General features: G+C 44.5%; 2 protein-coding genes across 2 annotated transcripts in view; both read left to right on the forward strand.

Annotated features, from left to right (window-relative positions):
- Positions 1-9,884: 9,884 nt before the first annotated feature.
- On the forward strand, positions 9,885-50,605 carry LOC135524884 (ribosome-binding protein 1-like). The gene is given in 27 exon segments (XM_064952737.1): positions 9,885-10,132; positions 17,093-17,221; positions 17,439-17,537; positions 18,280-18,679; positions 18,682-18,909; positions 23,236-23,387; positions 23,877-23,999; positions 24,382-24,534; positions 24,900-25,018; positions 26,255-26,408; positions 34,541-34,658; positions 35,041-35,222; positions 35,577-35,611; positions 35,700-35,787; positions 36,049-36,086; positions 36,209-36,320; positions 36,652-36,689; positions 37,432-37,522; positions 37,735-37,775; positions 37,986-38,121; positions 38,332-38,421; positions 38,694-38,786; positions 38,917-38,988; positions 40,897-40,968; positions 44,280-44,321; positions 44,473-44,760; positions 50,567-50,605. Coding segments are annotated over 26 exon segments (3,105 nt in total). The 5' UTR covers positions 9,885-10,132; positions 17,093-17,119.
- Positions 50,606-62,221: 11,616 nt separating this feature from the next.
- The window catches only part of LOC135523377 (annexin A4-like), a 21,463-nt gene continuing 11,595 nt past the window's right edge, over positions 62,222-72,089 (forward strand). Inside the window, exons 1-3 of the mRNA XM_064950008.1 lie at positions 62,222-62,331; positions 67,177-67,494; positions 68,935-68,966. Coding sequence (XP_064806080.1) covers positions 67,185-67,494; positions 68,935-68,966 — 342 coding nt within the window. The 5' untranslated portion in view covers positions 62,222-62,331; positions 67,177-67,184. The remainder of the gene's footprint in view (positions 62,332-67,176; positions 67,495-68,934; positions 68,967-72,089) is intronic.

Raw genomic sequence — 72,089 nt, forward strand, 5'->3', positions numbered from 1 at the left:
TGGGTACTATTTAATGACAAATGATTTGGATATTTTCATGTCTGGGAAAAATGTGTGATTTAAATGGGTTAACAGTTCTAACAGTCAGTTTCTTAACCGGTGCATGTTTATCAATAAATGGAAGAAGCAATTTCATAAATTCATCAAGCGCAGCGTCTGGATGATCCTTATTAATAACATCAGACCAACAAATATTTTTAACATCATCCAAATAAGAGTCACAGCAGAATCTTTTGCATAATCTCTTAAACACTATTTTAGGCCCAGCTGTTGGAACTTTGGCTTTCCTGTATATAGCCACTATATTGTGATCAATGGGTACAGATACAGCATTAGAACAAAGTTCTACAGTATTAGTTAACATGTGATCAATACATGTGGATGATCTTGTTCCTGTAATGTTTTGTAAACACCCTGGTAGGTTGATTAATAACCTGAATCCGATTTACAGGCAGTGGTTAGAGTGAGAAGCTTCCTATTGAGCGGGCAGCTTGATGAAAACCAGTCAATATTCAGGTCCCCAAGAAAGTGTCACTCTTCCCCCGCCTGCCCAGGCTCCCACTCTCCCTGGCTCATCCCAGCTCCCACTCTTCCCCCTGGCTCTTGACTCTCGGGCGCCAGGCTCCCTGCTCCCACTCTTCCCCCTGGCGCTCGAGGGCACCAGGCTCTTCCCCCTGGCTCTTGAGGGCACCAGGCTCCCTGCTCCCGCTCATACCCCCTGACTCTTGAGGGCGCCAGGCTCCCTGCTCCCGCTCTTCCCCCTGACTCTTGAGGGCGCCAGGCTCCCAGCTCCCACTCTTCCTCACTGGCGCTCGAGGGGACCAGGCTCCCAGCTCCCATCATCATTCCCATCATCATTAGGCACACCTGCCATCATCATTGCACACACCGCCATCATCATCATTGGGCCATCATCATCAGGCATTGCCCAGCTCCCACCTGCCATCATCCCATTACATTACTGCCATCATCATCATTGCACACACCTGCCATCATTTACAGTCATTTACCTGCCATCATCATCATTGCACACACGCATTGCACACACCTGCCATCATCCACCTGCCATCATCATTGCTGCCATCATCATCATTGCACACACCTGCCATCATCATTGGCCATCATCATCATTGCACACACCTGCCATCATCATTTCACCCTTCTGACATCCAGTGGAACAGCCATCATCATTGCACACACATCATCATTGTGCATTCTAATCATCATTTGCCATCAGGGCACACACCTGCCATCATCATTGGGGCCATCATCATCATTGCACACACCTGCCATCATCATCAGGCCATCATCATTATCCATCATCATCTGCACACACCTGCCATCATCATCATTCCCTGAATTGAGCCATCATCATGGGGTCATCATCATTGCACACACCTGCCATCATCCATTGCACACACATCATCATCATTGCACACACCTGCCATCATCATTGCACACATGCCATCATCATCATTGGTGGTGATTGCACTCATCATCTGTGCCATCATCATCATTGCACACACCTGCCATCATCATCATTGCACACACCTGCCATCATCATTGCACACACCTGCCATCATCATCATTGCACACACCTGAGGGCATCCAGGCTCCCTGCCATCATCCTGCACACACCTGCCATTCCCCCTGGCGCATCGAGCCATCATCATCATTGGCACCAGGCTCCCAGCCATCATCATCATTTCCATCTCATTGCACCCCTGCCATCATGCTCGAGGGCACACACCTGCCATCATCATCATTCCCGCATTCATCCCCTCTGGTGCCATCATCATCATTGAAGGCGCCAGGCACACACCTGCCATCATCATTCCACCGCCATCATCTCATCCCCTCTGGTGCTGCCATGACAGGCACCAGGCATCATCCACACCTGCCATCATCATTGCACACACCTGCCATCATCATTATGCACACCTGCCATCATCATTATGCACACCTGCCATCATCATTATGCCCCGCCATCATCAGGCATCATCATTGTTCTGTTATAATCTCTATTGGACATCACATCTGGACATTCAATGCCATCCATTGTTTATTACCATCATCATTGTTCTGTTATATTTGTCAGTTCCCCCATCTCTGTTCTCCGCATTGCTGCAGTACAGCACTTTGAGATATGTGTGTCACTATATAAATAAATTTGATTTGATTTGATTGCACACACCTGCCATCATCATTGCCCTGTGCACACCTGCCATCATCATTATGCACACCTGCCATCATCATTCTGCCACCATCATCATTATGCACACCTCATCATTTTGCACACCTGTTCATCTCATTAAAATGTCAACTGCCCATCATTATGCACACCTGCCATCATCATTATGCACACCTGCCATCATCATTGCACACACCTGCCTCCGTCACAGGCATCGGTCCTTACTGTTTAAAAGTAGATCTCTGTTCTCCGCTGCTGCTGTTTACGTCTTTTTCTGTTCCTCATTAAAATGTCAACTCCCCGTACCTGTCTTTCGGTCCTTTTTCTGTTTCCTCATACACTATCAAGCATTTCACACACATTTGACACGGACTGTTAGCAGTTGGTGGCTTATAGCAACAACCCAAAATAAAAAGCTTTAGATTTGCCCAGGTGAATCTTCATCTACAACACTTTTTTTTTAAACACTTGACACAAGATTTTCTCTAGGTATTTCTAAGGCTACCATACAGAACATTAATACGGGCTATTTTCAGCCCTTTCCTGGGAAGCTTGTCAGAGATAGACATAATATGGAAAAGAGCAAACAAAGCAATGAATATACATTCAGCAGTCCGTTAATCAGTTAGTGTGTGTAAGTGTGTGTGCTACGGGGTTTAAAACTATGAACCTGTAGGCTTGGCTCTCTCATCCCTGCAAGTCTTTTAGAAGGGAAGGTGGACAATGAGCCTGTCATAGAAGACTCGCTCTCCGCGCTCGAGGTTGACAGTATGCTTATTATTACGCACACGTGTCACCATCGTTACGCGCACCACCACCTCATGAGACTCACCTGGACTCCATCACCTTCCTGATTACCTCCCATATAACTATCACTCCCTTTGGTTCCTTCCCTAGGTGTCATTGACTCTGTTCATGTGTTTCATGTCTGTGCGCTTTTCGTGGTACTTGTTTATGCGCTTTTCGTGGTCCTTGTTCAATTTATTATTAAATTTGCACTCCCTGAACTTGCTTCCCAAATCCCAGCATACATGTTACAGAATAATGCCTCACCAAAGGGGAGCATCATGGAGTTGTTTTTTTGTTTTGTAGTTGACGTCTGGGTTTCGCTACCGGGGATGCCTCGCTAGTTGGGCTTCCATGCCTCGGCCAGCTTGTTGGGCTTCCATGCCTCAGCCGGCTTGTCAAGTATCTGTGGCCAAGGCTACCGAGGATGCCTCAGTCAGCTAGCTCTTCAGGCTCCCATGCCTCAGCTAGCTTGACAGGTTCACAAGACTCGGTTTGATTGTCAGGCTTCCATGCCTCAACCTGCTCGTCAGGCTCCCACACCTCAGCAGAAGTGATCGGCCTGGTCCCCGGGACCACTGCCCCAGCGTACATGTTCCATAAGCAATGCCTCCGAGCACTCTGGCACCTTTCATGGCTGGGATAAGTTTTTTCCTCTTCTGGCACACATTGTGCTAGCATGTCGGCAGGTAGCCTAGTGGTTAGAGCATTGGGCCAGTAACTGAAAGGTTGCGAGATTGAATCCCTGAGCTGACAAGGTACAAATATGTAATTCTGACCCTGAACAAGGCAGTTAACCCACTGTTCCTAGGCCGTCATTGAAAATAAGAATTTGTTCTTAACTGACTTGCCTAGATAAATGTAAAAAATGTCCCGGACCCCTGACCTGATTTCACCGCTCGCGCCAGCATGTCCCGGACCCCTGACCTGATTTCACCGCTCGCGCCAGCATGTCCCGGACCCCTGACCTGATTTCACCGCTCGCGCCAGCATGTCCCGGACCCCTGACCTGATTTCACAGCTCGTGCCAGCATGTCCCGGACCCCTGACCTGATTTCATTGGTCGTGCTAGCATGTCCTGGACCCCTGACCTGATTTCATTGGTCATGCTAGCATGTCCCGGACCCCTGACCTGATTTCACCGGTAGTGCTAGCATGTCCCGTACCCCTGTTGACAAAGTAGCATGTGTTTTTGCCTCTGCGTTGCTTGCTCTTTTGGATTTTAAGCTGGGTATCCGTAAAGCACTTTGTGACAATGCCTTTATTAAATACATTTGATTGATTGGTCCCTTCTTGTGTAGCCCAAGTCTGGTTGACTGATCTGCAGTGGCATCCATGCTCCGCTGCTCCAAATCTTTATTTTTTTGCCAGACAGCTCTAGTTTCTCCACCTCAGCATGACAGATGAAAGACAAGTTGTCAAGGTTTTCAGTTCTTATTCAGATGGTTGCCTGGAAACCAGTGGTGGAAAAAGTACACAATTGTCATACTTGAGTAAAAGTAAAGATACCTTATTATTAAAAAAACAACTCAAGTAAAAGTGAAAGTCACACAGTAAGTTACAACTTTAGTGAAAGTCTAAAAGTATTATGTTTTAAATATACTTAAGTATCAAAAGTAAATGTAATTGCTAAAATATACTTAAGTATTCAAAGTAAAAGTAATAGTATAAATCATTTCACATTCCTTATATTAGGCAAATCAGACGGCATGATTTTAAAAATGTTTCATATTATGGATAGCCAGAGGCACACTCTAACACTCAGACGGAATTTACAAACAAAGCATTTATGTATAAGAGTTCTGCGAGATCAGAGGCAGTAGGGACGACCAGGGATGTTCTCTTGATAAGAGTGTGAATTGAACCATTATACTGTCTGCTAAACATTCAAAATGTAACCAGTATTTTTGGGTGTGTGAAAATGTATGGAGTAAAAAGTAAATTATTTTCTTTAGGAATGTAGTATTAATGTAGTGGAATGTAGTATTAAAACCCTAACCAGAAATCGTGGATGGATGGCGGCATTCACGCAAAACTGAACGAGCAAACCACTGTATTTAACCATGGAAAGAGGTCAGGGAATATGGCTTAATATAAACAGTGTAGTTATTCCCTCTGCAAGGCAATCAAACAAGTGAAATGCCGGTACAGGGACAAAATTGAGTTGCAATTCAACGGCTCAGACACGAGACGTATGTGGCAGGGTCTACAGGAAATCACAGACTACAAAAAGAAAACCAGCCACGTCACGGACACCGACATCATGATTCCAGACAAACTAAACACCTTCTTTGCCCGCTTTGAGGATAATACAGTGCCATTGTCGCGACCCACTAACAACGCCTGCGCCCCACCCTCTCTGTGGCCGACGTGAGTAAAACATTTAAACGTGTTAACCCTTGCAAGGCTGCTGGCCCAGACGGCATCCCAAGCCGCGTCCTTAGAGCATGCGCAGATCAGCAGGCTGGTGTATTTATAGACATTCAATCGGTTCCTATCCCAGTCTGCTGTCTCCACATGCTTCAAGGTGGCAACCATTGTTTCTGTGTACAAGAAGGCAAAGATAACTTAACTAAATTACTACCGCCACGTAGCACTCACTTATGTCATCATGAAGTGCTATGAGAGACTGTCTAAGGGTCACATCACCTCCACCGTATCGGCCACCCGAGACCCACCTCAGTTTGCATACCGCCCCAACAGGTCCACAGAGGATGCAATCGCCATCACACTGCACACTTCCCTATCCAATCTGGACAAGAGGAATACCTATGTAAGAATACTGTCATTGACTACAGCGCATTCAACACCATAGTACCCTCCAAGCTCATCATCAAGCTGGAGGCCCTGGGTCTCAACCCCGCCCTGTGCAATTGGGTCCTGGAGTTTCTGATGGACCGACCCCAGGTGGCGAAGGAACAACATCTCCACTTTGCAGACCCTCAACACTGGGGCCCCACAAGGGTGCGTGCTCAGATCCCTCCCGTACTCCCTGTTCACCCACAACTGCGTGGCCGTGCACGTCTCCAACTCAATCCTCAAGTTTGCAGACGACACAACAGTAGTGGGAAGGGACTACCAACAACAACGAGACAGCCTGCAGGGAGGAGGTGAGGGCAATAGGAGTGTGGTGTCAGGAAAATAACCTCTCACTCAATATCAACAAAGCAAAGGAGATGATTGTGGACTTCAGGAAACAGCAGAGGGAGCACCCCCCCCTATCCACATCGAAGGGACAGCAGTGGAGAAGGTGGAAAGTTTTAAGTTCCTCGGCATACACATCACAGACAAACTGAAATGGTCCACCCACACAGACAGTGTGGTGAAGACGGTGCAACAGTGCCTCTTCAACCTCAGGAGGCTGAAGAAATTTGGCTTGTCACCCAAAACCCTGACGAACTTTTACAGATGCACAATCGAGAGCATCCTGGCGGGCTGTATCACCGCCTGGTACGGCACTTGCACCGCCCTCAACCGTAAGGCTTTCCAGAGGGTAGTGAGGTCTGCACAACAAATTACCAGGGGCAAACTACCTGCCCTCCATGACACCTTCACCACCCGATGTCACAGGAAGGCCGAAAAGATCATCAAGGACAACATCCACCCGAGCCACTGCCTGTTCACACCACTACCATCCAGAAGGCGAGGTCAATACAGGTGTATCATAGCTGTGATTGAGAGACTGAAAAACAGCTTCTATCTCAAAGCCATCAGACAGATAAACAGCAATCACTAACTCAGAGAGGCTGCCGCCTGCACTGAGACTCAATAACTGGCCACTTTAATAAATAGTTCAGTTGACACTTTAAAAAATGCCACTTTAATAATATTTACATATCTTACATTACTCATATCATAAAAACAGTTGAAGTTGGAAGTTTACATACGCCCTTAGCCAATTACATTTAAACTCAGTTTTTCACAATTCCTGACATCTAATCCTAGTAAAAATTCCTTGTCTTAAGTCAGTTAAGATCACCACTTTATTGTTGTTATCGTGACCAGTGAACTGAGATAAGATTCAGTTGAAGTTGGAAGTTTATATACACTTTAGCCAATTACATTTAATCTCAGTTTTTCACAATGTCTGACATTTAATCCTCGTAAAAATTCAATTTTAGGTCAGTTAGGATCACTTAGATCACTTTATTTTAAGAATGTGACATGTCAGAATAATAGTGGAGAGAATGATTTATTTCAGCATTTATTTTTTTAATCACATTTCCAGTGGGTCAGAAGTTTACATACACTCAATTAGTATTTGGTAGCATTGCCTTTAAATTGTTTATCCTTTGGTCAAACGTTTTGGGTAGCCTTCCACAATCTTTCCACAATAAGTTGGGTGAATTTTGGCCCATTCCTCCTGACGGGGCTGGTGTAACAGAGTCAGGTTTGTAGGCCTCCTTGCTCACACAGGCTTTTTCAGTTTTGCCCACAAATTGTCTACGGGATTGAGGTCAGGGCTTTGTGATGGCCACTTCCAATACCTTGACTTTTTTGTCCTTAAGCCATTTTGCCACAACTTTGGAAGTATGCTTGGGGTCATTGTCCATTTGGAAGACCCATTTGCGACCAAGCTTTAACTTCCTGACTGATGTCTTAAGATGTTGCTTCAATATATCCACATAACTTTCCTTCTCATGATGCCATCTATTATGTGAACTGCACCAGTCCCTCCTGCAGCAAAGCACCCCGACAACATGATGCTTCCACCCCTGTGCTTCACGGTTGGGATGGTGTTCTTCAGCTTGCAAGCCTCCCCTTTTTCCTCCAAACAGAACAATGGTCATTATGGCCAAACAGATCTATTTTTGTTTCGTCAGACCAGAGGACATTCCTCCAGAAAGTCTGAACTTTGTCCCCATGTGCAGTTGCAAATCGTAGTCTGGCTTTTTTTATGGTGGTTTTGGAGCAGTGGCTTCTTCCTTGCTGAGTGGCCTTTCAGGTTATGTCGATTTAAGACTTGTCATACTGTGGATAAAGATACTTTTGTACCAGTTTCCTCCAGCATCTTCACAAGGTCCTTTGCTGTTGTTCTGGGATTGATATGCACTTTTCCCAGCAAACACCCTCTCAATATGATGCGGCCATCCCCGTGCTTCACGGTTGGGATGGTGTTCTTCGGCTTGCAAGCCTCCCCCTTTTTCCTCCAAACATAATGGTCATTATGACCAAACAGTTCTATTTTTGTTTCATCAGACGACAGGACATTTCTCCAAAAAGTACAATCTTTATCCCCTTGTGCAGTTGCAAACTGTAGGCTGGCTTTTTTTAATGGCGATTTTGAAGCAGTGGCTTCTTCCTTGCTGAGCGGCCTTTCAGTTTATGTCGATATAGGACTCGTTTTACTGTGGATATAGATACTTTGTACCTGTTTCCTCCAGCATCTTCACAAAGTCCTTTGCTGTTGTTCTGGGATTGATTTGCACTTTTCTCACCAAAGTGCATTCATCTCTAGGAGACAGAACGCGTCTCCTTCCTGAGCGGTATGATGGCTGTGTGGTCCCATTTTTGTTCTACCTGCGTACTATTGTTTGTACAGATGAACGTGGTACATTCATGCATTTGGAAATTGCTCCCAAAGATGAACCAGACTTGTGGAGATCTACAAAAAAAAAGTCCTGATGTCTTGGATGCTGGATTTCTTTTGATTTTCCCATGATGTCAAGCAAAAGAGGCACTGAGTTTGGAGGTAGGCCTTGAAATACATCCACAGGTCGACCTCCAATTGACTCAAATTATGTCATTTAGCCAATCATAAGCTTCTAAAGCCATGACATCCTTTTCTGGAATTTTCCAAGCTGTTTAAAGGCACAGTCAACTTAGTGTATGTCAACTTCTGACCCACTGGAATTGTGATACAGTGAATTATAAGTGAAATAATCTGTCTGTAAACAATTGTTGGAAAAATTACTTGTGTCATTACGTGTCATGCACAAAGTAGATGTCCTAACCGACTTGCCAAAACTAAAGTTTGTTAATAAGAAATTTGAGGAGTGGTTGAAAAACGAGTTTCAATGACGCCAACCTAAGTGTATGTAAACTTCTTACTTAAACTGTATGTATTTTATACCATCTACTGCACCTTGCCTATCCTGCTTGGCCATCGCTCATCCATATATTTATATGTACATATTCTCATTCACCCCTTCAGATTTGTGTGTATTAGGTAGTTGTTGGAGAATTGTTAGATTACTTGTTAGATATTACTGCACTGTAGGAACTAGAAGCACAAGCATTTTGCTACACTCACATTAACATCTGCTAACCATGTGTATGTGACCAATAACATTTGAGTAAAAGTAAAAGTTGTCTAAAATATAAATATTGAAGTACAGATACCCAAAATAACTACTTAAGTAGTACTTTCAAGTATTTTTACTTAAATAATTTACACCACTGCTGCAATCAGGGATGGGGGTTATCTTTGGCAACGCACCCGGGTCCCTCTTGGGAAAATAACGTTTTTTAAATTTTATTCACCACTTCAAAATGACTTTCTCTGATCAGACATAGGCTACACAAAGAGGCACAGGACTGTTTTATATTCATATTCTCCATATAATTCAATAACTGACTTGGATTTCTCCATCATATTATTTTTTTCGCAGAGCAATTCTACACCTCCGGAGATCTTGAAACAGACGTGCTGAGCTACCTTGACATTTTTCGATTTAAGTTGCGTCCACAAAGGGGCGGTGAATATAATCAGTGACGACGATTCCTACGTTCTCACCAGTGGGTCCACCCGCCACATCTGTTGTAGTTTTAAGAACGAGTTTTGACTGCATAAACCATGGCAATTTAACTGGTATATAAACTACAACTCCCAGAAGCACATTCCACAATAAAATACCGGTGACGTTTTTGGTTACATGATTGAGTACATTCTAGCCAATTAGGAATCTTGTGGAATACCTATGTGGGACATGAGCCCAGCGCATAAAACTGGCCCGTTGTCCGGCGTCTCGCCAGCTCAAAGTGCCACGACTCAAATTGAAATAAATAGGAATCCCAGACTGAGAAAGAAAATTTGCGGAAATAGCAGCATATTTATCGCCAGATTGAAGGAAATTCCACAACAAAAACCCGAACTTCTTCAACCGCCTCCAAAAGTGGTGTAGTTACATCAGCAGATATATATAAAAAAAGAAGGTAGGAATTCTGAAGACCTCTGGAAAGCCAGAATTACTTGGTAATTTAGCTGACTAATGATGACTGTAAAGTTAACTTTTTTTTAAACCTAGTTAGTTAACTGGCTTGTGATTTGTTGTTAGACCGCAGCAGACAGTTTAGCATTTTTGTAACAATACTGTAGTAGCTAAACTAATTTAACTAGTTATGAGACTAACTAGCAAGCCAGCTAGCGTGTTGTAACAACCTAGTTAACGTTACATCACATCTCAGGAGTTGAGAATTAACGTTAGTTTGCTCGTTAACGTTAACTTAGTTTCTTTTCTTTTTTATAGCAAACTTTATTTGCGATTTCCACAATGATGACACTTCTTCTTTTCCATTTCACATGCTTTGTCAAAACATTGAGAAATTAGGTCACAGCGTTTCATGAAGCCAATTTTAAAATACTTTGTTGAATACATAATATTTGAGAAGTATTTCTCACGATATTATGCCGCGTCATGTTTTTTTTTTTTTTTTAGAGCTGGGAGTCAGAGGGTGGGGGGTAACCAGCCCCCCCTCAGTCGGCGCTCGGTCCAGGGAGGGAGAGAAACCCTTTGGAATGTCCAGACAGACCTGGGCGGAGCGTTGGGGTGTTGACATTATGCCAAGCACTTGTTAGGGAATATGGTTATTTGCATAGGCGATATTCAGTGGACTGTAGGGAATGGAAGCGTTTCCGATGGAGTATCCCAATGGCAGAGAGAGGAGGAAGGATGGAAAGTTATGTGGAGTTATGCATTTGTTTTCCGTAACGACTGACGCTTTGTTCACACCGACAGTCTTTGCATTTTGGTACACCAGAAGTACATTGCTTTCCAATGAAATGCTGTGTGGTCCTCGCAGCATTGTGTTGCAGTGCGTTCTGTGTCGTGCGTACGTTGGATTTGTCGAATTTATGCGCTAAACCGTATTCGTATACGGCATGACAAAAATGGCAGCAGAAGGTGAATGTTTAACTTTTGTTGCACACACATCCAGATGATGCTGCGTAATATTTTGCGTAATAATCTCTATCGGTGTGATCAAGGCGTTTTTCTCTGCATGCAGTGCTTGACGTGGACTGAAATAGGTTCCGGTACTAATTTGGGGTTCCGGTACTGTTTATATTTAGGTGCAGGAGCTCCACAATAGTTTTGAACATACCGTATATTTTATAAAAGGAACAGAAGCTCAAGCAGTAGAACATTTTTATGGCGCTGGTAATCCGCTCTGGTGAGCGCCTGCTCAAAGTCAAGCACTGTCTGCATGAAATACTTTTCTTCAGATGTAGGAGGCACCAAAACCTTTGTTGCCTTTCCTTTACGCCTGTTTTTGAAGGATGACGTGCAAGTTAGAGGCCCACACTGTTTGCTTTGTCTGTAACCTTGCTTCCTATCCAAATGGAGAGGCTCTTAACTTGACTCACTCTTCTCCTTGTGTAGTTTGTCAACTGGTTAATTCCACCAAGCCAAAACTTAAGCCTATAAAAACATTGAGCAGTAACGCTATGTTAAGCTTGGTTGATAAAGAACGTTCAAGCATACTTCATCCATTTAATTTGCCAAGCTGGGTTTAGTTTATTCATCATTTTGCTGTCTGTAATAACTTGTCATTGACATGTAGCCCTCCGTATGTAGGGAATCCCAGATACTGGGACAATACATTTAATCTCTGCTATTCAATCAGATGGCTTCTCCATATTCCAAGTGGATCCAATGTCGGTTTCTGGTAAGAGTTGTTAATGTTTACAACATTTAACAATTCCTTGTGTACCGAAGATGAAAACATTGCAAGATCCTGTTCACCCGACCTGGCATTTTTTTTAATGCTAAAATACCCACCCCCCCTATATGCAGAGGGAATCCCACCCCACTATATGCAGAGGGAATTCACGCGTGTTATCACAGCTGTGTACATACCGCCATAAGCAAACACCAATTTAGCCAGCAAGAATCCTCTCACCCGGTATCAGACTTTTTTTTTTGGTCACGGTTGACTTTAACCAAGCCCATCTAAAACAAATGTTCCCAAAATATCACCTATCTGTATCCTGCAAGAGAGGTGGGGTAGGATACAGCACGCTGGAGTTGCTACTTGTAGGCAGGGAGTATGACCAGAGAGATGTGATCTGATTGGCCGAAGTGGGGGATGACTTTGTATGTGTCCCGGACATTTGTGTATACATGGTCAAGCATGCTGGATTCTCTTGTGGGGCAGGATACACATTGGTGATATTTTGGGAAAATTTGTTTTAGATGGGCTTTGTTAAAGTCACCCGTGACAATGAAGACTGATTCATGATGAGAGGATTCTCACCCGGAATCACAAACATCTGTGACACATACAAAGCCTTCCCCCACTTCAGCCAATCAGATCACATCCCTCTGGTCATACTCCCCGCCTACGAGCAGCAATGGAGATATCGATACAAATATGAACCCTGATGACTTGGTGGCGTGTGACGCACACAAGGCAAGCAGGTATGAACTCCGCAAATCCATTAGGGATGCAAAAAGACCAAACTCAACTTGAATTGATGTTTGACAACTCAGACTTGTAGCAAAGACGACAGACTACAAAGGCAATCTAGCTGTGCAGTGCCCACCGACGCCTCCCTCCCAGATGAGCTGAACACATGCTATGTTCGCTTTCGGGGCAGACAATACTGAGCCATCCAGGAGGACTCTCGCTGTTCCGGACGACCAGGTGCTTTCGCTCTTCGAGGTTGACATTAGGAATACTTTTTAGTGAATACTCACAAAGCTGCCAGCCAAGATGGCATCCCTGGCCGTGTCCTCAGTGTTTGCTGACCAACTGGCGGGTGTCTTATTGAACATCTTCAACCTGTCCCTGTCTTAAGCTGTAGCCCCTACCTGCTTTAAGGTGGGGATTGACAATCACCCCATCGCGCTCATCTCCGTCATCATGGACTGCCTCAAAAGGTTGGTCATGGCCCACATCAAGGCCAGTATCCTAGGCACACTGGATGTTGCCTACTGCTCTAACAGACCCACTGAATATGCCACTTCAATCGCTATTCACACAAGGAACACCTATGTGAGAATGCTGTTCATTGACTACAGTTCAGCATTCAACACTATTGTTCCCTCTACACTAGACACCAAGCTCAGAGCCCTAGGTTTGGACAACACACTCTGACACTGGATGTACTTCCTGACGGGCAGACCAGACTGTGGCTTGACACAAGCCATCAAGACTGCTGAACACTTGAACTGGACTGACCACCTGCTCTGATTCTCTGCACCTTAGCACTCACCCACCCACACACACATACATTCACCCACACAGACATCCACACACACGTACATTCATGCTACAACTGCTGCTACCAGTCTCTTATTAAATTTGGAAAGTATTCAGACCCATTGACCTTTTTCCACATATTGTTGCGTTACAGCCTTATTCTAAAATTGATGATGGGTAAAAAACGAATTTAATCAATCTACCCCATAATGACAAAGCAAAAACAGGTTTTTAGAAATTTCAGCAAATGTATTAAAAAAAATAAAGAATTGATCACATTTAAGAAATTACATTTTTCACCATTATTTAACCAGGTAGGCCAGTTGAGAACAAGTTCTCATTTACAACTGCGACCTGACCAAGATAAAGCAAAGCAGTGCGACACAAACAACAACACAGAGTTCACAACACATGGAATAAACAAACATAGTAATGTCTATATACAGTGAGTGAAAATGAGGTAAGATAAGGGAGGTTAGGCAATAAATAGGCCATAGTGGTGAAATAATTACAATTTAGCCATTAAACACTGGAGTGATAGATGTGCAGAAGATGAATGTGCAAGTAGAGATACTGGGGTGCAGAGGAGGGGGGGAAAAGTAATGGTATGGGGGATGAGGTAGTTGGATGCGCTATTTACAGATGGGCTATGTGCAGTGATCTGTGAGCTGCTCTGACAGCTCCAGTCATAGACAGCAGAGAATTGGAAGGAAATGAGGGCAAAGGAAGAATTGGCTTTGGGGTTGACCAGTGAAATATACCTGCTGGAGCGCGTGCTACGGGTGCTGCTATGGTGACCAGTGAGCTGAGATCAGGCGGGGCTTTACCAAGCAGAGACTTATAGATGACCTGGTGCCAGTGGTTTTGGCGACGAATATGAAGCCAGGTGACCAGTGAGCTGAGATCAGGCGGGGCTTTACCAAGCAGAGACTTATAGATGACCTGGTGCCAGTGGTTTTGGCGACGAATATGAAGCCAGGGCCAGCCAACGAGAGCGTACAGGTCGCAGTGGTGGGTAGTAAGGTGACAGAATGGTTGGCACTGTGATAGACTGCTTCCAATTTGCTGAGTAAAGGGTTGGTTATTTTGGAAATGCCATCACTGAAGTCGAGGATCAGTAGGATAATCCGTTGTTACGAGGGTATATTTGGTTTGGTAGCATGAGTGAAGGAGGCTTTGTTGCAAAATAGGAAGCTGATTTCTAGATTTAATTTTGGATTGGAGATGTTTGATGTGAGTCTGGAAGGAGAGTTTACAATCTAACCAGACACCTAGGTATTTGTAGTTGTCCACATATTCTAAGTCAGAACCGCCCGGAGCAGTGGTGCTGGACGGGCGGGTAGGTGCGGGCAGCGATCGGTTGAAAAGCATGCATTTAGTTTTACTTGCGTATACTAGCAGTTGGAGGCCACGGACTGAGAGTTGTATGGCATTGAAGCTCGTCTGGAGGTTAGTTAACAGTGTCCAAAAGAAGGCCCAGAGGTATACAGAATTGTGTCGTCTGCGTAGAGGTGGATCAGAGAATCACCAGCAGCAAGAGCGACATCATTGATGTTTACAGAGAAAAGTCGGCCTGAGAATTGAACCCTGTGGCACCCCATAGAGACTCTCACAGGTCCGGACAACAGGCGACAACAGGCCGTCCGATTTGACACACTGCACTCTATCAGAGAAGTAGCTGGTGAACCAGGCAAGGCAGTCGTTTGAGAAACCAAGGCTGTTGAGTCTGCCAATAAGAATGGTGATTGACAGAGTGGAAAGCCTTGGCCATGTGGATGAATACAGCTGCACAGTGAATGTCTCTTATCAATGGCGGTTTATGATGTCATTTAGAACCTTGAGCGCGTGGCTGAGGTGCACCCATGACCAGCTCGGAAACCAGATTGCATAGCGGAGAAGGTACGGTGGGATTCGAAATGGTTGGTAATCTGGTAACTTGGCTTTCAAAGACCTTAGAAAGGCAGGGTAGGATGGATATTGGTCTGTAACAGTTTGGGTCTAGAGTGTCTCCCCCTTTTGACGAGGGGGATGACCGCGGAAACTTTCCAATCTATGGGAATGTCAGATGATCCAAAAAGGAGGTTGAACAGGCTAGTAATAGGGGTTGCAACAATTGCGGCTGATAATTTTAGAAAGAAAGGGTCCAGATTGTCTAGCCCGGATGATTTTGTAAGGGTCCAGATTTTGCAGCACTTTCAGAACATCAGCTATTTGGTTTTGGGTGCAGGAGAAATGGGGGAGGCTTGGGTGCAGGACAGTTGACCGGTGTAGGGGTAGCCAGGTGGAAAGCATGGCCAGCCTTAGAAAAATGCTTATTGTAATTCTCAAATATTGTGGATTTATCGGTGGTGACTGTTTCTTAGCCTCAGTGCAGTGGGCAGCTGGAAGGAGGTGCTCTTATTCTCCATGGACTGTAGTGTCCAATAACCTTTTTAGAGTTTGTGCTACAGGATGCAAATTTCTGTTTGAAAATGTTAGCCTTATCTTTCCTAACTGCTTGTGTGTGTTGGTTCCCAACTTCCCTGAAAAGTTGCATATCACAGGGGTTATTTGATGCGAATGTAGAACGCCGTAGGATGTTTTTTTTGCTGTTCAAGGGCAGTCAGGTCTGGAGTGAACCAAGGGCTATATCTGTTCCTGGTTCTATTTTTTTTTACGGGGCATGCCTATTTAAGATGGTGAGGAAGGCACTTTTTAAAGAATAACCAGGCATCCTCTACTGACGGGATGAGGTCAATATCCTTCCAGGATACCCGGGCCAGGTTGTTTAGAAAGGCCTGCTCGCTGAAGTGTTTCAGGGAGCGTTTGACAGTGATGAGGGGTGGTCGTTTGACCGCAGACCCGTTACGGATGCAGGCAATGAGGCAGTGATCGCTGAGATCTTGGTTGAAGACAGCAGAGGTGTATTTGGAGGGCAAGTTGGTTAGGATGATATCTATGATGGTGCTCGTGTTTACGTATTTGGGGTTGTACCTGTACCAGATTGTCTAGCCTGGCTGATTTGTTGGTATTCAGACCCTTTACTCAGTACTTTGTTTAAGCACCTTTGGCAGTGATTACAGCCCTGAGTCTTGGGTATTACTCTACAAGCTTGGCACACCTGTATTTGGGGAGTTTATAACATTCTTCTCTGCAGATCTTCTCAAGCTTTGTCAGGTTTGATGGGGAACGTCACTGCACAGCTATTTTCAGGTCTCTCCAGAGATGTTCGATCGGGTTTGTCTGGGCCACTCAAGGACATTCAGAGACTCGTCCCGAAGCCACTCCTGCGTTGTCTTGGCTGTGTGCTTAGGGTCGTTGTCCTGTTGGAAGGTGAACCTTCACCCCAGTCTGAGAACCTGCTCCAGAGTGCTCATGACTTCATCAAGGTTCTCTTTGTACTTTGCTCCGTTCATCTTACCCTCAATCCTGACTAGTCTCCCAGTCCCTGCCACTGAAAAACATCCTCACAGCATTCTGCTGCGCCTGAGCTCAATTTCGAGTCTCGTAGCAAAGGGTCTGAATACTTATTTACATAAGGTATTTCTGTTTTATATTTGTAATAGATTTGCAAACATTTCTTTTTAGAGTCTTTGGTATAACTCGACCAGAGATCGAACCCCCCAACCTTCCAATCTCAGGGTGGACACACTAACCACAAGGTTAAATAAAGGTTAAATACAATTATGTTTTTCTTCTCCATCCATCCAACAGGACAGCTAACCTGTCATAGTGGTCATCATGGATCTATATGACCCTCAGACGCTAGGCATCATGGTATTTGGAGGCTTCATGGTCATCTCAGCCCTTGGTATCGTTCTGGTCTCCACCTTCTCCATGAAGGTAGCCTAACTGTTGTTGTTAATGTAATAATGTATGCCATTTTAGCCTACGCTTTATCCAAAGTGACTTATTCATGCATGCATAATTTATTTTATGGGTGGTCCCAGCGGGAATGGAACCCACGACATTGCAAGCACCATTCTCTACCAACTGAGCCACGTTGTTGAGGTGATAATGTCTAAATGTGAACTGTTATGTTGTCTCCTTCTCCGTGAAGGAGACCTCCTATGAGGAGGCCTTGGCCAAGCAGCGCAGAGAGCAGGGTAAGACGGCGCCGGCGGGACAGCTGACCAAGAAGGACAAGAAGAAGGAGAAGGTAAGATCAAATCAACCTCTACCTAAATGTTACTCTAGGTCTGTGTGTGTTGCCCCAGTATCTGTGTGTTAGAGACATCGTCGACGAGGATGACATGCCTGCTCGAACACCCAGGAAGCGCCCATTCAAACTCCCACTAGATGGCTCTGCAAGTGTTAATGTCAAAAAATGTTGTTTTTTTACTCCCCAAATATTGAGTTTCGCGTCTATTTTTATTTACTGCTGTTACTTCCGGTACATATTTCCAATATAGGTCAAAATAAATAAATGTGGAAGCAAGTTTGGCAGCTCCAATGTAAATGACTCATTACTGTTGATCACTGATCTGAAGTCCAACCACTCAATTCTGTCAATAGCACCTCCTTGTGGCTGCTGGGGTTCATGCTACACCACTGCTTATAAAACTAAAAGTTAATGATGTGTCAAATTAATGATCTCCAGCTCAGGACTCCAGCTGTGTATTTGTTTTGCTAACTTTGCTAGCTAAGGTGGCTAGATGTCAAGATCAATCTTCTTGGTTACAGCAGAGACATTCAACCCCCTGGTGTGTAAAGATCTACTTTTTAATTTTGTTTTTTTTAAGAAGTAGCGCCTCTTGTGTGCACTTTCGGTAATACCCTATACCCCAGTATGCTACAGAAACCGTATGACGGTATGAACATCTGTGTTTGAGTACACATACTGTAGCACATTGTGATTTATATAAAACATGTTCTAAATGAAATCTATTCTTATTATCAAGGCATCTGAGAAGAAGAACCGGGGTAAGAAGGAGCACAAGCCCAATGGGAAGCTTCCAGAACTAGACCTAGAGGATATCACAGTGGCCGAGCCTGAACTAGCCCCAGAACCAGTTTCTGCCCCCAAACCTGCCCCTAAGCCTACCTTTACCCCTGCTCCTGAACCAACCCCTGCTCCCAAACCTGCCCCTGAACCTACCTTTACCCCTGCTCCTGAACCAACCCCTGCTCCAGCTCCCCCTGCTGTAGAGGCCTTCCCTGCTCCAAAGAAGAAGAAAGAGAAGAAGATGATGGCTAAGGTTGAGCCAGCCCTGGCTGCCCCAGCCCCCATGGCCCCCTCCAAGCCTGCCCCTGCCTCCTCGGCCTCCTCCAAGCCTGCCCCTGCCTCCCGGCCCCCTCCAAGCCCGCCCCTGCCTCCCCAGCCCCCACTGCCCCCTCCAAGCCTGCCCCTGCCGCAGCAGCCCCGATGGCCCCCTCCAAGCCTGCCCCAGTCCTGGAGACTGTCACCAAGGAGGTCCCTGTGATGGCAGTGCCCCCGGTGGGCTCCCAGAGGACTGCAGCCAAGGCTCAGGAGACCAAGGCACATGACCTTTCCAAGAAGAAGGCGTCCTCCAAGAAGAAGACTGAGTCTGGTAAGGAAGTTTGCCTATTTTCAATCATTTTACATCCTAGTTATTATGTCCGATAACTAGAGCAGCACAACTGTTGATAATACAGCATGTGTAAGTTCCATTTCTAACTAGTAGGCTATTGGATTAAGATAAATATTTATTACATTTTTGGAATGGATTGGAAAGGAAATATTATTTATTTACTCTAAATTGTTAATGTTTATCCTGGATTATAAACTGGGTGGTTTGAACAGTCTAATTGTTTAAAGCCTTCATGTATAGTAAATAAAACTTTTTTTTTTGATAGTTTAGTCTGGAAATGAGAAAGTTGCAAATGTCTTTCGGATTGGATGTTAAATGGGTGTCCTGACTCGGTGGTCACTAAACGATCCCACTTATCGTAAGAGTAGGGGTGTTAACCCCGGTGTCCTGGCTATGTTCCCAACCTGGCCCTCATACCATCATGACCACCTAATCATCCCCAACTTCCAATTGGCTCATTCATCCCCCTCCTCTCCCCTGTAACTATTCCCCAGGTGGTTGCTGTAAATGAATGTGTTCTCAGTCAACTTACCTAGTAAAATAATGGTTAAATACAAAACAAAAAAAAAATAAAAAATGGTATGGTCTGTTCAGGCTCTGTCTGTAAGTTGTACATTTCAAGATGCAATTCTTCCTTTGGGTCATGTTGTGTGACAGACAGACATACAGACAGTCAGTCAGATAGACACCGGGATTGAGGTAACTGCTAGCCAGGATGTTACAAAAATCTCTTTGTTTGAACGGATGAACATGGTCGTCTAGGCAGGAACTACTTCAGCCATAACACAAGCACTACTGTCATACTCCTCCTATGGGGCTTTTCCTGCTAGACTGACCCCCACACCAGGGTGTCATCAGTGTTTTATGTTATCGTCAGCTGTGGCGGATTGTCTTTCCATCAGGACGGTGACACTAATGACTCTCATTCAAGGCGGGCTACTTTGTGAGACGTTACAATTCAGTTAGCCGTTGTAAAAGCAGATGGTATAGAACAAAGCAGGAGCAATGCGTTAGCCAGATCATGTCTCTAAATATTCTGAAAGAACAGTTTTATTTTGTAGATGTGTGTGTGTGTGTGTGTGTGTGTGTGAAAATGTTATTTCAGAATATTTAGAGACATTTTATATATAAACTTAGTGTTTTTTTTTGGTTGTTCAGTCAATTAAGACCACACCCATTTCAAGCTTATATATAGTATAGAATTATGGTTAGATTTGCCAAATGGAGGGTGGGGGAGCTTTGTATGCATCTCTGTGTGTGGAGTAAATGTGGTCTAGGATTCCCTCCCCCCCTGGTTGCACATGTGACATGCTGGTGAAACTGATTTAAGTTTGCCTGCATTTAAGTCCCCGGCCACTAGGAGCGCTGCTTCTGGGTGAGCATTTTCTTCTTTGCTTATGGCCTTAGAGAGTTGGTTGAGAGCAGTCTTAGTGCCAGCTTTGTTCTGTGGTGGTAAATAGACGGCTAAGAATAATACAGATGAGAACTCTCTTGGTAGATAGTGTGGTCGACTGCTTATCATGAGGTACTCTACCTCAAGCAAGCAATACCCTGAGACTTCTTTAATATTGGACATCGCGCACCAGCTGTTATTGACAAAAAGAGACACACACTCCCACCCCTCGTCTTACCAGAGGTAGATGTTCTGTTCTGCCGGTGCATGAAAAGTTCCCCCAGCTCTATTGTCTGTTTCTTTGTTCAGCAACGTCTTGGTGAAACATAAGATGTTAGTTTTTGAAATCCAGTTGGTGGGATCATCTTAATAGGTTATCAATTTTATTTTCCAATGATTGCACATTTAGCAAGGAGAATGGAAGGCATTGGGAGGTTACTCGCTCGCCACCGGCTTCTCGCTCCGCATGCCATTTTCCGCCGTCTTTTCTTCACTCAAAAGGCGTGGATCTGGGCCTGTCCCAGTGAAAGCAGGATATCCTTCTCGTCGGACTCGTTAAAGGAAGGTTTCTTCCAGTCTGCGGTGAGCAAATAGCTTTTCTGATGTCCAGATGTTCTTTTTGGTCATAAGAGACGGTAGCAGAAACATTATGTGCACAATAAGTTACACAACGCTAAAAAAAAATTGCACAATTGGTTGGGAGAATGTGAAACGACAGCCATGTTGTTTGGCGCCATGCTTTCGATTAGACAGACATAATAAGCATATTAGACATTTACTATTACACATGTTTTGCCTTTCATTTATGGCCTTTTATCTTTAACATTCCACAGAGACAACTTAGTTCTGTAAAATATCAGTCAAACTGAATAAAATACCTAGGGCTGCACGCTAGTGCTGTGAAGGTAATGGAATTAGGGATGACGGTTATTGATGAGACAAATGGCAGAGGTCACACTTATACTCCTTGAGTGGATACGGTGCTGTTCCCGGGAGGGAGGCGTTGCCTAGGCAACCCAAGACTCGTTTGCTGCAACACCTTGCATGTGTCAGCAAGGAGCAACAAAGTCTGTTTCATCACGTTGTAAAGAGTCCACGTTACCCCGGAAACAGGTCAACTGCTTGAATTCACGGCCGACCCGTCTTCTGTCAGCTCTTCTCTTTTTTATAAACAGTTATGACAGTTAATTTATTTTAATGACGATCTTCATCCATAATTGTCATTACAAGATTATACAGTAATTGTGCCTACTGCCTAATGCAGATCTAGCCTGCAGGAAGTGCAGGAGGTTCCCTCACCTGTTACTTAGTCTGCAGGAAGGTCCCTCACCTGTTACTTAGCCTGCAGGAAGGTCCCTCACCTGTTACTTAGTCTGCAGGAAGGTCCCTCACCTGTTACTTAGTCTGCAGGAAGGTCCCTCACCTGTTACTTAGTCTGCAGGAAGGTCCCTCACCTGTTACTTAGTCTGCAGGATGGTCCCTCACCTGTTACTTAGTCTGCAGGAAGGTCCCTCACCTGTTACTTAGCCTGCAGGATGGTCCCTCACTTGTTACTTAGTCTGCAGGATGGTCCCTCACCTGTTACTTAGTCTGCAGGAAGGTCCCTCACCTGTTACTTAGCCTGCAGGATGGTCCCTCACTTGTTACTTAGTCTGCAGGAAGGTCCCTCACCTGTTACTTAGTCTGCAGGAAGGTCCCTCACCTGTTACTTAGTCTGCAGGAAGGTCCCTCACTTGTTACTTAGTCTGCAGGAAGGGCCCTCACTTGTTACTTAGTCTGCAGTAAGGTCCCTCACCTGTTACTTAGTCTGCAGGAAGGTCCCTCACCTGTTACTTAGTCTGCAGGAAGGTCCCTCACCTGTTACTTAGTCTGCAGGAAGGTCCCTCACCTGTTACTTAGCCTGCAGGATGTTCCCTCACCTGTTACTTAGCCTGCAGGATGTTCCCTCACCTGTTACTTAGTCTGCAGGAAGGTCCCTCACCTGTTACTTAGTCTGCAGGAAGGTCCCTCACCTGTTACTTAGTCTGCAGGATGGTCCCTCACCTGTTACTTAGTCTGCAGGAAGGTCCCTCACCTGTTACTTAGTCTGCAGGATGTTCCCTCACCTGTTACTTAGTCTGCAGGAAGGTCCCTCACCTGTTACTTAGTCTGCAGGAAGGTCCCTCACTTGTTACTTAGTCTGCAGGAAGGTCCCTCACCTGTTACTTAGTCTGCAGGAAGGTCCCTCACCTGTTACTTAGTCTGCAGGAAGGTCCCTCACCTGTTACTTAGTCTGCAGGAAGGTCCCTCACCTGTTACTTAGTCTGCAGGAAGGTCCCTCACCTGTTACTTAGTCTGCAGGAAGGTCCCTCACCTGTTACTTAGTCTGCAGGATGTTCCCTCACCTGTTACTTAGTCTGCAGGAAGGTCCCTCACCTGTTACTTAGTCTGCAGGAAGGTCCCTCACTTGTTACTTAGTCTGCAGGAAGGTCCCTCACCTGTTACTTAGTCTGCAGGAAGGTCCCTCACCTGTTACTTAGTCTGCAGGAAGGTCCCTCACTTGTTACTTAGTCTGCAGGAAGGTCCCTCACCTGTTACTTACCCAGCTCTAGTCTGCCGGCAGTGTGAGAACCCAAACTCTTAACGAAGACAGTAGGATTATTCCACATGACCTTTCACCCCTCACCTTGCCACGGACACCTTGGTGAGCGCTTTTCCCAGGAAGGAAATGGGGAATGATGTGTTTTATGTCAGGTCTGTCTTCGTTGTTTGACGTACTGTGTGTTTTCATTGGTATAATGCTATGTGATCATGTCTCCTTAGCTATATAGCAACTGACTTGTAAGAACTTTTGTCCCCTTTTTTCTCCCTCTTTTTCTCGCCCCCCTCCCTCCTTTTTCCCCCCCTATCATTTGCGCTCTGTCGCTCTGTAGTGTTGGACTCTGGTTTGGATTCCCCCCTATTCCTGCCCTACAAGGCCCTGGTCTCTACCGTTAGCAGTATGGTCTTCAGTCAGGGAGAGGCCCAGCGCCTCCTAGAGATCCTCTCTGACAAGGCTGGCATCAGACAAGACACCTGGCACGTGGTAGGACCTTGGGTGGGGTGGGAGATTATATTACCCAGAATGGGATGGGAGATACCACTGTGGGGTTGAAGGGGGGGGTTGAATAATGTCAGGCTTGACGTGGTGGGTAGGGAATTCGTCAGGGCACATGGTACAATCCGATTGGGACTCGGAGACGTAATTCGAAGGGGTTGGAGCGAGGGTGGTTTGGGACGGGACAAACCACTGTGAGTGGTGGTGACAGACCCACATTGTCGGTAGCCTAACAGTTAAGAGCGTTGGGACAATAACCAAAAGGTTGCTGGTTCGAATCCATGAGCCGACTAGATTAAAGATCTGTCTGTACCCTTGAGCAAGGCATTTAACCCTAGTTGCTCCTGTTAGTCGCTCTGGATAAGAGCGTCTGCTAAATGACTAACATACTGTTTAAATGCATGGGGGGTGGAGGGGGGGGTGGGCAGACTCAGACACACTACAGATGCTGATGTTTTGTGTGTGTGTGTTAATCAGGCTACTCAGAAGGGCGACCCAGTGGCTGTGATGAAGAAACAGTTGGAGGAGAATCAGAAACAGCTCGCTACTCAGCAGGAGGATGCGTCTGCAGCCAAAAACAGACTCCGGGAACTCAGCAGGGTAACACAAACACACACACACAGACAGACACACACACAGACATACCAACACACACACACACACACACACATACATACATACATACATACATACATACATACACACACACACACACAGACACACAGACACATACAGACACACACACTGAGCAAGAGGACACCACAATAGCCAAGAACAGATTCTGGGAACTCAGCAGGGTAACAGACACACACAAATGTAAAACACACGTTGAGAATATCTCTCAAAGACCACTTATTAACCACATACATTAGTGTTACATACATGAATGTGTTGGACCATTGTTTACCTCGGTCTTTCTCTAGGTCTCTCTAGGAGCTGTCTGATGGTGTGGTGTGTGTGTGTCGCTCTCTGCTCGCTATAGGAGCTCTCTGCTGAGAAGTCCAAGGTAGCCAGTGTGGAGACCAGGCTGAGTTCCCAGCTCTCATCCAGGGAGCAGGAGATGATCGCCCTCCAGGCTCGTATGCAGGCCTCCTACCAGGACCACGTAGCCCAGACACAGACACTCAACGCCAAGGTACTAATGTACATGAGAATAGTAGAATAGCCTCTGTCCCTGTCGGCCTCTGTCCCTGTCGGCCTCTGTCCCTGTCGGCCTCTGTCCCTGTCGGCCTCTGTCCCTGTCGGCCTCTGTCCCTGTCGGCCTCTGTCCCTGTCGGCCTCTGTCCCTGTCGGCCTCTGTCCCTGTCGGCCTCTGTCCCTGTCGGCCTCTGTCCCTGTCGGCCTCTGTCCCTGTCGGCCTCTGTCCCTGTCGGCCTCTGTCCCTGTCTGCCTTTGACTTTCTCTCAATTGAATTTAATGTGCTTTATTGGATTTAAATGAATTATGCAAAGATTGCCAGAGCATTCAAAAACTAAGTCAAATTGTTAAATCCCCTCTCAGGTCCTCAGTCTTCAGGAGCAGTTGGAGTCTGGTCCCACGGCCCAACTGGCTCGTCTGCAGCAGGAGAACTCTATTCTCAGAGACGCCCTGAACCAGGCCACAAGCCAGGCGGAGAGCAAGTAGGTCTCTGCTTCTACCCTAACCCCTGAACCAGGCCACAAGCCAGGCGGAGAGCAAGTAGGTCTCTGCTTCTACCCTAACCCCTGAACTAGGCCATCAGCCAGGCAGCAAGTAGGTCTCTGCTTCTACCCTAACCCCTGAACTAGGCCACAAGCCAGGAAGAGAGCAAGTAGGTCTCTGCTTCTACCCTAACCCCTGAACCAGGCCACAAGCCAGGCGGAGAGCAAGTAGGTCTCTGCTTCTACCCTAACCCCTGAACCAGGCCACAAGCCAGGAAGAGAGCAAGTAGGTCTCTGCTTCTACCCTGACCCCTGAACCAGGCCACAAGCCAGGCAGAGAGCAAGTAGGTCTCTGCTTCTACCCTAACCCCTGAACCAGGCCACAAGCCAGGCGGAGAGCAAGTAGGTCTCTGCTTCTAGCCTAACCCCTGAACCAGGTCACAAGCCAGGAAGCAGAAGGTCTCTGCTTCTACCCTAACCCTGAACCAGGCCACAAGCCAGGCAGAGAGCAAGTAGGTCTCTGCTTCTACCCTAACCCCTGAACCAGGCCACAAGCCAGGCAGAGAGCAAGTAGGTCTCTGCTTCTACCCTGACCCCTGAACCAGGCCACAAGCCAGGCAGAGAGCAAGTAGGTCTCTGCTTCTACCCTGACCCCTGAACTAGGCCATCAGCCAGGCAGCAAATAGGTGGCTCCTCCTGTTCTTTGCCCCTAAACGTTTTAGTATTTTCCACTAGGAAGAAAACATTTTGAGAATAAACCATAATCTGTTGTTTTGAGAGTGTAAATGGAACTGCAGATCAAATACATTATGGTCTAGGATTACTGCGGCGTGATGTTCTACTGCGGCGTGAGGTTCTACTGCGGCGCGAGGTTCTACTGCGGCGCGAGGTTCTACTGCGGCGCGAGGTTCTACTGCGGCGCGAGGTTCTACTGCGGCGCGAGGTTCTACTGCGGCGCGAGGTTCTACTGCGGCGCGAGGTTCTACTGCGGCGTGAGGTTCTACTGCGGCGTGAGGTTCTACTGCGAAGCCCACGGCGTGAAAAACAAAACGATACCCGCACTTGTCTTTTCCTAATATCATTAATTTTGGTGAAAACTAGTTTGAGGGAAAATGTACTTGCTACAACTGTGTGGTTGTTTCCTCTAGATATATTTTAGATTAATACATTTTAACTGTAAGTTGATCTGGATAAGAGCATCTGCTAGAGGACTCAAATGTAAATGTCTCTCCTCAGACAGAATGCAGAGCTGGCCAAGCTGAGACAGGATTGTGCCAAACTGACCAAGGAGCTGGGGGAGAAGAGTGTGAGCCTCCAGACTGATGAGGTCATCAGGACTGGACTGGAGGCTAAGGTGTCTTCTGTAGAGAAACAATTGTCTTCACTACAGGTAAGACTGGAGCACACACACACACACACACACACACACACACACACACACACACACACACACACGGTCAGAATGATGACTACATCTGGAGAGTGGGCTGCCAGTTTGCCGAGAGACTTGCCTGGCATTACCTACTGGCTGCCCCCCCCCACACACACACACACACTCTATCATCATATTGTCATCAAAGGTATCTGTCTCCTAACCCTTATCAACTGGCTGGTTCCTCCCTCTAAACCCTTATCTATTGGTCCCCTTCACCCCTCTAAAGCACCAGTGATGGGGGCTGGATCTCTGATGGGTTTGTAATCACAGAGCTGTGTGTTGGGCTGGAATGCAATCACATAATAATGGGGCTGGCTGTAAAGGAATGCTTTTCTCTCTCGGCACCAGATGGAATGTGTGCTACGTGCCCAAGCAAGGCAGTACTCCATTCTGCATATGCTGTCTTCAAAATGGCCGCCATCTAGTCTAACTATGTATACTGTACATCAGACTGTCTGCTATATGGAATCTACTATGGTTACTGCTACTACTACGGTTACTATATGGGGTCAATTTCACACCACATGTATTGAATTTAAAATGTAAAAAATAATCGTGAGCATAAAAAAATATAGTTGAGAATCTAAACATGTATTTGAGGACGGGTGAAATAATGGCTGTTGAAATCAAAAACCAAACGATCGAAAGCGAAATGTAGAGAATTGTAAACAAAAAAACAAGACATCAAAAAGCAAAACCCCAAGTCTTTTTTAAGTAAATAATTTTCAAGCGAGAGCAAAACTGACGTGAAATTATTAAAGAAAACATTTGAAAACAAAAGTAAAAACCAATCCCATTGAATACATTTTGCCTGCGTGTAATACCTTTAGCTTTCACGACCAGTCCTTTCGATTGAGAGTTTTGGCCTCATTTTTCCGTGGAAAGGGGCGGGCTTTAGAGGGAGGAGTAGACAATGAGTCTCCATTGGTCTGCTAGTTTTGGAGTGACGGTTCGTCTTAACCCAATCAATGAACACAATAGACAGGTTTTTTCTTCTACAGCCTACTTAATGGGACGGTCTGGCGTCACCATTGTGTGCCACATGGCGAACCAGTTACCGACACCTGCCACAACCGCTGTGCAACAGGTAATTCATATGTTTACCTACGTAGTTAGAAGGGTCAGGGCCAGTGACACATCAAATCATTGATTGGCTTAAGCCAAACCGTCACTCCTAAACTAGCGGACCAATGGAGACTCATTGTCTTCGCCTCCCTCTAAACCCCTCTATAGTCTACTTGGTAAATAAGAAAAATATTTACCAAGGAGGCTATAATAAAAAGTAACAGACTAACAACGAGGCTATGTACAGGGGGCACCTGTACCGAGTCAGTGTGGTGGTGTACAGGTTTTGTACATGTAGGTGGGGGTGAAGTGACTGTGCATAGATAACAGAGTAGCAGCAGTGTACAAAGGGGGCGGGGAGGGATGTAAATTGTCCCGTGGTGATTTTATTTATTGTTCAGCAGTCTTATGACTTGGGGGGGTCGACGCTACCGCTTGCCGTGCATTAGAGAAAACAGTCTAACTTGGGTGACTGGACAATTTTATGGGCTTTCCTCTGGCACCGCCTAGTATATACAGTTGAAGTCGGAAGTTTACATACACTTAGGTGGGGTTATGAACTTGTTTTTCAACCACTCTGCAAATTTCTTGTTAACAAGCTTTAGTTTTGGCAAATCTACTTTGTGCATGACACAAGTAATTTTTCCAGCAATTGTTTACATACAGATTATTTAACTTATAATTCACTGTATCACAATTCCAGTGGGTCAGAAGTTTACATACACTAAGTTGACTGTGCCTTTAAACAGCTTGGAAAATTCCAGAAAATGTCATGGCTTTAGTAGCTTCTGATAAGCTAATTTACATAATTTGAGTCAATTGGAGGTGTACCTGTGGATGTATTTCAAAGCCTACCTTCAAACTTAGTGCCTCTGCTTGACATCATGGGAAAATCATCCAAGACCTCAGGAAAACAATTTGTAGACCTCCAAGTCTGGTTCATACTTGGGAGAAATTTCCACATGCCTGAAGGTACCACGTTTATCTGTACAAACAATATTACGCAGGTATAAACACCATAGGACCACGCAGCCGTCATACTGCTCAGCAAGGAGACGCGTTCTGTCTCCTAGAGATGAACGTTTGGTGAGAAAAGTGCAAATCAATCCCAGAACAACAGCAAAGGACTTTGTGAAGATGCTGGAGGAAACCGGTACAAAAGTATCTATATCCACAGTAAAACAAGTCCTCTATCGACATAACCTGAAAGGCCGCTCAGCAAGGAAGAAGCCACTGCTCCAAAATCGCCATTAAAAAAAGCCAGACTACGGTTTGCAACTGCACATGGGGATAAAGATTGTACTTTTTGGAGAAAAGTCCTGTCGTCTGATGAAACAAAAATAGAACTGTTTGGTCATAATGACCATTATGTTTGGAGGAAAAAGGGGAGGCTTGCAAGCCAAAGAACACCATCCCAACCGTGAAGCACGGGGATGGCCGCATAATATTGTGGGGGTGCTTTGTTGCAGGGACTGGTGCACTTCACAAAATAGATGGCATCATGAGGCAGGAACATTGTTGCTTCAATATATTCACATCAAGACATCAGTCAGGAAGTTAAAGCTTGGTTGCAAATAGGTTATCCAAATGGACAATGACCCCAAGCATACTTCCAAAGTTGTGGCAAAATGGCTTAAGGACAACAGTCAAGGTGTTGGAGTGGCCATCACAAAGCCCTGACCTCAATCCTATAGAAAATTTGTGGGCAGAACTGAAAAAGCGTGTGCGAGCAAGGAGGCCTATGAACCTGACTCAGTTACAGCAGCTCTGTCAGGAGGAATGGGTCAAAATTCACCCAACTTATTGTGGGAAGCTTGTTGAAGGCTACCCAAAACGTTTGACCCAAGTTAAACAATTTAAAGACACTGCTACCAAATACTGATTGAGTATGTAAACTTCTGACCCACTGGGAATGTGATGAAAGAAATAACAGCTGAAACAAATAATTCTCTCTACTATTCTGACATTTCACATTTTTAAAATAAAGTGGTGATCCTAACTGACCCAAGAAATGGAATTTTTACTAGGATTAAATGTCAGGAATTGTGAACCTGAGTTTAAATGTATTTGGCTAAGGTGTATGTAAACTTCTGACTTAAACTGTAGGTCTACGGTTTATTTCCTGTAGTCTACGATCAGCTCCTTTGTCTTGCTCACATTGAGGGAGAGGTTGTTGTCCTGGCACCACACTGCCAGTTCGCTGACCTCCTCCCTACAGGCTGTCTCATCATTGTTGGTGATCAGGCCTACCACTTGTTGTCAGCAAACTTATTGATGGTGTTGGAGTCACGTTTGGCCATGCAGTTGTGGGTGAACAGGGAGTACAGGAGGAGACTAAGTACACACCCCTGAGGGGCCCCAGTGTTAAGGATCAGCGTGGCAGACGTGTTGTTGCCTATTCTTACCACCTGGGGGCGGCCCGTCATGAAGTCCAGCATCCAGTTGCAGAGGGAGGTGTTTAGTCCCAGAGGTCTTAGCTTAGTGATGAGCTTCGTGGGAACTATGGTGTTGAACGCTGAGCTGTAGTCAATGAACGTCATTCTCACACAGGTGTTCCTTTTTGTCCAGGTGAGAAAGGGCAGTGTGGAGTGCGATTTGAGATTGCATCTTTGGATCTGTTGGGGTGGGATGCAAATTGGAGTGGATCTCGGTTGTCCGGGAGGATGCTGTTGATGTGAGCCATGACCAGCCTTTTCAAAGCACTTCATGGCTACCGACGTGAGTGCTACGGGGCACTAATCATTTAGGAAGGTTACCGATGCTTTCTTGGATACAGGGCCTAAGGTAGTCTGTTTGAAACGTAGGTATTAGACTCGGTCAGGGAGAGGTTGAAATGTCATTGAAGACACTTGACAGTTGGTCTGCGCATGCTTGGAGTACACATTCTGGTAATCCGTCTGGCCCAGTGGCTTTGAATGTTGACGTGTTTTTAAAGGTTTTGTTCACATCGGCTACGGAGCACGTGATCACACAGTCATCCAGAACAGCTGGTGCTCTCGTGCATGCTTCAGTGTTGCTTGCTTCAGTGTTACTTGCCTCCAGTGTGTGGAGTAAAGGTGGTCTAGGATCCCCCTTAAGGTCCCTGGCCACTAGGAGCGTGCTTCTGGGTGAGCATTTTCTTCGCTCGCCTACGGATTCTCAAAGGCTGCCCGATCTGAGTCTTCTTCACTCTAAGCCTGTTCAGTGAATGCAGGATTTCCTTCTCGTCGGCCTCGTTAAAGGAAGGTTTCTTCCAGTCTGCGGTGAGTAATCGTGGTTCTGATGTCCAGAAGTTCTTTTTGGTCATAAGAGACGGTAGCAGCAACATTATGTACACAATAAGTAAAAAAATAAATACTAATAAGTTAACCCAAAAAAACGAACAAAGTAGCACAATTGTTTGGGAGAAGGTAAGAAGTCAGCCATGTTCTTCGGCGCAATCTTTTGATGTCTTATTTTAGTTTATAATTCTATACATTTTGCTTTCAATTATTTGTTTTTTTGATTTCAACATCCATTATTTCACGTTCACGATTTATTTTATTTTGAATTCAATACATATCGCGTGAAATTGACTCCCTTATTATTAAGGCTGCTGCTAAGGCTGCTGACCAGCAGTTTTAAAACGCTAGCACGCCCAGCTGTGTTTAGTACATAAGCTACACCCTAATGTACTTTTTAAGCAAAGTATAGCCCACGGGCTGTATCCGGCCTGCTGGGCACTTCAATCCGGCCCCCGATACATTAAAAAAAATAAAAATCTCCCCAATTTTGTGGTATCCAATTGGTAGTTACAGTCTTGTCCCATCGCTGCAACTCCAGTATGGACTTGGGAGAGGTGACGGTCGAGAGCTGTGCATCCTCAGAAACACTATCCAGCCAAGCAGCACTGCTTCTTGACACAATGCCCGCTTAACCCGGAAGCCAGCCGCAACAATGTGTCAGAGGAAACACTGTGCACCTGGCGACCCCACGCTGTGTCACTGCCCCCGGCCCGCAACAGGAGTTGCTAGTGCGCAATGGAACAAGGAAATCCCGTCCTGCCAAACCCAGATGATGCTGGGCCAATTGTGCGCTGCCTCATGGGTCTCCCAATCATGGCCAGCTGTGACACAGCCTGGGTTCGAACCTGGGTCTGTAGTGACGCCTCAAGCACTGCGATGCATTGCCTTAGACCGCTGCGCCACTCTGGAGGCCCCCGCATATTGATTTTAACAATTGGTCCCCTAAATAAAAATGCAGCCCCCCCAATGTGGCCTTGAAGCCAAAAGGTTTGCCCTCCCCTGGCCTAATGGAATGCTGTTTATCATGGGATCCATCCAACCCAGCTGTGTTTAGTACATTAGCTACATCCTAATGGAATGCTGTTTATCGTGGGTACATTAGCTACATCCTAATGGAATGCTGTTTATCGTGGGTACATTAGCTACATCCTAATGGAATGCTGTTTATCATGGGATCCATCCAATCCAGCTGTGTTTAGTACATTAGCTACATCCTAATGGAATGCTGTTTATCATGGGTACATTAGCTACATCCTAGTGGAATGCTGTTTATCATGGGTACATTAGCTACATCCTAGTGGAATGCTGTTTATCATGAATGCTGTTTATAGCTACATCCTAGTGGAATGCTGTTTATCATGGGTACGTTAGCTACATCCTAGTGGAATGCTGTTTATCATGGGTACGTTAGCTACATCCTAATGGAATGCTGTTTATCATGGGTACGTTAGCTACATCCTAGTGGAATGCTGTTTATCATGGGTACGTTAGCTACATCCTAATGGAATGCTGTTTATCATGGGTACGTTAGCTACATCCTAGTGGAATGCTGTTTATCATGGGTACGTTTACATCCTAGTGGAATGCTGTTTATCATGGGTACGTTAGCTACATCCTAGTGGAATGCTGTTTATCATGGGTACGTTAGCTACATCCTAGTGGAATGCTGTTTATCATGGGTACGTTAGCTACATCCTAGTGGAATGCTGTTTATCATGGGTACATTAGCTACATCCTAATGGAATGCTGTTTATCATGGGTACATTAGCTACATCCTAGTGGAATGCTGTTTATCATGGGTACGTTAGCTACATCCTAGTGGAATGCTGTTTATCATGGGTACGTTAGCTACATCCTAATGGAATGCTGTTTATCATGGGTACGTTAGCTACATCCTAATGGAATGCTGTTTATCATGGGTACGTTAGCTACATCCTAATGGAATGCTGTTTATCATGGGTACGTTAGCTACATCCTAATGGAATGCTGTTTATCATGGGTACATTAGCTACATCCTAGTGGAATGCTGTTTATCATGGGTACATTAGCTACATCCTAATGGAATGCTGTTTATCATGGGTACATTAGCTACATCCTAGTGGAATGCTGTTTATCATGGGTACGTTAGCTACATCCTAGTGGAATGCTGTTTATCATGGGTACGTTAGCTACATCCTAATGGAATGCTGTTTATCATGGGTACGTTAGCTACATCCTAATGGAATGCTGTTTATCATGGGTACATTAGCTACATCCTAATGGAATGCTGTTTATCATGGGTACATTAGCTACATCCTAATGGAATGCTGTTTATCATGGGTACATTAGCTACATCCTAATGGAATGCTGTTTATCATGGGTACATTAGCTACATCCTAATGGAATGCTGTTTATCATGGGTACATTAGCTACATCCTAATGGAATGCTGTTTATCATGGGTACGTTAGCTACATCCTAGTGGAATGCTGTTTATCATGGGTACATTAGCTACATCCTAGTGGAATGCTGTTTATCATGGGTACATTAGCTACATCCTAATGGAATGCTGTTTATCATGGGTACGTTAGCTACATCCTAATGGAATGCTGTTTATCATGGGTACGTTAGCTACATCCTAGTGGAATGCTGTTTATCATGGGTACATTAGCTACATCTAATGGAATGCTGTTTATCATGGGTACATTAGCTACATCCTAGTGGAATGCTGTTTATCATGGGTACATTAGCTACATCCTAGTGGAATGCTGTTTATCATGGGTACATTAGCTACATCCTAATGGAATGCTGTTTATCATGGGTACATTAGCTACATCCTAGTGGAATGCTGTTTATCATGGGTACGTTAGCTACATCCTAGTGGAATGCTGTTTATCATGGGTACATTAGCTACATCCTAATGGAATGCTGTTTATCATGGGTACATTAGCTACATCCTAGTGGAATGCTGTTTATCATGGGTACATTAGCTACATCCTAGTGGAATGCTGTTTATCATGGGTACATTAGCTACATCCTAATGGAATGCTGTTTATCATGGGTACATTAGCTACATCCTAGTGGAATGCTGTTTATCATGGGTACGTTAGCTACATCCTAGTGGAATGCTGTTTATCGTAATGTGTGGAGTGAGCCGGTCTTTTACTTGATGGTCAAGACTTAATGTTTAATCATTTTAACTACGATCTCTCTTTGTACGAGCCCTGAAGTTTATCATCACAATGTTATGTAATTAAAGGGCCCGTCAGTGAACTTATACACTCCAGACCCTTTACGCCTGTATCCTTATCCGTCTGTTTTGCGCTCGCTCTCTTTTGCTCGTCAGTTTTTTTTATAGTTCCTATTAACTCTGTAGCTGGACAATGTAGTAGCGATATGATATTTATCCTCTGCTGCCCTCTGTTGGTGAGTAAGGTGTGCACCCTACTTCCATAATCAGGCCATGCAGATACAGTAGCGAGACCATACTAAGTAGAGGCCCAGTCGGTACAGGTCGGCAACGCCAAGGGCTGTTGATTCAATTCCCAATGCGACCACCCCTGTGTAAAAATGTATTCACGCGTGACTAAGTTGCTTTGCATCAAATGTTCAGCTAAATGGCGTGAGATGGATGGATGTCATAACTTACCCTGAGCACGCTGTCACTGAAGTATCACAGAATACTATCTGCAGTGTGACAGCATGCTCAGGGTATCACAGAATACTATCTGCAGTGTGACAGCATGCTCAGGGTATCACAGAATACGATCTATGTCGATCAGGCCAGTCATGCTGAGAGTGAACAGGAGCTGCAGAGGAGGCTGGAGGACGTCAGTGAGGAGCTGAGGAGTTCTCAGAGGACCCTGGAGAAAGCCCAGCAGGATGCTACCACCCTTTCAGGTACAGTATTATTCACGTTTCAGCCATGTTTCTTCAAATTCCACTGGAATTTAACGGGACAGGAAACGAAAGTGCTCCATTGAAGTCCATATGTAAACTCATGCTGAAACCTCAAGTTCGACCTTAATGTATTTGTTTATTATAATATTATTATTATTATTATTATTATTACTATTATTTTGTTTATTTATTTATTTGGATGTATTTGGATGATTTAATAAGCTGACCAACGGAACAAATCAGAGCACCTGTAGTCACGTTATTTTTCACTGCCGATCTTAACCTACATTTATTTTATTCTTTAAAATTGCAGGTGAATAAGGTCTTTTTTTGAGTATTGATTTAAAAACAATGTTGATAGTTTGTAGCGCTGTCCCTCCAGATCTCCAGGTCCATCTGGACAGTGTAGAGGATGATCTGAAGGAACGTGGGGCCCAGCTGGAGGCCCTCACAGCCCAGCTGGAGCAGACTGAGCTGGAGAAGGGACAGCTGGAGGAGCAGGTGGGATCCATTAACGTACTTCTCGAGGCCAGCCAGAACAGAGACGAGAATGAGGACTTGGAGGTGAGTTATTAGATGATATTATCGTTTAGGTAGGAGCCTAGACTGCTCCCAACCAGCACTTGCACACTGCGTGAGCCAGTCCTGAGTAGTGCCAGAGAGTTTCAAAACCCATAGACTCAACATGCATTTACTTCCTGTAAACATCCACGATGAAGACTCAGAGCACCGTCAATGGGAGATTCATAGTATTTGCAGGAAGTAATCACAAGAGTGGGAGTGTCTGTTTCCGAACCTCTCTGGGGCTAGTAAGCATTATCTTGTCCCAAGATGGCGTGGAGGTGGAAACCATGTTATCCACTGTTCTTTTCGATCCACTTCTAAAGCTGTCTGAATTTGTTTGTTTATGTTTTGTAGGATAACTCCACTGAGTTGGAACGGCTAAAGATCAGGTACTTTCTGATCTGTCTCTCATAATTCTCTCTCTATATAGATGTGGAGTTGGTCTTTTCTCAACAACACCAATCATTTCTCTTCCAGTCTTCAAGACCGAGACGTTAGGCTGGCGTCACTCCAAGAGGAGCTGAAGCAGCTCAAAGAAATGAAACAGGAGGCAGCTATGACTGTCGTAAGTATCTCAACTCTCAGACCGTCTCCGTTCTGTTGTCACTGTGCTAGTGGGATGGCCATGAACTTTGGCTAGCGGAATCTCTATTGAGTCGCTAGCGGAATCGGTCATTTCTCTATTGAGTTGCTAGCTGTTTAGAATATTTAGACATGTCTAAGCAGAATTGTATCCATTGTAAAGAGCCCTCTTGTTTCCAAAGAAGGGTATTGAGAAAACTATAGATTTTGTCTTTCTAATGATCTTCTCACTCTGTCGCGACAGGAGGTCACTACAGCTGAGACCGAGCAGGCACCAAACAGGTACGTCTAGGTCCCCCCCCCCCTACCTGTTTTAAATCATCCGTTTGATTCAGTCACCAGCTTTGTTTAATTCTGCTACTACGTACTGGAACATTCTCATGTGTATCTCTATTTTATATTAGTGAGGACAGACGCCTGGTGGTGTCCCTTCAGGAAGAACTGAAACAGCTTAAAGAAGAGATGGAACAACTACTAAACTCTCCTGTAGCGCCCCAAAGTTTTGCGCTAAAATCGGTACCATTTCCATATTTACACGACCGTTTTTTTCCATTATGAATATTGACATGTTCTCGTGGTGAACTTGGGTTGACATATAGCCTAGTGGTTAGAGAAGTGAGTCGGCAAAAAAATATATATCTGGCAACCAAAGGGTTGCTTATATCAAATCCTAGATGCCTTTGCCTGCCGTTATGCCCTTGAGCAAGGCACTTCACCTTCACACCACAACTGCTCCATGGTGCCCAGCGTGGCAGTCCCCTGCTCCAGCGTGTGTGTTTTCCAGAGGGTTTGGGATAAAGCAGACCAATAAAGTCATCTTAATATTGAAACTTTTTTTTTTTACCAGGCTGATGTCTCAGGAGAGTCTGATCAGCTACTCAATGGGTATGTTATCATTTTATTGATGGCTTGTTCCAGGGAAATAGATTTACCAGGGGACAGAACATTGGCTTGTTCCAGGGGACAGAACATTGGCTTGTTCCAGGGGACAGAACATTGGCTTGTTCCAGGGGACAGAACATTGGCTTGTTCCAGGGGACAGAACATTGGCTTGTTCCAGGGGACAGAACATTGGCTTGTTCCAGGGGACAGAACATTGGCTTGTTCCAGGGGACAGAACATTGGCTTGTTCCAGGGGACCGAACATTGGCTTGTTCCAGGGGACAGAACATTGGCTTGTTCCAGGGGATAGAACATTGGCTTGTTCCAGGGGACAGAACATTGGCTTGTTCCAGGGGACAGAACATTGGCTTGTTCCAGGGGACAGAACATTGGCTTGTTCCAGGGGACAGAACATTGGCTTGTTCCAGGGAAATAGATTTACCAGGGGACAGAACATTGGCTTGTTCCAGGGGACAGAACATTGGCTTGTTCCAGGGAAATAGATTTACCAGGGGACAGAACATTGGCTTGTTCCACAGTAATACATTTACCAGGGGACAGAACATTGGCTTGTTCCACAGTAATACATTTACCAGGGGACAGAACAGTGACTCGAATAGGACTGTCAGTTATAGTAGTTCTAGTCCTATGTCTTGTGCACAAAAAACTATCAATTCCATACAGCTGTATTACAGTAAAACACTCCATTGTCTAACGCTGGTTAACCATGTGCTCTTCCATCCAGTCTGGAGAAGAGTGAGAGCCAGGAAGTAACACTAGAAGAGGAAGGGATTCAACTCAAAGAACAATCTGAACAGGCCCAGAGCAGCACCACTGTACGTTCCCCTTTCCTCTCCTACAGTCAGTCACCTTAGCCTGGTCCCAGGCCTGTTTGTGCTGTATAGCCAACTCCTATTGGCGTTCGGTATGACAATGACCATTAGGATTTTGGCAAGACTGCACAAGCAGATCTGGTGACCAGGCTCTAGTTTCCTTGCTTGTCTAGCAACGTGATCTGTATCAGTGAAGGATCTGTTTTGGGTTTCAGCAGTCGGACAACACAGCAGAACTGGCCGCGCTACAAACCAGGTACGTGGACCGTTGCTCATCAACAAACCCACTTCTTATTTTGAAATGTTTCTTTCCTTTATGGATAATCAAAATCAAACTGGATTCAAAGTCTCCTCAGAATGGCTATACACTTTACAGTGAAACAATACAAATGAAGCAATATGGGATTCTGGCTCTTCTATAGAAAAAGGAAACTAAACTGTTTCTGTCCTCTTCGTTCTTCATTAGTCTGGCAGAGAGAGAAGCTGTGATGAAATCACTACGAGAGGAGCTAAGGGAAGCCAGGGACCAATCACAGAAGGTACAGGAGATCCTCGCTCAGGTCCAGCAGAGCCAAGAGTCCCAGCTGAGCACAGAGCTGCCGGTAAGACTGAGCCATAATAAATTATTATTGATTGGTCTGGTCTGACAGAAGTAATGGTTATGTAGTATGTTTAACAATGTATAATGCAGTCTGTGTAGTGTCTGGTTTTTACCCTTTACCTGTAAACCAGAGCACCAAAGACAAATAACATTTTGTAATCAAATGTAACGGACTTTCTTATTGGTTCTGTCTGTGGTGTTTTGATTCCAGGAGCTGTTGGAGAAACTGAAGGAGGCAGAGCACAGCCACGGGACACTGCAGGCACAGTGTGACCAGTACAGGACAGTCCTGGCTGAAACGGTAAGGACTTACACTGATACAACATGCCCAATTGGTGTACCGTCACCTGCATCTCTAAATAAACTAGAAATTTGGTCTACATACTTTTCACAAATAAAGACAATGGCGTGTTTGAGAGAGACCGAGGTGTGGATGGGGAAATAGATGTGCTGAATTTATCCCCCAACGCCTGCATCGATAAAGATGTGAAACAAAACCTCCTCCTTGCATAAACACGAAGTGCGAGAGAGCGAGTTGTGGTCTACATGTCATGGATCTTTCTCCAACCACAGGAAGGAATGCTGACGAACCTTCAGAAGAGTGTTGAGGGGGAGGAGCTGGTGTGGAAGTCCAAGATGGCCGACTCTGAGGACCAGTTGAAGAAGGTGAAGTAGCAGTGTTTAAATTTGTACATTTTTTTTTACATCTCCTCTCTTCTGTAATCATTTTGCATGGCTGTAGAATTGTCTTTGTCTGCGGCCCTGTTCTAAACCACACCCTCTCTACTCACACTAGGCCCTGGAACAAGTGCATACTCTGGAGGAGACTTCAGAGAGCTTGAAGACAGGAAACCAAAGCATAGAACAGGTTTAATAAATTTATGTTCACCTGAAGGGTTTTATCATAATGCTTCGTGTGATATGTTTTAATTATCAGGTCTGGTGTAGTGACTGTCTGATGGATGTTTAATATCAGGTCTGGTTTAGTGACTGTCTGGATGTTAAATATCAGGTCTGGTGTAGTGACTGTCTGATGGATGTTTAATATCAGGTCTGGTTTAGTGACTGTCTGGATGTTAAATATCAGGTCTGGTGTAGTGACTGTCTGATGGATGTTTAATATCAGGTCTGGTTTAGTGACTGTCTGGATGTTAAATATCAGGTCTGGTTTAGTGTGACTGTCTGATGGATGTTTAATATCAGGTCTGGTTTAGTGACTGTCTGATGTTTAAAACAGGTCTGGAGTAGTGACTGTCTGGATGTTTAATATCAGGTCTGGTGTAGTGACTGTCTGATGGATGTCCAAATCAGGTCCTGAGCCTGGATGACCAGGTGGAAATGACTGTGATGAACTTGAGCAAAGCATTTAATCCTAATTGCTCCAGGGTCACTGTTGATGAATGCAGACCATGTTTAACCCCAGGTCTCCGATGGTGTCGCTCAGGGTGTTGGGATATGACTGTCTGATGGAAAAACAGGTTTTCCTGTGATGGATGTGTGTGTGACTGTGATGAAATATAGTGACAGTAATAATAAACATTCATAAAAATACAAGTCTGTTATACATCGGTCTTAAAGATGAACTGATAATGTTTAAACAGGTCTTAAACTGTCTTGTTAATCCAGCCAATTTGTCACATTTTAAAAGGTCTGGTATAGTGACTGTCTGATGGATGTTTAATATCAGGTCACACCATGCTGATGTTTATCTGTGGACAGTGACCGTCTGATGGATGTTTAAAAGTCATACAAACTGTTTTCCAGCCATGTTTAAAGGAGGTCTGGTGTAGTGACTAGTCATGAAATCAGTCTGGATAAAATGAATCACTTACCTTTGAAGATCTTCATCTGATTGCAGTCAAAAGAGTCCCAGCTACACAATGTTTAAATGTCTGGTATTTGTTGAATAAAATCAGGTCTTTATATGCCATAAACTCAGTTTTAAGCGTTTAGTGACTGTCTGATGTTTAATATCAGGTCTATTATTATTATTATTATTATTATATAGACCATAGATGGGTACACTAGTTATACACATCAACATTCATATAGTCTGAACATGTTTAATATCAGGTCTGGTGTAGTGACTGTCTGATGGATGATATCAGGTCTGGTATAGTGACTGTCTGATGTTTAATATCAGGTCTGGTTTAGTGACGTCTGATGGAAATATCAGGTCTGGTGTCGGTTTAATATCAGGTCTGGTGAGTGACAGTGACTGTCTGATGTTTAATATCAGGTCTGGGTAGTGACTGTCTGATGTTTAACATCAGGTCTGGTGTAGGACTGACTATGGAAAATCATAATCTGATATGACAAGGCTGTTTTGTGTTTGACGTCTGATGTTTAAATCGTCATGGCTGATAGTGAGTGACCATAGAATGTAATACAGGTCTACGGAGTCTGTCTGATGTTCTGTGTGTCTGTTCTCCAGTTGAAGAAGCTCTGTATAGTGAGTCTGTAGTGCCAGCTGATGTTTAATATCAGGTCAGGCCCAGACGCTGGTATAGGCCTGATGGAGTTTAATATCAGGTCTGGTGTCGTGACGCAGGCCCAGAATATCAGGTCTGGGAGGAGCTGGCTGTCTGATGTAAGTGTGAGTGCACACCTGTTTCCTGTGGTCCTGTCTGATGTTTAACATCAGTCTGGTTTCGTGACTGTCTGGATGGTCAACTTAGGTGTGTGTATAAGTTTGGGTATCCCAGTTCTAGTCCCTCTTGTCCCTAACCCCTGGAGCTTCCTGTTTTCCAGGTCTGGGTCGTGACTGAGTGAGTGACGGAGCACGCTCAGAGCCAGAAGGCGGTCCCTGAGGCCGGGGCACAGAATGGACGGACAATCGGAGCCTGAGGTCAGAATGCATTGGAGGTTATAGGTCATAGGGCATCCTAATTTTACTGCCGGTCTAATCTGCTGGAGGGTCCTGTGGTTGCTACCACAATAATATAGTCATCAGAACAGTCTAATTAGGAAGGTTTATACATGGGTGAACATTACAGTCGATTCTGTCACATTTCCGGCTTTCCAACCCACATCAACCAGTACAAAAGCAAACGGTTACATTTTGTTCCAAATTGTAAAAAAATTATGTGACCAATAGAAATGATTATGCATGTATACACAGAATGGCGTATTATTTTACATTTTTGTTAAGAGATTAATTGAAATGTGAAACAATAAATAGCAAGCCTATCGTCCATGACACAGCTAAAAGGCTATATTACTGAACAACTACTGTAATGAAGCAGCCAAAGAAAAGGACATTTATGGGAACCTACTGTTTGGGGAAAGAACTCGATGTTTCCAGTTGAAGGTTTCATGTGACGGAGATAAAAGAAAACCCTGTTAAAAAACATGGAGGGGGAATCTAAAGATGCAACAACTAGGCTTGGTGGCAGGGTCCCAGCCTAGTGGTTAGAGCAGGTGGACTAGTAACCGGAAGGTTGCAAGTTCAAACCCCGAGCTGACAAGGTACAAATCTGTCGTTCTGCCCCTGAACACTCACTGTTCCGAGGCCGTCATTGAAAATAAGAATTTATTCTTAACTGGCTTGCCTAGTTAAATATAGGTGAATATGACCCGGCTGGGAGTCGGTGATATGACCCGGCTGGGAGTCGGTGATATGACCCGGCTGGGAGTCGGTGATATGACCCGGCTGGGAGTCGGTGATATGACCCGGCTGGGAGTCGGTGATATGACCCGGCTGGGAGTCGGTGATATGACCCGAACAGGGAGTCGGTGATATGATCTGTTCCGGCTGGGAGTAAAGGTGATATGACCCGGCTGGGAGTCGGTGATATGACCCGGCTGGTGCTTTTTTGTCTTCTGGACACCGAAACCTAATTATGAAAACCAGTAGAAGAGGAGAAAAATCAACGGTTTCAACGGCTTATGAGTCTTTATAAAATACAAATAATTTTATCCACGTTTCTTTGGTGATTTTTCACTTTGAAGCAAATGGTGAGAGATTTCTAATCATATGAAATACAAAAAAAACATCTCCCATGTTTCAAACAATTTAAATATATGATTTCAAAATGCACACTGTCTCCAGCTTAGATTGCAAGGTGGTGGGTGATGCGCTGATAGCCTGCCTACTGTATTGCCTATCCATTAAAATAGGTGACTGGAGGATGAGGATGAGCGCTTCAATCGGGAGTTGAAAAATACAAATAGTAGCAATATAAAACATGGGATCCTTTAAAAAAATTAATTTCAAAAAATGTTTAAAAATTGTGGCCATAAACTCTGTTTTGTTGCGCAATAGGCTGGGCTTATAAAAACGTGTTTCACTCCAGCAGCAGCAACCGGCTGTTAGAGGAGCTACAGAGCTAAACAAGGCTGTGTGTTTGATTTTTGTTTTGTTTACAGAACCAGTCAAAAGTTTGGACTCCTACTCATTCCAGGGTTTTCCTTTATTTTTACTATTTTCTACATTGTAGAAAAGTAGTGAAGACATCAAAACTATGAAATAACACACATGGAATCATGTAGTAACCAAAAAAGTGTTCAACAAATCAAAATATATTTGAGATTCTTCAAAGTAGCCACCCTTTGCCTTGACAGCTTTGCACACTCTTGGCATTCTCTCAACCAGCTTCATGAGGTAGTCACCTGGAATGCATTTCAATTAACAGGTGTGCCTAGTTAATTTGTGGAATTTCTTTCCTTAATGTTAATGCATTTGAGGCAATCAGTTGTTGTGAATAAGGTAGGCGTGGTATACAGAAGAGAGCCCTCGTTAAGTCCTGTTAAATGGCTTTATCCAAGAAGGAGAGTGATTGAGTACTGCATCAGATGACTTGGCCTCGACCATCACCCGACCTCAATCCAGTTGAGATGGTTTGGGATGAGTTGGACCGCAGAGTGAAGGAAAAGCAGCCAACAAGTGCTCAGCATATGTGGGAACTCCTTCAAGACTGGAAAATCATTCCTCGTGAAGCTGGTTGACAGAATTCCAAGAGTGTGCAAAGCTGTCATTAAAGCAAAGGGTGGCTACTTTGAAGAATCCCAACTATAAAAATGTATTTTGTTTTAACTTTTTTTTTTTTTGGTTACAACATGATTCTATATGGGTTATTTCATAGTTTCGATGTCTTCACTATTATTCTACAATATAGAAAAAAATAAAGAAACCCATGAGTAGGTGTGCCCAAACTTTTGACTGATACTGTGTGTGTGATATATGACGAACACACGAGAGCGGCCTAGCAACATGGGTATTCCTATGCTTCAGACTTGGGTGTGTCACTGTCAACCTGGGTTGTTTCTCAAGTTCAAGAATGTTGTGAGGCCAGTGTCTTGACTTTGTCGGCGTTATTATTAATGTATTATTATAGGCAGTGTGTCCAGTCTGTCCAGTTTTCTCCGTACGCAGCAGCTGCGTTTGTTTTAACCACCCAGTGTGTTGACTATCAGCTGCCCTAACCACAGCTTGGCTCACTCTCTATTCTAAGCATGATCACTCACTGCTTGGATTTAGTTTTCCACTGTAGACCCATTTTTTTTATTTTTTTTAAAGTGATGCTTCTTATTGCCTGGTGTGGAGTGATGCACTGACATGGCACAGAGTGGTGCCTGCCTGCGTGAGTGGGTGTGTGTGTGTGTGTGTGCCTGCCTGCCTGCGTGGGTGGGTGTGTGTGCCTGCCTGCCTGCGTGGGTGGGTGTGTGCCTGCGTGGGTGTGTGGGTGTGTGTGCCTGCCTGCGTGGGGGGTTGTGTGCCTGCGTGGGAGGGTGTGTGCCTGCCTGCCTGCGTGGGTGGGTGTGTGCCTGCCTGCCTGCGTGGGTGGGTGTGTGCCTGCGTGGGTGGGTGTGTGCCTGCGTGGGTGGGTGTGTGCCTGCCTGCGTGGGTGGGTGGGTGTGTGCCTGCCTGCGTGTGTGGGTGGGTGTGTGCCTGCCTGCGTGTGTGGGTGGGTGTGTGCCTGCCTGCCTGCGTGGGTGGGTGGGTGTGTGCCTGCCTGCCTGCGTGGGTGGGTGGGTGGGGGTGCCTGCCTGCCTGCGTGGGTGGGTATGTGCCTGTGCCTGTGCTGGTGCCATGTCATCGCTCTTTAATGCTTTTATCTATTTGTCTGTGGCAGGGGGGACACCTCAGTGTCCAGCCACTTCATCATCTTCTGACACTGTGTGTAATGCATTATATCCTAATGTTTTGTGCGTCTCAAGGTCCAGTCCCTGTTGAGTCAAACCACGGAGGAGTTTGAACAGGTACGTGCAACAGCCAATCGGAAGAGGGCAGAACTTTGACATTGGCTTACAAACTGCTTAGTTGGACAGCGACTTCTCAGTATGACTGTCTGTGTGACTGGTTATTTGACTGACTTGTGTTTTTTATTTTATGTGATCTTGACCCCCCCAGGCTCAGAAGACTGTGGAACCCCAGGCCCAGAAGACTGTGGAACCCCAGGCCCAGAAGACTGTGGAACCCCAGGCCCAGAAGACTGTGGAACCCCAGGCTCAGAAGACTGTGGAACCCCAGGCCCAGAAGACTGTGGAACCCCAGGCTCAGAAGACTGTGGAACCCCAGGCCCAGAAGACTGTGGAACCCCAGGCTCAGAAGACTGTGGAACCCCAGGCTCAGCTGGACATTCTGAAAGAGGCAGGAGACTCCCCACAGGCTGACACAGAGGACGTAGCCCAGCTAAAGGTACATGACCGTGGGCCACATTCAGCGGAGTGTTCAAATCAAATACAATTTTATTTGTCACATGCACCGAATACAAACTTAACGTGAAATACTTACTTACAAACCATTAACAATGCAGTTTGAAGCAAAAGAGTTACTGAATAAAAGGGCAACAATAACGAGGCTATATACAGGGGAGTCGATGTGCGCGTTAGTTGAGAGAAAATGACGAAAATGACTGCTGTAATTTCTGGACTATTAAGCGCACCTGAATATAAACCGCACCCACTGAATTTTTTCAAAATGTGTATTTTGTACATAAATAAGCCGCACATGTCTATAAGCTGCAGGTGCCTACCAGTACATTGAAACAAATGAACTTTACACAGCCTTTAAACGAAACACGACTTGTAACAAAAATGTATAGGCTTTAATGAAACACCGCTTGTAACAAAAACATAAAAAAATAGCAGTAAACGGTAGCCTACCAAGAAAGTCATTGGTCACTATCTTCCTCCTCCTGTGCACTGAAACCACTGAAGTCATCTCCTTCGGTGTCGGAGTTGAATAGCCTCAGAATTGCTTCATCCGATGTTGGATCGCTGCCCTCTTCAACAAGCAGCAGTCCAGCTTTTCGAAACCCGTTGATGATAGTGGATTTTTTTGACAATGCTCCACGTTGTCAGCAGCTCTATTTCCTTTTCCAACAGCCAGATCAATCGCCTTCAACTTGAAAGCTGCATCATATGCATTTCTCTGTGTCTTTGCCATGATGAGGGTGACAAAATGACTACCGTAATCAGAATGATGGGAAGTTTGAGCGCGCTCGATTTACGTCACATTATGTGATGGTGCTCAGTTTTTTTGGCGGCATGAATCTTGTGAAAGCGGGAAAAATCCATAAATTAGCCGCGTCATTGTATAAACCGTGAGGTTCAAAGCGTGGGGAAAAAGTAGCGGCTTATCGTCCAGAAATTATGGTATGTATAAATAATGAACAGCGGGTAGCAGCAGTGTAAAAACATAGGGAGGGGGGGTTCAAGTCGATGTAAAAAGTCCGGGTGGCCATTTTGGTTAATTGTTCAGCAGTCTTTTATGGAGCCTTTTGGTCCTAGACTTGGCGCTCCGGTACCGCTTGCTGTGCCTGTAGCAGAGAGAACAGTATGACTAGGGTGGATGGAGTCTTTGACTATTTTTAGGTCCTTCCTTTGACACCGCCTAGTATATAGGTCCTAGATGGCAGGATGCTTGGCCCGAGTGATGTACTGGGCCGTTTGCAAACTTAATGATTGTGTTGGAGTCGTGCCTGGCCGTGTAGTCATGCGTAAACAGGAAACAGGAGAGGACTAAGCACGCACCCCTGAGAAGCCCCCGTGTTGAGGATCAGTGTGGCGGATGTGTGTGTTACGTACCCTTACCACCTGGGGGCGGCCCGTCAGGAAGTCCAGGGTCCAGTTGCAGAAGGAGGTGTTTAGTCCCAGGGTCCTTAGCTTAGTGATGAGCATTGAGGGCATTATGGTGTTGAACGCTGAGCTGTAGTCAAAGAACAGCATTCTCACATAGGTTTTCCTTTTGTCCAGGTGGGAAAGGGCAGCGCCTTTTTGAATATTGACCTGTTTTAAAGGCCTTGCTCACATCGGCTATGGAGAGCGTGATCAGTCTTCTGGAACAGCAAGTGCTCTCATGCATGATTCAGTGTTGCTTGCCTTAAAGCGAGCACAAAAGGTGTTTAGGTAGGCTCGCATCACTGGGCAGCTCGTGGCTGGGTTTCCCTTTAGTCCGTAATATATTTCAAGATCGGTTTCATTCTTAGTCCTGTGTTGACGCTTTGCCTGTTTGATGGTTCGTCTGAGGGCATATCGGGATTTCTTATAAGTGTCTGTGTTAGTGCCCCCCTCCTTGAAAGCTGCAGCTCTAGCCTTTAGCTCGTGTGGATGTTACCTGTAATCCATGGCTTCTGGTTGGGTAATGTAGTTCCTGCTTTTAGTTTTTGATTGTACGCAGGAATCAAGAGGATAGAATTATGGTCAGATTTGCCAAATGGAGGGAGAGCTTTGTTTGCGTCTCTGTATGTGGTGTAAAAGTGTCTGGAGTTGTTTTTCTGGTTGCACATGTGACATGCTGGTAGAAATTATGTAAAATGGATTTAAGCTTGCCTGCATTAAAGTTCCCAGCCACTAGGAGCGGCACTTCTGGTTGAGCATTTTTCTTGTTTGGCCTTATACAGCTCGTTGAGTGCGGTCTTAGTGGCAGCATCGGTTTGTGGTGGTAAATAGATGGCTACGAATATTATAGATAAGAACTCTCTTGGTAGATAGTGTGGTCTACAGCTTATCATGAGGTATTCTACCTCAGGCAAGCAATACCTCGAGACTTCTTTAATATTAGACATTGCGCATCCGCAGTTTTTGACAAATGGACACATCCCCTCGTCTTACCAGATGTAAGTGCCCTGCCGATGTACAGAGAAACCATCCAGCTCTCAATGATCCGTGTCGTCTTTCAGCCCCGTCTCTGTGAAACATAAGTTATTACAGTTTTCAATGTCCCGTTGGTTGGATAGTCTTAATCATAGATCGTCCAATTTGTTTTCCAATGATTGAACGTTTACCTAGTCGTCAACGAATTCTGACAAGGCACCCCGCCCTCTGTCTTTTCTTCACGCCGATTACAGGGATTTGGCCTTGTCATGACAAAGCAGTATACCCTTTGCGTCAGACTTGTTAAATAGAAAATCTTTGTCCAGTTCGAGGTGAGTAATCGCTGTTCTGATGTTCAGAAGCTCTATTCGTTCATAAGAGACGGTAGCTGCAACATTATGTACAAAATGAATTACAAATGATGTGGGAAAAAAAACAGACCTGGGTCAAGCAGCCACCACAACTCCAGCAGCTCTTAAAGTTCACTCTACAAGACGCTCTACAGGACACGCTACAGGACACTACAGGACCGCTCTAATGAGGCCAATCCGCACTGCTTTATTACGCCACGGTTGTGGGTTCAATTCCCACAGGGATCACAGAAACATACTGAAATATGCACTCGCTGTACTGAAAGTCGCTCTGAATGAATGTGTATGCTTAGTGGGATTCCTTCACTTGAATGACTACACCTAATAGTGTTTAACTGCCGCATGGGTGTGGTTTTAGGGCTGTTACACAACGGCAGGCACGAGTCATGACCCAGTCAAATTACATGAGACGGAAACTAGGCTTCTCCAAGCTCTGATGCTGCTGATGGCCATTAGTAGCCTACCAAACGTGATAGTTGCCTGGTACTCACAGCACTCTATTGTTCCTCTCATCACTCTGACATCAATGCAAATGTTTTAGAAAATCCAAACTCGTCATGAGAGCTCATGTTGCGTAACATTTCTATAGGCTATGCAATTGCGAGAGAGAACAGAAGTGATGGCCTCTTAAGGGGAGGATCCCATCAGCTATCTATAGGCTAGGCATAATTTCTTTCTCAAATGTCCTAATATTAAGCACTTTGCTTCTCTTCTCTTTTCCTCCCGCTGCCTCCCGGTGCATGATAATGGTCCATTCTACATCAAAACACATTTCACTTGACATTTCATTAATTATGGTGGTGACACTACTGACACTATTGATTATGGTGGTGACACTACTGACACTATTGATTATGGAGGTGACACTACTGACACTATTGATTATGGTGGTGACACTACTGACACTATTGATTATGGAGGTGACACTACTGACACTATTGATTATGGAGGTGACACTACTGACACTATTGATTATGGTGGTGACACTACTGACACTATTGATTATGGTGGTGACACTACTGACACTATTGATTATGGAGGTGACACTACTGACACTATTGATTATGGAGGTGACACTACTGACACTATTGATTATGGTGGTGACACTATTGATTATGGTGGTAACACTACTGACACTATTGATTATGGTGGTGACACTATTGATTATGGTGGTAACACTACTGACACTATTGATTATGGAGGTGACACTACTGACACTATTGATTATGGAGGTGATACTACTGGCACTATTGATTATGGTGGTGACACTACTGATTATGAGGTCTGGAGGTAACACTACTGACACTATTGATTATGAGGTCTGGAGGTAACACTACTGACACTATTGATTATGAGGTCTGGAGGTAACACTACTGACACTATTGATTATGGTGGTGACACTACTGATTATGAGGTCTGGAGGTAACACTAGGCTAGGCATACTTTCTTTCTCATATGTCCTAATATTAAGCACTTTGCTTCTCTTTACAACAGGAGTATAGCCGATCTGGCTGGGATGAGAATGAACCACCCACGGGGGGGAAAGCCTCCTCCATTTGCTATTTCAGTGCATAGATGACGTGTATTTTCCTCCCGCTGCCCCTGTTTCAATACAGATAATGGTCCATTCTACGTCAAAACAAATTTCACTGTGTGTGTGTGATTTTTAGTATACATAAAGACAACTTTAAGAATAGTCTGATGGGTGACAATATTAGCCTATCACTTTTGCAACTTATTCAAATCATAGTCGCACACCTCATGTAGCCTAGCCCATAGGCCTTTGTAGCACAACTAAAGTAGCCAAATAACTTTATTTTAAAACTTAAGCACATTGCCCGCTTTCCACTCAGTGTTGAGCCTAACTCGCATGTTTTTCTGCTAGTTGATTGCATTTTGGAACATTCGCGCTTATATCCTACTGCCAGGTGCGCATTTCTGTGCTTATAATGTGAATAAATAGCCTAATATTTTAACATTTTAAGCTCAACGTTCTGATCTGTTGCATCAGCCTCATTTTTGATTTTAAACTCTTTTTTTTTTCATGCGATTTGTTGTATTAATTTGAGATCTATCACATCCCACAACGGTCCCTGTCTGTTTGGAATATTTATTTCTCACACAGAAGGACTAATCGAATAAGTCAACTTTTGTACTATGGGGGATAGTAGATTGACAGGCTAGTGCTGTTGCTGTTCAGTAGGCCTAATCCTCTCATGGATGACCAAAGTCAGTCCACACAAGAAACGAATCAGTGCTCATGTCTTTCGTGCAACTCTTCAAATCCTCAGAGTCCCATCATGCAGCCTTAGAATTTATTTAAAAAAAATCAAAACACACAGTCCAACCTTTGTATCACAACTACATTTTTTTTTTTAATTAAATTTTAAAAATAACTTTAAATTAAGCATAGATTAAGCCTAGATTAAGCCTATGTCTGGGAAACTGGCCTTTTGGGGCAATTAACTACTCAACACAGAATAAGCTGCATGTGCGCGCTTCCTTGGAAATCATTTGGAGAAAATGTCCTTTTCTATTTGTTCAATTGTATTCTTCATATTCTAAAATAATTTCTAAGCAAATCTGGTCTGCCAATTGAACTAGTGTAGCCCACAGCCAGATCAGGGCCTAACATGAGAACAACTCAGAATATGCTATTCCGTTCTTCTGAATTAGACAACATTTTCTTCATGTCATGTTTCTTTAGACCTGTCTAAAATAAATTATGTATTGTGAAGGTGTAGGTTATATTATATGGAATGTCTACATTTGAAAAAGTCTAATAAATCCAAAGGTCTGCATCAGTGGCTTGTAAGGAAGCGTGGAAGCTAAGAGATGCTAAACGTGTTTAAATGTCTCATGGTAATTAACCATTAATTATGTTTGACAATCACTGGCTGACAATCTCATGGCTGCCACAGCCCTAGTTATGTAATTATTTGTTTAAAAAATGTTGTTGTCAAGTCCATCAATGATTGATTTGATGTATTAATTGATTGGGTGTGGTTTGTAAATATTTTTGTTTCTGTCTTTCAGGAAGAGAGTTCAGGACTGAAGGAAGGAACATCTGTGTAAGAGACTGAAGACGTGACACTTAAACATGATTTATCATAGTTATGCATTCCAAAACTTAGTTCTTGTACTGTAGTAGTTGATTGCTGCAACTCCTATTAAAAAAAAAATCAAAGGGCCAGTTTCCCGGACACTGATTTAAGCCTCTTCCGGAACTAAAATACATGCTCAGTGGAGAATCTCCCTTAAAGAAACGTGTTAGCCAGGGACTAGGCTTAATGTGTCTGGGGAAAACTGGCTCAAAATCTTTCTGGGTCGTTCCACCAATTCGGTGCCTTATTAAATGTGTAACTTGGTGGGGGGGATTTTATTTTTTTATTTTTTTCGGTCTGTCATAAAGAGAACATGTTCAACACAATAAAAATGTTTTCCCATCTCGGTGTTAAATAAAAAAGTGCCAAATAAAGTAAACAGGGTTTGACTGTAACAGATTTGACTTTAACAGGGCTGACAATTTTCATCTTAAATCAGCCTTTGTGACGGGGGACTGGAACCTTGGTCTGTGCAACAGGGAGGGGCAATTGAGGGGGGAAGAATGAAAGCGTGAAACCATACCTAGCCTGTCTATATATGGATAACGGGTTTTGCTCAACCAGCTCCGTTTTCCACCACAAAACACCAGAAAATGTTTTGTGGTGAAAATTGCTGAGTTTTAGCACTTTAGCAATTCGTATTCATATAACAAAAATTAACTTGGTGGTCTACTAAAGGGTTGTTTCATTGAAATCTAACAGGCTTTTAAAATTCAATGTTGGTGTAGAATTCATGTCAAAGGGATGCAAAACTCACTCATTTCGTGGAACGACTGATCTGTTGCTGCATTCCGTTGATCTAGGATGAGGAGAAAAGATACTACGCTACAAACAGAACGTTGAAGACCAACATACATTCATCAACGATTCTGGCCATGTCAGAAGTTATACCTAAGACTAGCTCTGGTCCAGGGCATTAGTGTGCGTTACTTCACTATGCCCTGTATTGATATTGATCACACTAACGCCCTGGACTAGAGCTAACCTCCTCTGCCTTATAGTCACAATGAAATCTCCCTCCCCAGAGTCCACAGTGTTAAAAGGGAGAACGATTGTGCGTGTTTTTTTGTTGTTTTTTTTAAACGTACATCAACCTGTGCAATTACTTTGCACCCTATTCTCCTATATTGAACACTACTTTTGACCAGAGCACTATAGGGAAACCTTATGGGCCCTGGTCAAAAGAAGTGTACTATATAGAGAGAAGATGGGGTGCAACTTTGTGTCTCTTGTAACTGGTTGGATGAATGATGGGGGAAAAGTTATGGTACACAGGACGGATGCAATACGTTGAGTGCCTCCTTCAGTACTGTGTTACACAGTAGCTGGCTGCCAACACCACAACATGTATGAATTTGATAAAGAATAAAACTACAATGTAGCTATTGTGCTATGACTCGTGCCTGAACCTGTTGTTGATGATTATTTTAAACCAAGGATTGACGTAACAAACCACAGCTATGTTCCAGAAAGCAGGATTATTACAGGGCCCAGCTAACTGATAGTCAAGTGATATGTGGCTGTTTTTATCAGGTACAAAAAAAAAAGTTTATCACTTTCAATTTAAAGTTGAGATTTCTGAAGCCTAAAAGCAGTTTTGGAAAGTTAGCTGGCTAACTTGTTGACCAAGAATTCTGTGACAACCCACCCCCACCCATGAGTAACAAACTGGGAATGTAGAAAACATGAAAGAATCCAGAGGGCCGGGCAGATTTTTAACTTGACAGATTACTCCGGTAGCACTCGGTTTCAAAACGTTTTCTTATTGAACAGGACCCAGGATATGCAGTGAGGCGCTCGCCTGTGGGCAGACTTGACAATCTGGGTGGTGGCCATGCGGGCCAGCTTCACGCCCTCCTCGTTATTATACACGGAACTAAATTATAGTCTTGGTTTCATGAACTGAAATAAAAGTTTCCCCCCCAAAAAAATTCCAGCGGCACAACAACCTTGTCTCTCAATTTGAAGCTGATTTAAACCGCATGATCACTACACAGGTGCACCTTGTGCTTGGGACTATAGGGCAGTTTTATCACACAACACGATGCCGCAGATGTCTCAAGTTTTTGAGGAAGCTTGTAATTTGCATGCTGAATTGTTGAATTTATATTAGTGTTCTGTATAACATTTCATGGGAGGCACTAACCTTGATATAGGCTGACGTTAGCAAATAGTACATGATGCTAAAAATGGGAAATTACACTTCAGTATTGGCTTTGCCTACCCACGCTGTTTAGATATTAATAAATAACTTAAGCTATATGATATGTAATGGTGCCAGAGGAGATGGTTGCTGTTCTACGATCCCCTAACCTAATTGTGCTATTGTGTTTTTCCCCACATTATTTGTACCTTATTTTATACATCTACAAGCATTTCGCTACACTCTCATTATCATCTGCTAACCATGTGACCGATTTTGATCATGTTTCTGCCACCTTGTCTTACGACCAGAAAAGAGCTTCTAGATATCAGGATAGCAATTACTCACCCCGTACTGGAGGAATACTTTTTATTTAACAAGTCGGACGGGAAGGATTTGCTTCAGACACCCGACAAGGTCCTCGTCATTCGCAGGAGAAAGAGACCGATATCAGAGACGAAGTTCTGGGTGTCTTGTATAGATCCGACGACGAGTGGGTAATCTCCATTTAGTGGCCGGGGACTTTAATGCAGGGAAACTTAAATCCGTTTTACCTCATTTCTACCAGCATGTTACACATGCAACGTGAGGAGGAAAAACTCCAGACCAACTATACAAAGCTCTCCCTCAACCTCCATTTAGCAAATCTGACCATAATTATATCCTTCTGATTCCTGCTTACAAGTAAAAACTAAAGCAGGAGGCACCAGTGACTCGGTCAATTAAAAAGGTGGTCAGATGAAGCAGATGCTAAGCTACAGGACTGTTTAGCTATCACAGACTGGAATATGCTCCAGGATTCTTCCGATTGCATTGGGTGCACCACATCAGTCACTGGCTTCATCAATAAGTGCATCGATGAAGTCGTCCCCACAGTGACCGTATGTACATACCCCAACCAGAAACCATGGATTACAGGCAACATCCACACTGAGCTAAAGGCTGGAGCTGCCACATTCAAGGTGCGGGACTCTAACCCTGCAGCTTATAAGAAATCCCACTATGCCCTCCGACGAACCATCAAACAGGCAAAGCATCAATACAGGACTAAGGTTGAATTGTACTACACCGACTCCAACGCTCGTCGGATGTGGCAGGGCTTGCAAGCTATTACAGACTACAAAGGGAAGCACAGCTGCGAGCTGCCCAGTGACACGAGCCAACCAGACGAGCTAAATTTCTTCTATGCACACTTCGAGGCAAGCAACACTGAAGCATGCATGAGAGCATCATCTGTTCCATACGACTGTGTGATCACGCTCTCCGTAGCCGATGGGATTAAGACCTTCAAACAGGTCAACATTCACAAGGCTGCGGGGCCAGATGGATTACCAGGACGTGTTCTCCGAGCATGCGCTGACCAACTGGCAAGTGTCTTGTCACTCACATTTTCAACCTGTCCCTGACTGAGTCTGTAATACCAACATGTTTCAAGCAGACCACCGTAGTCCCTGTGCCCAAGATCTTTAACGATTCAATAATATTGACAGCATTCTTGCGCAAAATATAACGCAGCATCATCTGGATATGTATTTTACAAAAGTTCAACATTCACCTTCTGCTGCCATTTCTGTCAAGCCGTCTGCCCATTCAGTTTGACGCATACGTTCGATAACATCCAACTGAAAGCACTGCAACTGCCCCTGCAACACAATGCTGATTGGAAATTAATGTAATTCTGGTGTACTAAAATGCAATGACTGTCGGTGTGATCGAAGTGTAAGGTAACCTGCCTAAATGACTACCGACCCATAGCACTCACGTCTGTAGCCATGAAGTGCTTGGAAAGGTGGGTAATGGCTCACATCAACACCATTATCCCAGAATCCCTGGACCCACTCCAATTTGCATACCGCCCAAACAGATCCACAGATGATGCAATATCTATTACACTCAACATTGTCCTTTCCCGCCTGGACAAAAGGAACACCTATGTGAGAATGCTATTCATTGACGACAGCTCAGCGTTCAACACCATAGTGCCCTCAAAGCTCATCACTATGCTAAAGTCCCTGGGATTAAACACCTCCCTCTGCAACTGGATCCAGGACTTCCTGACGGGCCGCCCCCAGGTGGTAACGGTAGGTAACAATACATCTGCTACGCTGATCCTCAACATGGTGGCCCCTCAGGGGTGCGTGCTCAGTCCCCTCTTGTACTCCCTGTCCACTCATGACTGCATGGCCAGGCATGACTCTAACACCATCATCAAGTTTGTTGTGTCATCGGAACAGCCTGATCACCAACAACGATGATGCAGCCTATAGGGAGGAGGTCAGAGAACTGGCAGTGTGGTGCCAGGAAAACAACCTCTCCCTCAACGTGATCAAGACAAAGTAGATGATTGTAGACTACAGGAAAAGGAGGACCGAGCATGCCCCCATTCTCATCGATGGGGCTGTAGTGGAGCAGGTTGAGAGCTTCAAGTTTCTTGGGACTCCACATCATCAACAAACTATCATGGTCCAAGCACACCAAGACAGTCGTGAAGAGGGCACGACAAAGCCTATTCCCCTTCAGGAGACTGAAAACATTTAGCATGGGTCCTCAGATCCGCAAAAGGTTCTACAGCTGCACCATCGAGAGCAGACTGGTTGCACCACTGCCTGGTATGGCAACTGCTCGGCCTCCGAACAGAGGGTAGTGCGTGTACGGACCAGTACGTCAGAGGAAGGCCCTAAAAATTGTCAGAGACTTCACCCCAGTCATAGACTGTTCTCTCTGCTACCGCACGGCAAGCGGTACTGGAGCACCAAGTCTAGGTCCAAAAGGCTTCTTAACAGCTTCTACCCCCAAGCCATAAGACTCATGAACAGCTAATATTGTGGAAATTCAGTACTGAGAGAGACTTTGTAATTTCTTTGTAATTTCTTCAAACAATCATTATTTAATATCGATTTAATTATTGTAATAATGAAACCGTCAGCCCAACAGTCTTGACCGACTGTTAGGATGAGAGCCTTCCCTTTACAGACAATGCACCGTTTATTTAGCTAATACCCAGAATGCTTGATTCCACCCTTACCATATAGATTGGGGGGTACCATAAGCCACTTTGGGCTCAACCTGTCTATCTGCACCTGGCGTTATCTTTTATTTATATATTTTATTTCACCTTTATTTAACCAGGTAGGCAAGTTGAGAACAAGTTCTCATTTACAGTTGTGACCTGGCCAAGATAAAGCAAAGCAGTTTGACACAAACAACAACACAGAGTTACACATGGAGTAAAACACATACTGTCAATAATACAATAGAAAAATGAGTCTATATACGATGTGAGCAAATGAGGTGAGATAAGGGAGGTAAAGGCAAAAAAAGGCCATGGTGGCAAAGTAAATATCATATAGCAAGTTAAAAAAAAAAAAATTAACACTGGAATGGTAGATTTGCATGTGCAAAGTAGAGATCGAAATAATGGGGGTGCAAAGGAGCAAAATAAATAAATACAGTATGGTGAGAGGTAGTTGTTTGGGCAAAATTATAGATGGGCTATGTACAGGTGCAGTAATCTGTGAGCTGCTCTGACAGCTGGTGCTTAAAGCTAGTGAGGGAGATAAGTGTTTCCAGTTTCAGAGATTTTTGCAGTTCGTTCCAGTCATTGGCAGCAGAGAACTGGAAGGAGAGGCGGCCAAAGAAAGAATTGGTTTTGGGGGTGACCAGAGAGCTGTGCTACAGGTGGGTGCTGCTATGGTGACCAGTGAGGTGAGATAAGGGGGGACTTTACCTAGCAGGGTCTTGTAGATGACCTGGAGCCAGTGGGTTTGGTGATGAGTATGAAGCGAGGGCCAGTCAACGAGAGCGTACAGGTCGCAATGGTGGGTAGTATATGGGGCTTTGATGACAAAACGGATGGCACTGTGATAGACTGCATCCAATTTATTGAGTAGGGTATTGGAGGCTATTTTGTAAATGACGTCGCCGAAGTCGAGGATCAGTAGGATGGTCAGTTTTACAAGGGTATGTTTGGCAGCATGAGTGAAGGAGGCTTTGTTGCGAAATAGGAAACCAATTCTAGATTTAATAACTTTTGGATTGGAGATGTTTGATGTGAGTCTGGAAGGAGAGTTTACAGTCTAACCAGACACCTAGGTATTTGTAGTATTCTAAGTCAGAACCGTCCAGAGTAGTGATGTTGGACGGGTGGGCAGTTGCAGGCAGCGATTGGTTGAAGAGCATGCATTTAGTTTTACTTGTTTTTAAGAGCAATTGGAGGCCACGGAAGGAGAGTTGAATGGCATTGAAGCTCATCTGGAGGGTTGTTAACACAGAGTCCAAAGAAGGGCCAGAAGTATACAGAATGGTGTCGTCTGCGTAGAGGTGGATTAGAGACTCACCAGCAGCAAGAGCGACATCATTGATATATACAGAGAAGAGAGTTGGTCCAAGAATTGAACCCTGTGGCACCCCCATAGAGACTGCCAGAGGCCCGGACAACAGGCCCTCCGATTTGACACACTGAACTCTATATCTTAACCCCCCACCCTGGCCTAATTTCACAGATGCCAGGATATCTAAGGACCATTGAGGCCTTTGTTCTACTCTTCTATCCTGGCTAAACATACACCATATAGTGTCTATGGAATGCAGGCTCAATCAGACCGGAGACGCACAGTATGTCTAATCATAGAATGTGTCTGTCATTTTTTTTATCACGAGACATCATTCTATTGTCAGCTTCAAGCTATCTCTAGTCAAATCCATGTCCTCGACATCCAGACTAGCTGCAGGAAGCTATAGTGGACACCATAAAACTCAGCATTAGCAGGACAGAAATATCTTACAGGTTGTTAAGTAAATCATTATTGCATATTCAACAAATAAGGTGAATACATAATTTTTCCCCTCACACTAATCAAAGGGCTACCCAAACACCTCGTTTTACACTGCTGCTAATCTCTGTTTATTATCTATAGTGCCTTGCGAAAGTATTCGGCCCCCTTGAACTTTGCGACCTTTTGCCACATTTCAGGCTTCAAACATAAAGATATAAAACTGTATATTTTTGTGAAGAATCAACAACAAGTGGGACACAATCATGAAGTGGAACGACATTTATTGGATATTTCAAACTTTTTTAACAAACCAAAAACTGAAAAATTGGGCGTGCAAAATTATTCAGCCCCCTTAAATTAATACTTTGTAGCGCCACCTTTTGCTGCGATTACAGCTGTAAGTCGCTTGGGGTATGTCTCTATCAGTTTTGCACGTCGAGAGACTGACATTTTGTCCCATTCCTCCTTGCAAAACAGCTCGAGCTCTGAGGTTGGATGGAGAGCATTTGTGAACAGCAGTTTTCAATTCTTTCCACAGATTCTCGATTGGATTCAGGTCTGGACTTTGACTTGGCCATTCTAACACCTGGATATGTTTATTTTTGAACCATTCCATTGTAGATTTTTCTTTATGTTTTGGATCATTGTCTTGTTGGAAGACAAATCTCCGTCCCAGTCTCAGGTCTTTTGCAGACACCATCAGGGTTTCTTCCAGAATGGTCCTGTATTTGGTTCCATCCATCTTCCCATCAATTTTAACCATCTTCCCTGTCCTGCTGAAGAAAAGCAGGCCCAAACCATGATGCTGCCACCACCATGTTTGACAGTGGAGTTGGTGTGTTCAGGGTGAAGGGCTGTGTTGCTTTTAGGCCAAACATAACGTTTTGCATTGTTGCCAAAAAGTTCGATTTTGGTTTCATCTGACCAGAGCACCTTCTTCCACATGTTTGGTGTGTCTCCCAGGTGGCTTGTGGCAAACTTTAAACAACACTTTTTATGGATATCTTTAAGAAATGGCTTTCTTCTTGCCACTCTTCCATAAAGGCCAGAGTTGTGCAATATACGACTGATTGTTGTCCTATGGACAGAGTCTCCCACCTCAGCTGTAGATCTCTGCAGTTCATCCAGAGTGATCATGGGCCTCTTGGCTGCATCTCTGATCAGTCTTCTCCTTGTATGAGCTGAAGGTTTAGAGGGACGGCCAGGTCTTGGTAGATTTGCAGTGGTCTGATACTCCTTCCATTTCAATATTATCGCTTGCACAGTGCTCCTTGGGATGTTTAAAGCTTGGGAAATATTTTTGTATCCAAATCCGGCTTTAAACTTCTTCGCAACAGTATACAGCTCAATTTTTCAGTTTTTGATTTGTTAAAAAAGTTTGAAATATCCAATAAATGTCGTTCCACTTCATGATTGTGTCCCACTTATTGTTGATTCTTCACAAAAAATACAGTTTTATATCTTAATGTTTGAAGTCTGAAATGTGGCAAAAGGTCGCAAAGTTCAAGGGGGCCGAATACTTTCGCAAGGCACTGTATGTATAGTCACTTTAACTCTAACCTACATATACATAATACCTCAATTACCTCGACTATCCGGTGCCCCGCACATTGACTCTGTACCAGTACCCCCTGTATATAGCCTCCACATTGACTCTGTACCGGTACCCCCTGTATATAGCCTCCACATTGACTCTGTACCAGTACCCCCTGTATATAGCCTCCACATTGACTCTGTACCGGTACCCCCTGTATATAGCCTCCACATTGACTCTGTACCGGTACCCCCTGTATATAGCCTCCACATTGACTCTGTACCGGTACCCCCTGTATATAGCCTCCACATTGACTCTGTACCGGTACCCCCTGTATATAGCCTCCACATTGACTCTGTACCGGTAACCCCTGTATATAGCCTTCACATTGACTCTGTACCGGTACCCCCTGTATATAGCCTCCACATTGACTCTGTACCAGTACCCCCTCTGTATATAGCCTCCACATTGACTCTCTACCGGTACCCCCTCTGTATATAGCCTCCACATTGACTCTGTACCGGTACCCCCTGTATACAGCCTCCACATTGACTCTGTACCGGTACCCCCTGTATACAGCCTCCACATTGACTCTGTACCGGTACACCCTGTATATAGCCTCCACATTGACTCTGTACCGGTACACCCTGTATATAGCCTCCACATTGACTCTGTACCGGTACCCCTGTATATAGTCTCCACATTGACTCTGTACCGGTACCCCCTGTATATAGCCTCCACATTGACTCTGTACCGGTACCCCTGTATATAGCCTCCACATTGACTCTGTACCGGTACCCCCTGTATATAGCCTCCACATTGACTCTGTACCGGTACACCCTGTATATAGCCTCCACATTGACTCTGTACCGGTACCCCCTGTATATAGCCTCCACATTGACTCTGTACCGGTACACCCTGTATATAGCCTCCACATTGACTCTGTACCGGTACACCCTGTATATAGCCTCCACATTGACTCTGTACCGGTACCCCCTGTATATAGCCTCCACATTGACTCTGTACCGGTACCCCCTGTATATAGCCTCCACATTGACTCTGTACCAGTACCCCCTCTGTATACAGCCTCCACATTGACTCTGTACCGGTACCCCCTGTATATAGCCTCCACATTGACTCTGTACCGGGACCCCCTGTATATAGCCTCCACATTGACTCTGTACCAGTACCCCCTCTGTATACAGCCTCCACATTGACTCTGTACCGGTACCCCCTGTATATAGCCTCCACATTGACTCTGTACCGGTACACCCTGTATATAGCCTCCACATTGACTCTGTACCGGTACCCCCTGTATATAGCCTCCACATTGACTCTGTACCGGTACCCCCTGTATATAGCCTCCACATTGACTCTGTACCAGTACCCCCTCTGTATACAGCCTCCACATTGACTCTGTACCAGTACCCCCTCTGTATACAGCCTACACATTGACTCTGTACCGGTAACCCCTGTATATAGCCTCCACATTGACTCTGTACCAGTACCCCCTGTATATAGCCTCCACATTGACTCTGTACCGGTACACCCTGTATATAGCCTCCACATTGACTCTGTACCGGTACCCCCTGTATATAGCCTCCACATTGACTCTGTACCGGTACCCCCTGTATATAGCCTCCACATTGACTTTGTACCGGTACCCCCTGTATATAGCCTCCACATTGACTCTGTACCGGTACCCCCTGTATATAGCTTCCACATTGACTCTGTACTGGTACCCCCTGTATATAGCCTCCACATTGACTCTGTACCAGTACCCCCTCTGTATACAGCCTCCACATTGACTCTGTACCGGTACCCCCTGTATATAGCCTCCACATTGACTCTGTACCGGTACCCCCTGTATATAGCCTCCACATTGACTCTGTACCAGTACCCCCTGTATATAGCCTCCACATTGACTCTGTACCGGTACCCCCTGTATATAGCCTCCACATTGACTCTGTACCGGTACCCCCTGTATATAGCCTCCACATTGACTCTGTACCGGTACCCCCTGTATATAGCCTCCACATTGACTCTGTACCGGTACCCCCTGTATATAGCCTCTCTATTGTTATGTTACTCTTGCTGTTTAATGATTTGTTACTTCTTTTTTTTTAAGTTAACCCTTCTTTTTCTTAAAACTGCATTGTTGGTTAATAAAGGTCTCTAAGTAAGCATTTCACTGTAAAGTGTAACCTGTTCTATTTGGCGTATTTGACGAATAAAATGTCATGTGTACAGAGGTAACCAAGACAACACCAGACATTTAACATTCTCCTTGCAGGAGGATATTACGCTGGCAGCACAATCACAGATTTTTTTTCCCGCCCTCAAAACATAATTCCACTTGTACAGACGTACTAATCTTTGGGAATATACACTGAGTATACAAAACATTAAGAACACCTGTCTCTTTGCTTGACATGGACTGACCACGGTGGGAATTTGATGTACTTTTATTTGTAATATTTTATTATTTATACCAGCATTTATGATACGTTTTAACAAATACTGGTATGTTGAAAAGCTAGTGTGTATATTTGAAGAAATATACTAACCAATAAAATGTATAAATACCAATTGTTATTGGAGTTACTCATTAAGAGTCTGTTTAATTTAAATTGGTTTTGTGCTGGCCAACTGGTTTAATACGGAGTGCCCGTGGCTCCGTTCTCCGCCCACTCCATTCACTGCAATGCAATACTGTAGAACATCACAATTTAAACCGTGTTGTTCGCAAAGGATGGTGTATTCTGTTTCCTAAATAGGCTACTTCTAAATTAACATATCTAAGTAACTGTGTGAACCGACATATCCATATTTGTTTCTATAAATTCCCAAAGAAAATACATGCAATTCATAGGTCATTAGACCTAACTGTGTCTGACCATTTCTGTACTGCAAGGCCCACGTATTCATTTACATTTCAAAACACTGAAACATAAGGCCTCTATAGGCATACATTAAAAAGAAGCCTATAGACAAATTCATGTCTAGACTGTGATTAGACTATAAACCTTTCAACGCATTTTTTGTTGTTGTTGTTGTATTTGACTCAAAGTGAATGACTTGACTGTTTGTTCTATGCAAAGGTTGTTGCCAACACAGTGGAAACCTCTGGTGGAAACAGGGCTGAAATCAAGAACAGAACCCACCCACAACTACACTGCGCAACCATCTTTAAACTCTTCCTGATTCAATCGCTTCCCTTCAATATTCCCGAGCGTCAGAAACAAGTAAGACACAAGTTATTTTGCTTTGAAAAGGGTTATAATTCTTCAATGTTAGGTTTTATACAGATCTAAGCCAACCCGACATGTCCTAGAATTGTGTGCAGGTTTAAACTTCTAAATGTCTTTATTTATATCATGTATGCGAAGCCGTTCGCATATCCGCATCTCGTTACTACATCTAACAATCGCCATTTAAAATCGCTCTTATTTGTGAACGAACCTGGGTCTAGTTATTGGTCACTGTTTAATTGTTATAATTTTGTAGTCTACAATTGTTTTCTTATTATTACTATCCTGCATTAAGGGCAAATCGACCAGATTTTAAGTACGCTCTAAATTACTTTAATCTCAAACTGCCATTTTGTCTCAAATTCAAGGATGTGTAATTAGCTACAATGTGACATCTTGGAAGGCTAGATTGTAATATTATGTAACAGCTTCAGTGTAGCCTAGTGTGTGTATGTATGTATGTATGTATATATTATAAAAAAAAAAATTCAGCAGTGAAAGGGACACACGAAACATGTGAGACCACCGATGCTGGTTGGCTGGAAGGTTACATTGTAGCACTCCGAATGTAGCCTTAATCACGTTGTTTTACTGGAGTAGGGAATTACTAGCGTTGTGGTGTTCTTTTGTAGCGTTCAAATCAAAGGAGCCTATTGACGGATCAATTTCTTGTGTTCGACGCTAGTTCTGGAGCAATGAGTGTCCTTATGGGGCGATCCTCTGCCCAGGCGTTGCTGAACCCTGACAGATCTTACAACGGCCTGGATAGGTATTTTTAGGTATTAGCAGATGCCACGTTCAAAACAACTGGGAACTCGGGAAATATCCCACTTCTGACTTCAGTGTGTTCAAGACAACTGGGAACTCTGGGGTGGGGGGGGGGATTCAAAACTTGGTCATATTTCTAGAGCTCTGACTTTCCGTCCGTTTTTTTTTCCCCCCGAAAGTTTCCAGTTGTCGTGAAAGCACCATAACCACGTCGTTGTTGCGTTACCCTGCTCAGATGTTGCTTGCGTCAACCAATTGTTGTGTGCCGTGTCATCGATGGACTGTTTTAACGTATAATGTGGTTAGATGGTATGTAAAATACCAAATCCAGGCGTTGTAAAATATGGCAGGCATCAGCAACGCCTGGGCAGAGGAACACGCCCCATATGTTGTAGAAATATGTCAGTCGATGACAGAGCAGGGCAACTGCACCTTAATCTTTGCTTTAGGCTGTACTGGTCTGTTTATTCCGATAAATCGATGTTACGGGTAGATCCCATGGAGATGCTGGAATGTGTGACGATGCGAGAGGGCGTGCTGTAGGGTAGGGGACACCCAGTCGCCCTTCATATGTTACTTGTTAAATTGCTCAGTCTTGGTTAACCAGTCCAAGGAGTGTCTCAAAGGAGTGTTGATGTAAACCTGTTTTAAGACAACAAAAACTCCCAGCTCAGAGTAGGTTTTAACATTATGTTAAAGACGTCCTCCGGCCATTTAACTTTTACTGTTGAAAAGCGATATCCCAAATATAAATGCAGTAAAGTACACACACCGAAGGGGAAAACAAATGTATTTTGGAATATTTTTATTCTGTATATTTGTATTCTTCTTTTCACTCTGTCATTTAGGTCATTATTGTGGAGTCACTACGATGTTGTTGATCCATCCTCCGTTTTCTCCCATCACAGCCATTGAACTCTGTAGCCGTTTTAAAATGACCAATGGCCTCATGGTGAAATCCCTGAGCAGTTTCCTTCCTGTCTTGCAGCTCAGTTCAGAAGGACGCCTGCATCTTTGATGTATCTGGGTGTTTAATACATAATCCACAACATCATTATTAACTTGACCATGCTTAAAGAGATATTCAATATCTGACTTGTTATTATTGTTATTTTTATTTAAACCTTTATTTAACTAGGCAAGTCAGTTAAGAACAAATTCTTATTTACAATGACGGCCTACCAAAAGGCCTCCTGCGGTGTTTGGGGCTGGGATTAAAAATATAAATGAATTAAATCAAAAAATATAGGACAAAACACACATCACAACAAGATAGACAACACAACACTACATAAAGAGAGACCTAAGACCACAACATAGCATGGCAGCAACGCATGACAACACAGCATGGTAGCAACACAACATGACAACACATGGTAGCAGCACAACATGGTGTTTGAAATGCACTACTTGCCTCCCGGGTGGGGCAGTGGTCTAGGGCTGTGCCACCAGAAAATCTGGGTTCGCGCCCAGGCTCTGTCACAGCCGGCCGCGACCGGGAGGTCCGTGGGGCGACGCACAATTGGCCTAGCGTCGTCCGGGTTAGGGAGGGTTTGGCCGGTAGGGATATCCTTGTCTCATTGCGCACCAGCGACTCCTGTGGTGGGCCGGGTGCAGTGCGCGCTAACCAAGGTTGCCAGGTGCACGGTGTTTCCTCCGACACATTGGTGCAGCTGGCTTCCGGGTTGGAAGCGCGCTGTGTTAAGAAGCAGTGCGGCTTGGTTGGGTTGTCTGTCGGAGGACGCATGACTTTCAACCTTCATTTCTCCCGAGCCCGTACGGGAGTTGTAGCGATGAGACAAGATAGTAGCCACTAAACAATTGGATACCACGAAATTTGGGAGAAAAGGGGGTCAAATGTAAAAAAAAATTAAAAAGAAATGCACTACTTGACTGAGGGAACTAAAATATGTATGTTTGGGGGACAGAGGAAGTTACTATTTCACACCCAGTGAGTTCATATAACTTTGTCGTTTGTTAAGCCAAATCTTACATCTGAACTAATTTATTCTTGCCTCAACGAAGGGGGTGAATACTTATGCACCAACTATATTTTAGTTGTTAATTTGTAGAATTTTCTTTCCACTTTGACATGATGGAATATTTTGTGTAGATCAATGACCAAAACATGACAGTTATGACACTCGTTATGACTCAAGGCTTCATGCATAGCTTTTATTTTTTACCCATAAGAGCAGGAGTTAATGTCTTTATTTTTTACCCATAAGAGCAGGAGTTAAAATGTCTTTATTCTCAGCACTTATGACTGATTTTCTACTCTGAGACGCTTTGTGGATTTGGCCCCTGGTGATGAAATTACTGGTCAATAGGTTGTAATAGTATCCCGTTCGTTCAATTGAACCCAGAGTCATTATCGTTCATCCATCCATGGTACTTCCACGTAGTTCACCGAGTCCTCATCTTCCAGGATTTTTTTCTTTTGTAATATACTTTCAGGATATTTTTAGCCGAATGGGGAACTATGCCTTTACACCAGGAGTAGACAACCCTGTTTGTGGAGTATCTCCGGTACTTCAGCATTTTGTTTCAACTCATCACCACACCTGACCATCTGAGTTAATGGATTAGTTCAGTGATTGCCTAAAGTCAGCACACATGGAAAACATGAAGTGTCTCTAGTTCTCCAGGGCCATGATTGCCTACCCCTGCTTTACACTATTGTTTGACCAGAGTTTTGGTCAGCGCATTTCTCCAGTTATTATACTTCAACTGATCCTTTAGGGAGGGTATGTATGATGTCATGTCCTTACAGCCCAACAAAAAACTAATAAATAAATGTTGCACTAAGAGTTGTGCGAAGTAAACTCTAATTCACCGCTGTCATGGCTACCAAAGATTCTCCTGTATCAAGTACTACCTCTGGGATTTGACGACATACGCAATCAACACATCATCTTTGTGTTTATAGTTTGTGTTTATTGAAAATGTGGAATAGGTTATTTATTATTCTCCTGGATTAAATGTTAAGGCAGCAAAATTTGAAGATTTAGCAAAAGGGGATTTGTAGACTTTCATTAGCGACTGTATATTCTATTATGTTGGACACAAGCAATACTTTTCCGCACGTGCAGGCATTTAGCTATTAGTAATAGTCTATCATTTTATTTGTGCGTTGAAACATAGGAAAAGACTATGGGTCTGTAGCGAGGTGTAGGTGGTCTATGCTCTCGTGTCCACGGACTATGATGGTGAACCAGAGCATGTTTTAATTTCAGGGTTTGTTGTTTGTTCAGGTGATTTAAGGCCATTCGACCAAAACGGTTTTAGAATTGTAGTTCAATCAACTCTGTGGGCCAGTTTCCTGAACAGAGGTTAAACCTAGTCCCGGTTTAAAAAAGCATTTTCAATGGAGATTCTACAGGACTGGGCTCAATCTGTGTCTGGGATACCGGCCCTATATGTTCTTGGTACACTGTATGTACACACACACACACACACAAACACACTGAGTGTACAAAACATTAGTTGCACCCCCGTTTGCCCTCAAAATAGCCTCAATTCGTCTGGCCATGAACTCTACAAGGTGTCGAAAGCGTTCCACAGGGATGCTGGCCCATGTTGACTCCAATGCTTGCCACGGTTGTGTCAAGTTGGCTGGATGTCCTTTGGGTGGTGGACCATTCTCGATACACACGGGATGCTGTTGAGTGTGAAAAACGGTTGCAGTTCGGTGTGCCAGGCACATTCTACCCTGTTCAAAAGGCACTTCAGTATTTTATCTTGTCCATTCACCCTCTGAAAGACACACACACAATCCATGTCTCAATTGTCTCAAGGCTTAAAAAGCTTTCTTTAACCTGTCTCCTCCCCTTCATCTACACTGATTTTGAAGTGGATTTAACAAGTGACCATAAGGGATCATAGCTTTCACCTGGATTCACTTAGTCAGTCTATGTCATGGAAAGAGCAGGTGCTCATAATGTTTTGTACACTCAATGTGTGTGTATATATATATATCTCATAAATGTGTATATATATATATATATATATCATTAAAATATGTTTTTTAAAGACTTACGCCTTAACTTCTAATGCTTTCTTTCTTTCAAGTCCCAAAGATGAGTTATCCTGGTTACCCTCCCTCCGGTGGCTACCCTACCCAGACAGGTGGCTACCCCCCACAACCAGGTGCATATCCCCCCCAAGCTGGAGGTTACCCTCCACAGACTGGGGGCTACCCGCCTCAGGCTGGGGGCTACCCGTCTCAGGCCGGGGGCTACCCGTCTCAGGCCGGGGGCTACCCGCCCCAAGCCGGGGGCTATCCTTCCCAGCAGGCTGGTGGTTACCTTCAACAAGGTGGAGGTTTCCCTCAGGGGGGATGCTTCCCTCCCCAGGCCGGAGGCTATCCTTCCATGCCTCCAGCACAAGGTAAGGGTATTGCTAATATATTGCGTTTTTGGATGACCCGATGACCTCGATAAGCACCCCATTCCAAAGAATCCTTTAAGTAACACCGGCATAGCTCAACTCCAAGGTTATTGCTATTTGCTTTCATGGTCGTGCAAATGTGTGCTTGTTGTGTTTTTTTGTGTTTGTTTTTTTAGTATACAGGAAATCTGAGATGAGACCCTGGTCTGTGACCTTTGACACACACTGGTTGTGGATACATTTTCAAATTCAAATGTCCAGTATACGGGTTGTTCTATGAAGAGAGTGGCCGTTTGTGTCCCTGATATTTTAAAATACAACATTTTGCCTCCATATTGAATTTTAAACGGCTTTTTTAAATGAAGTGCCTTTTAAAGATGTGCTCTGGAACTGTGGCAGTTACTAAGTGTTGAGGCATAATCGTATGAGCAGAATTATTGTTTTACCTCAATTAGCCACAAAATCCTTCGTTTTTCTGGAAATCAGTACTGAGCTATTTTCCCTACATTTTTCCCTCACGTGGGCCAGCCCCCTGGCAATTAGAGTTCAACCAATGAGCTTCAACCCCTAATCATTTGAGTGACAGCTAGCAAGATGCACTCAAAGGGGGAGGGGGGGGAGAGAGAGAGGTGCACATATGTTACGTAGTGTGCAATTTTCATTTGACGTGTCCCTCTGATTTCTAGAGAGATTTTAACCATAACATTTTCTCTTTAAGTTTCACCATCGTTGTAAAGCCCTAGTTATTTTTTGTTGTTGCTTTCATTTCTGAAGATGATTATTATTTATTTATGAGTGAATCATTTACGTCTGTCAAACCTTAAGGTCAAACCTGTTACATGAACTGCACTCGTGTTAATATGGTCAAAACAAAATCATACTTTTTTTTTTTTTTTTTTTTTTTTTTTTTTCCAAAATAAACATTGAACATCTAATAGTCAAATCCTAGCGTAAAAGCAGGTGATCTGGTTCTTCTATTTTTGGTCATTTTCTGGTGTTTTGTGGTGGAAAACTGAGCGGCTTCAGCAAAACACGTCAAACCCGTTATCCATAGATAGACAGGCGAGAAGTGTTTGAACACCCCCTCCACATGTGAAGCTTGCATTCAATTGCCACTCCCTGTTGCACACACGCAAATATTCCATTCCGCCTCGTCTCAATTGGATTTATGGCTTATTTAAGTTGCATTCAACCCTGTTCATTTATCTGGCATTTACTATAGTCATTTTTATTTTATTTTATAATTGAATCTCTTCAGATGGGAAAATGTTATTTTTCCCCCTCATTAAGTTGAACATGTGCTTTTTATTATAGAATGTTACAATTAAAATGTTCTCAAAAACCACCGAACTGGATAAACGATCCATATTTGAAGTTATCCTGTGTTTTCTGTATTAAAACCTACTAAAAGATGCTCCACTCGCTGTGCTTGTTCTCCAGGTGGTTGGGGTGGAGCCCCTGCTGGTGGAATGGTAAATATAACTTATTATCTTACACCAAGTCATGACCAACATCCTTACTGCCTCTAAAACAGCTGGCTCCATCTACCACGTCATCTCCACTCCCTGTAACACGTGGAGTCTGTTAACGTCATCTCCACTCCCTGTAACACGTGGAGTCTGTTACACGTCATCTCCACTCCCTGTAACACGTGGGGTCTGTTAACGTCATCTCCACTCCCTGTAACACGTGGAGTCTGTTAACGTCATCTCCACTCCCTGTAACACGTGGAGTCTGTTATACGTCATCTCCACTCCCTGTAACACGTGGAGTCTGTTAACGTCATCTCCACTCCCTGTAACACGTGGAGTCTGTTATACGTCATCTCCACTCCCTGTAACACGTGGAGTCTGTTATACGTCATCTCCACTCCCTGTAACACGTGGAGTCTGTTATACGTCATCTCCACTCCCTGTAACACGTGGAGTCTGTTAACGTCATCTCCACTCCCTGTAACACGTGGAGTCTGTTAACGTCATCTCCACTCCCTGTAACACGTGGAGTCTGTTAACGTCATCTCCACTCCCTGTAACACGTGGAGTCTGTTAACGTCATCTCCACTCCCTGTAACACGTGGAGTCTGTTAACGTCATCTCCACTCCCTGTAACACGTGGAGTCTGTTAACGTCATCTCCACTCCCTGTAACACGTGGAGTCTGTTAACGTCATCTCCACTCCCTGTAACACGTGGAGTCTCCACTCCCTTAACACGTCATCTCCACTCCCTGTAACACGTGGAGTCTGTTAACGTCATCTCCACTCCCTGTAACACGTGGAGTCTAACGTCATCTCCACTCCCGTCAGTCTCGTCATCTCCACTCCCTGTAACACGTGGAGTCTGTAAACGTCATCTCCACTCCCTGTAACACGTGGAGTCTGTTTTACGTCATCTCCACTCCCTGTAACACGTGGAGTCTGTTAACGTCATCTCCACTCCCTGTAACACGTGTAACAGTCTGTTATACGTCATCTCCACTCCCTGTAACACGTGGAGTCTGTTCATCTCCACTGTCATCTCCACTCCCTCATCTCCACTCCCTGTAACACGTGGAGTCTGTTAACGTCATCTCCACTCCCTACGTAACACGTGGAGTCTGCTAACGTCATCTCCACTCCCTGTAACACGTGGAGTTTGTTAACGTCATCTCCACTCACTGTAACACGTGGTGTCTGTTAACGTCATCTCCACTCCCTGTAACACGTGGAGTTTGTTAACGTCATCTCCACTCCCTGTAACACGTGGAGTCTGTTATACGTCATCTCCACTCCCTGTAACACGTGGAGTCATCTCCACTCCCTGTAACACGTGGAGTCATACGTCATCTCCACTCCCTGTAACACGTGGAGTCTGTTAACGTCATCTCCACTCCCTGTAACACGTGGAGTCTGTTAACGTCATCTCCACTCCCTGTAACACGTGGAGTCATCTCCACTCCCTGTAACACGTGGAGTCACGTCATCTCCACTCCCTGTAACACGTGGAGTCTGTTAACGTCATCTCCACTCCCTGTAACACGTGGAGTCTCCTATACGTCATCTCCACTCCCTGTAACACGTGGAGTCTGGTCATCTCCCCTGTCTGGAGTCTCCTATACGTCATCTCCACTCCCTGTAACACGTGGAGTCTGTTAACGTCATCTCCCCCCTGTAACACGTGGAGTCTCCTATACGTCATCTCCACTCCCTGTAACACGTGGGGTCTGTTAACGTCATCTCCACTCCCTGTAACACGTGGAGTCTGCTATACGTCATCTCCACTCCCTGTAACACGTGGTGTCTGTTAACGTCATCTCCTCTCCCTGTAACACGTGGAGTCTGTTCACGTCATCTCCACTCCCTGTAACACGTGGAGTCTGTTAACGTCATCTCCACTCCCTGTAACACGTGGAGTCTGTTAACGTCATCTCCACTCCCTGTAACACGTGGAGTCTCCTATACGTCATCTCCACTCCCTGTAACACGTGGAGTCTCCTATACGTCATCTCCACTCCCTGTAACATGTGGTGTCTGTTAACGTCATCTCCACTCCCTGTAACACGTGGAGTCTGTTAACGTCATCTCCACTCCCTGTAACACGTGGAGTCTGTTATACGTCATCTCCACTCCCTGTAACACGTGGAGTCTGTTAACGTCATCTCCACTCCCTGTAACACGTGGAGTCTGTTAACGTCATCTCCACTCCCTGTAACACGTGGAGTCTGTTAACGTCATCTCCACTCCCTGTAACACGTGGAGTCTATCCTGTAACACGTGGAGTCATCGTCATCTCCACTCCCTGTAACACGTGGAGTCTCCACGTCATCTCCACTCCCTGTAACACGTGGAGTCTGTTAACGTCATCTCCACTCCCTGTAACACGTGGAGTCTGCTATACGTCATCTCCACTCCCTGTAACACGTGGAGTCTGTTATACGTCATCTCCACTCCCTGTAACACGTGGAGTCTGTTAACGTCATCTCCACTCCCTGTAACACGTGGAGTCTGTTAACGTCATCTCCACTCCCTGTAACACGTGGAGTCTGTTAACGTCATCTCCACTCCCTGTAACACGTGGAGTCTCCTATACGTCATCTCCACTCCCTGTAACACGTGGAGTCTCCTAACGTCATCTCCACTCCCTGTAACACGTGGAGTCTGCTATACGTCATCTCCACTCCCTGTAACACGTGGAGTCTGCTATACGTCTCAAATGACACACTATTCCTGTAAAATATATATATTTCAGTTTGCAGTTTTTTCCCCCCAACACCAGATACAAACTTACAGACAAACAACGACCACATCTCTTCTGCCCAAACCCGCATGCTCACTCCTCTATCCCTAGTACCTGCCTGTTCACTCCTCTATCCCTAGTACCTGCCAGCTCACTCCTCTATCCCTAGTACCTGCCTGCTCACTCCTCTATCCCTAGTACCTGCCTGCTCACTCCTCTATCCCTAGTACCTGCCTGTTCACTCCTCTATCCCTAGTACCTGCCTGCTCACTCCTCTATCCCTAGTACCTGCCTGCTCACTCCTCCATCCCTACTGTAGTACCTGCCTGCTCACTCCTCTATCCCTAGTACCTGCCTGCTCACTCCTCCATCCCTACTGTAG

Source organism: Oncorhynchus masou, chromosome 31, assembly GCF_036934945.1.
Source record: "Oncorhynchus masou masou isolate Uvic2021 chromosome 31, UVic_Omas_1.1, whole genome shotgun sequence".
In the NCBI taxonomy this organism is placed as follows: domain Eukaryota; kingdom Metazoa; phylum Chordata; class Actinopteri; order Salmoniformes; family Salmonidae; genus Oncorhynchus; species Oncorhynchus masou.